Source organism: Ambystoma mexicanum, chromosome 6q (assembly GCF_040938575.1).
Source record: "Ambystoma mexicanum isolate Mex_15411 chromosome 6q, UKY_AmexF1_1, whole genome shotgun sequence".
Taxonomy (NCBI): domain Eukaryota; kingdom Metazoa; phylum Chordata; class Amphibia; order Caudata; family Ambystomatidae; genus Ambystoma; species Ambystoma mexicanum.
Window position 1 is genome coordinate 1480550884 of NC_090937.1, and position 72089 is coordinate 1480622972.

A 72089-nucleotide genomic window follows, 5' to 3' on the forward strand; every position below is an offset into this window, starting at 1 on the left:
CCACACTTTGACCGCTTAAATTGTCACATCTCCCCTGCAAGTGGGTTACGCAGTGTTAGCCCTGGTATTATTTCTTTGATCATTCCAAATTGCTATTTTCCCCGTTATGACTACAAATACGAGCATGCTAGTAAAAAATACAAAAGGACAAGGCAAACTACTTACACATTATACATTAATGTATGCATGCCTGGTTTAATTCACAACCCACTGGCTATGTGCTTACTGCTGTACACTTGCTTGCAAAACCCAACAGCAATATGGATTTAGTGAATGTAACACCAAGCACAGGCAAGACAATGTGCTGCACAGAGGTGCAAATGGTAAGCCTTGTGCTAAGCAGTAGGACTCCTCCATCTCACTGTTTTGAAGATAATCTGAGACAGTATAACATCTTTCTGTTTTATATTAAACTAACCGGTCGTTGTCCGACCTGTGGGCCAGCCAGCATCACCAGAGTCCAGAGCTGGTCTCTTGCTGTTTCAGGGCTGCCGAAAACCACCCCCTCCCCTCTTCCCCCCTGTGCCTCTCAAATCAAGGGCTGCCTCAACAGAGACACAAGAAAATCACAGATTAGCAGGCCCTCCCACCAACATTCACCAGTGTAACAGGTGGCTACATCTCTAGATACATGCAGTCAGCTACACAGCACATGCTCACCTGTAGGAGAGACAGCTCACCGTGCTAGGCACTTGCTGCTGAGATCTGTGCTCACACTGAATTATTTTTATTTATATGTGTCGTATACATGTATAGTTGCTAATATCAGTTATTTTTGTTTACCATGGCTTGTGTGTTCTGCTTTTGCACGCTTACTGATTCATTGTAAAGTGCTTGAAAGAGGGCATTTATCCATCAAATAGCGACCCATTTTAGCAATGGTTCAGAACTTTTTTGTGGCAGAGCTTCTGAGGGCAGAGACGTTTACAGTGGTGTGCATGGATGGGAATATTTCAAATGGTCTTGAACTGAGCAGAAGTTCCATACTGTCAACGCAGATGGTGGCCTTTTAGTCAGCCCATTGTTGCGTGTTGAAATGCAAAAAGGATCAGACTGAGATATGGCAGAGTGGAAATGTATATAATGAAGAGGCAAAGGAGCTCAGAATGTTGGCCGACTGGAGGTGCAACATTTTTTTATTATTTTAAAAATATGATTTGTATTGCAGTCAGTATGCGTGGTGTGCACTTCATTTCTCAACATGATCAGAGTAGAGGGAGGGTTATCTGCACATTTGGGTATTCCTTTTAAACCAGATGGCCCAGGTAATGTATACTGTTGGTGACCTGAGCCCTGTACTATTGGACTATTTAATTGGTTCCCCTTAGAAAACCTCTTGTACATCCTATAGCTTTTTGGGCAACTTTTCCTGCAGATTTTGCTGGAATATGCCCCATTTTTAATAGTATAACAATAATTCTCATGGGGAGCACGCCCAGAACAGAAACCACTTGTTGGAGAAGGTCTCACTTGCTTCACTCGCACGTACATCTTTGGTAACAACATTTACGCCCCACCACTTTCAAAAAGCACCATCCGCCACTGGTCAAGAAACGGTGTTGAAGTTGAAGAATCTAGCACAGAATTTTGACACAACGCTAGTTGGGGATTTTCGAGCTTCCCTTCTTCTGTTACTGGGCTGCCCCCTCCTTTCTGGAGGCAATCAACAAAAGTGGTTGGTGAGGTTTGGGGTTCCTCTTGTGCTGGTTCTGGGTTGTCCCCCCTTCTAGGAAGCGGTCACCAGAATGAGTTTGGGCATGATCTGGTGTGGGAGCTTCGGAATCTGCAAAACAAATGGGACAGTTGGATATTGGGGGATTTTTGGACTCCCTTGGTTCTGCTTCTGGGCTGCCCCCCCTTTTGGAGGCAGTCACCAAAATTGGTTAGGGCCAGGTGATTTTCTGGCTGGTCATTCTGGGGTTCAATGATGGGCGGTTTTAACTCAGTCCCCACATCTATCCAGTCTTGATTAGGATCTCCTGGGACCCACTTTTCTTTGGGAGGAGTTCCCCCATTCCTGAAGGAGAAGATCCTTTTCCCAGAATCCTCTGAGGACCCCTCTCCTTCAAATTGGAAGATTCTAATCTCCTCCACAAAAGGGGTCTTTTTAGTCCCTTTATTACTCCTACCCGCCCTCTGTTCCTTAGGTTGTAGACTTTGAGGGGCAGAAGATTTTGATTCCAGTTCCTGGGTTTCCAGGGGCTTTTCACAAGTGGGGAAGGAAGCTTCCTCTAAGGCTTTACACCCCCTCTTCCCCTTTGCCTCCTCCCCGGGAACCAGTGGGTTGTCAGGGTTCTCTCCCCGTCATTACTCTGGAGTAACAGACCCTTGATTTGAGGGGTTCTGGGCCGCCATGTTCATCTGAGGGTTCTGCTGAGCCCTCAGCATGCGACCCAGATCCTGTGACAAGTTCTGGACCTGGCGCTCCAGTTGGGAAACCCGCTCTGGCTGGTACAGGGTTCTCTGTCCATCCTAGGTTGATCACGGGAAGGGTAACTATCCCTTCTCCCATAATACCCTTGGTTGGGATAGTTCTGGTACCCCTCCCCCTTGGCCTCCCCTCTCCCGAATTGGGCTGTCTGGGCTCAGGAAAGTGGGGAAAGAAAAAAGGGTTGTTTTGGGGGTTGATGTTTGGTGGGTACCAGGGAAAGAAACTCAACCCGGCATTTGGGGGATTACTGCCCTCCTGGTGAAAGTTAGGAGGGAAGTTTCCTGGTTTGGCAGCTGCCTGGTTGGATCCCCCCGTGGGCTGGGGGAGTCCACACATAGCCCAGGATGGGTCTGCTGCCCTTGTAACGGGGGCTGCTATACTCAGGGGAGTTAGGGGTCAAATGTGTGGGGTTACCTCCTTGCCTACCTGTTTGGAATTGGCCTGAGGGCCTTTTGGGTCTTTGGTTAGGAGGATTTTGCACAGGAATATTTTTAGCCCCCCCATCTCCAGATCTAAAATGGGGGCAACCTTCACCTTCGCCACCTTAGCAGCAGCAGGGGTGTTGGTTGGTTTAGGGTTTTTATTGGTACTTTTATTTTCTACCAGTTTCTGCACTTCATAAATGCGAGTTGACTGTTCAATGACCCAGTCTAGTGATCTCTTCTCATGAAAGTCCCTCACCAGCTGGGTCATGATGTATTTAGGGAGTGCATGACAGAAGGTATTGATGAACTCCCTACTGTCTGTGTGCACCCTCCTGGTGGTCTGTGCAAAGGCACATTTTAACTCTTGTACAAATTCTTGTGGTGCCTGGTCTTCCCCACATTGCAGATTGTAAGCCACCTTGCGGGCCTCTTGAGGATTTCTATGTATGGAGAAATGCTTTAAGATAGCCACCCTATAGGTGGACTATCTTGAGTGGTTCTGATCCTCCAGCTCCACAAAGAAGCTGGAGCTTTCAGGGGAAATTGTCCACTTGACATATTGAATGCAACTTTGGCTATCCTTCAGGTGGAAAGTATCCATAATTTGCTCATACAACTCGAGGTGCTCCCAAACTGAATATTTGGCATTTTTATGATAGGGTTTTATGACGCTCCTAATGGCCTTGATTTGCTTCAGGGGATTTTTCAGTAGGGCCCTCTTCATTTTGTTGGCCTTTTTCGTTTTGGTCACCCTTGTCCACTCATCATCCGACTCAGAGGCACTAATACAGGAGGTGGCTATCTGATCCTCTAGGGTCTCCCTAATTCTGCGGGCTTGGGAATAGCTTGCAGAATGTGGGGGCCTAGTCTCTGAGACCTGTGGCACTCAGAAGAGTCTTCTGACTCTCCCATGCTCCCAGGATTGGCTGAGTACCACCCCCCCCCCCGACTGCCATAGCTGGGAAGAGGTTTTTAAGATACTCTTGGTGGGTCTAGTTTCATGGAGTTCCCCAACAAATTTGACAGACTGATCCCTTGGTAGCTGATATTTTTGAGGATCCAATTCTCTGATTCTCCCCTCACTTGAGTCTTCCTGAACTGTCAGTCACATATTTCCCATTGTGCTGAAATGTACCATCCCCGTGGCCCTTGGTTCATATGAGCTAGTGGGCATAAGGGCAGCAGAGGCCATGGAACTGAAGGGATTAAAGTCCCTGATGACAGGGATCCTGAGTTATGCTCAGGGGTTTCTCTGTCCCTTCTTACCTCATCTCTTTTAGCCCCTGTTGACAGGTCAAAATCTGACCCTTTTACTCCTCTAGTAAGGGTGACTGGTCTCAATGATTTGCTTGTGAACGGCTATCTGTTTGTGGAGCCTGTCATTCTTTTCACAGAGAGCTTCATTGTCTCTCTGCGCTTCCTGCCTGGATTTGAAATGCTGGGCCACTTTTTGCTGCAGGAGACTCACCTCCTGAGTTTTATCATTATTGGTCTGAGTGTTCTTTTCCAGAACATCCTCCACCCGCCTAGTGTGCTCTAGTAGCTTTTCATATTCAGTTTTAATTTCACTAAACTCCTGAAGGGCCAGCTTTCTTTCCTCCAATTTAGTTTTTAATTTAATTAACTTCCTGACCCAAGGCGTCCCTCTCCTGACTTAGAGTGCCCCTCTGTTCAGCCAGGTCGTCCCTCTGTTTTTGAAATGCACTGGATTTCTGGCGCTCTTTGTCAAATTCCTCTTGAGAGTAGATGTCTTTAATAATTCATTTATTGTTTTCCTCTTTTAATTTGTCTATCTGGTCCTGTATGATGACCACTTGTTCTGCACAAACTCTATTAAAAGTTAATTATTTCGCCAGCTTTTGTTGACGCTGTTGTAAAGAGTCAAGCCTTTCCTGACATTCTTTTTGCAGTGTCTGTACTTGAGTATTTTGTTCTGCATGCTCTTGCTGTAAGAGAGCCAGATCTTCTTGGAGTTTGGTGATATACTGCCTAGCTGCTGTTTATGATTCTTGGCTTTTCTGGAGCCTTTGCTCTGCAGAGTCCAGATTAGTCTGGATTTTCTGAAGTGCTTCCCCTTGCCCCATTTGTCAAATCTATATTGTCGGCATGCTTTTCTTGTATGATTCCTATGTGGAGGTACAGGTAGCCCGCTATTTTGGCAATTTTACACTCCTCCTTCTTTAGTACGGCTCGCTAAGCACTTGACGTAATGGACCCCTGTCCTGCCAGGTATCAAGGTCGATTGCAGTGACTTGTTGTTTTATTTCCTGCAGCCATACCTGTTCATCCTGTTCTGGCCTCTCACCCCTGACAAGCAGTTTGTGCAGGGAGTGTTCCCTAGCATTATTAATTTCCACTGGGGTCACCATTCCGAAAATATTAATTTCCTTCTGACTTATCTCAGGGTTAATTTACTTTTGCAAACAGGCCCAATTATTTCAAGTATTTCTTTTGAGGGGTGCTTGTACAGTGTTTCACAGTATGCCAACCCAACAAGGTGTATGTACCCTGCCGGCTAGTATGCTGTGTTAGAATGTCACGAGTGGTAGGTCAAATTCAGGATCAAGCCCCCAAGCCCCCAAGCTGTAAAGGGATTTAAATCAGACACACACCCAAGTCTCTTCCAGCATTTAGTGCACAAATGAAACCCTTATTTATTTTTGTCTATACGTTCAACATTCTGAATGATATACCACTCATATCACACCCTTCTGAAAATACCCCACCCCGGTCACACTGAACCAGGAATCAGGCTAATTTGGAACGGTAAATATGTATTTATTTATTTAGAATTTAAAATCACAATATATTTTAAATAGGTAACAACAATCACTAATGGGTGAAAAGAACAATGAATAATATCTTTAATGCACTGGGAATCAGGTAATGATCACAAAAAGAATGCAGCACAGAAAAGAATAATTTTCGGTTGGTTTGGAACAGATAGCACTGTGGTTAGAAGTTCCCCCTGCAACACCCCTCAACCCACCAATAGGAAAATTAAATAGATGTGAGGATAGAGCAGGTACTCAGGAATACTACAGACCAAACAGAATATCACCCCTACCTTCCCCCTTAAACAAAAGAGAAAAACGGATTTGACTTTTCAACTGTCAGTATGGCTTTGAAACTTGCTGAGCAAAAACACTAAATGCGTCCAAAAATGCTTAAATTATTATACATTTCTAAGGGAGCCTCTTGGAACAGATGCAAGCAAGCAAAAGCAATGATTTAATCAAAAGAAAACATTTGGAATCTCAAAGGCAAAGTGGGAAATAATTTAAAGACAATTCACACGTGGAAAACTTTTGCAATATGTAAATTCACTGCAAACTTTTACTATGCAATTTTTGATGAAAACGAGTCAACTACACTGGAGATAGCTAAGTAGGCTAGGTAACAGTGGGAATTAAAATTTCGTTTCTATCTTTAAAACTGAGGGAGTTGTGGAGGTTTTAGTGAGAGGTGTTTCTTGGAAATAAAGACACGAGTTTGGACAACAACTTCAGTTCAAAATCAGAAAATATGGCTTATGCTTTTACGCAAGGCTAGAGCATGCAAACTAGACAACCAGGTCGGGACGAAGTAAGCTCTGAGACTGATTCATGACTTCAGTAACAGATCCCCAGCGCCTTCCCCGGCGGAACCAGTCCAAACACTCAAAGTGGGATTTCTGGATGAGAGTTACACAAATACAAATGACTAAAAAAATGACGCTTTAGCAAATCGACAGGATACGATAGCACTAAGATTTTGACACTGTTACTGGTTATGAAATTAAGGATAGTTCAGAGATTAGGGAAGGACAAGATAATGCAAGGTATACAATAGTTCTCTAGCATCCTATTAATACTCACAATCCACTGGGGTTTAAGATTTTAGGCCCGTCAAGATTCTGGTCAATGGATCGGGTCTATCAAGGAAGGACAACACATCAGGTGCGGGACAGGATCAGCTAGGCCGGTCACCGGAAAAGCACAGGATCTGCCCTTGTTGTTTCTGGATATTTCAGATCAGCGGGATGGCGAGTTCATCAGGCAAGGATTATGGTAGCAAGCCAGATAGTTTCAAGATGCTTCCCCACACCACAGTGCTCCACTGGGTTGTAAGGATTAGTCGAGGATTAATTATTAAGGATTGAGGCCTACCTGAAAATGGTTCAGCTACTGCTTGGCCTGGTGATTGGCATCTGGATCTGGAAGGATGTTAAAGGCTGGATGTTGAATGCTGGATCCGAGTGCTTCGCTGGAATCAGCATAGAGAGTATCTATGTGTTTTCAGCTGTTTCTATCCTTTCCAATGACATCACAAAAATGGGTGTATGGGCCGGCTTAACTAAACTCGCCCCTGTGAACTGGGATTGGATCAGAGCCTCATCTCTGCCTTGCATCCGAGTGATTGGATCAAAGACTGATGATGTCAAGTTTATGGTTTAATTTTTATAATACTTAGAAACCTCCCCTAGCCACTAGTATCAAAATCGAATTTTGCCCTAAATACATATTTATACATTTGTAACCTCAATGAAAATCACATGCAAGGATTTCATATTTTATGGAGTATCTGTTCATCAAAATCCCACAGCTGTGAGACCCCGTTTCGCCTTTTTGCAGTATTTTGTCCATTTGCCCTGAAAACATTTTCCAAACTTTCTCCAAATTTCCACAAATATGCATGTTTACCATAGGAATGTGTGTGCAAAGTTTAACAATTCTAGCATAAATACAGTTCCCATAAAACCACATATATTGCCATTCCTGTTCAGAATATGCTACACAGTTCCACCATGTTTTGAAATGTAGGGCCAAAATTAGAGTAACAAATTTGCCCTTTTCATATTTTTCACCACTTCTGATAGCGAGTTATAAGTCTATAAAAAATGTTAATTGCATATTCCTTAGCAGCAAATGGTCAGCCTTTTGTCTGTCTCTGGCGGCAAGGAGCTGCCCCACCTTTGGGATTTCCTTCTGCAAGCCTAGTTTACGACCTTTTCACATGTCCATATCCTGGCCTAGAGTATCTGCCGTTGTTCAGTCCCTGGCTGCAGACAAAAGTCTGCCCTACCCCGCAATATCATATGTCATTGAGCATCTACTGAGAGGAATGTCCTCCCCTTCGGTGTTAACCTATTTTTCAACCTCTTGCAGGCCTAGCTAATTAATTAATTTCTTGATTTGAGATCCAGCATAAAATAAACTTGTTGCATCAGATGAACTAGATAAATTACAGTCTTAGATTTAAACCTGTGGGATCAAAACAACTGAGATCAGTGTTTCTTTCAGCAACAGTCCTTTTATATTTGGTAATCCAGCAGATCTTTAGTTTTAGACAACTTTAAAGTGTATCAGGAGAGCCCATTTGACAGGGGCTGTCATTCACAGGTAGCCCAGTGTGGCTGCACACAGATTTTTGACAGGATTTGTCATTCAGAGGCAATCCAGTTTTGCTGAGAAAATGATTTGCTCTTAACAATTCAGGACCTTGTAAATTCACAGTGCTTCATTAGATTAAATGAATTTTAGCACCAAGCAAGATTTTGATTGTTGGAAAGTGTTATGTACAGGCATTTTGAAGTTTCAGCAGCAAAGTACATGTCATTTACACGAACATTTTGGAGTTTCACTTGCAAAGCGCTGCTTCTTCCTCTGCACTCTATGTTTACTTGTCATGGAGCCCACTGGCACTTTTTCTGCAGTGTGTGCTCTGTTCCACCACACATGCACCATGGGTGGCACGTTGTGCAGCCATCTATTTGTGTGTTGAAAAATGTTTTTGGAGGATTTGGAACGCACATGGGTTTTGCCGCCATTTTACTGTTTCTCGCACCATAGATAGCAGAGTGAGGCTGCATAGTATAGCAAAGTGGGTGAATACATCCCACACAACCATCTACAATAAGCCCTATGTCTAATTGTTTAACCATCAATATTGGGATACTTCATGATGAGTAAATCACCTGTACCTTGTGTAGTGCCAATATCACCATGCTTCACCTACAGCAAACACGTTGTTCACATACTCATTGGGTAGGCTGTAAGCACAACTAAGTCAAAATATCCAGAGGACTATGTTAAAGTATACTTATGACACAATCACGCAAGCTCTTTGATTTAACAAGAACAATAAAGCTTGCAGGCCATAACACTGAAAGGACTGAAGAACCACAGGCCCTCGAACGGCCTGGATCTAGAATCAATTGGACCCTATACCCAGTGATCATAACCACTTTGAATGACCATTTCAGATCCAATGTGGAACTCATTGCTGCCCGGAAACCGATTATTGTGGATTAGATTGAATTCACAAATTAGAATTTATTGGCATTGAAAAAGATCTAAGCAGAGTGGAAACACGTGTTGGCTGTTATAATTGACATGCAATAAGTGTTCATTTATGATATGTAACTATCACACGTTTGTAGAATCATGGCACAATCTTTGAAGCTTGATCTAATAACCACTTTGATTTTGACATTGTTAACCAGTTAAAAAACCTTGAGCGAGTGTGTCATAAGTATACTGTTGCATTGTACTTCATCTTATTAGGCTGGTTGGGTACTGCTTCTCCCGACCCAGACAGACGCAACAGGAATATGATCTTGAATATTGATTTGGGAAATTAATCAATATGGTACCTAGCACAGTAGATCCATTGTTCTAATGCCCTAGTTGTGCCTTTTGTTATTGTACCCTGAGGACTACTTGGCTATAAAGCTAAGAATTGCAAAGTCAAACCATGCTAAACAAGCAACAGACACATCACTTGTTTCATGTAACTCATGGCATAAGTCCTACACACACCATGTGTATTCCTCATTAGTCTGCACTTCTCTGTAAATGGTTTCATTGAGCTAGCTACACATTGTGTGACTTTAATGCACACACATCTGATTGGGAATACTGCAAGTCACAACTCTAACAATAAGTACCTAAAACAGTCAGGAAGAGGTAGAAGGCACCAGTGCAGCAGGAACTTCTTCAACTGCCACCTCCAACTCAGCGCACACCTCCTGCCGAACTTTCAAGGATGCAAGGCACGGTGTCAGCACTCACCAGACAATGGTGGGCAAGATACAATTAGCACGTCCTTCCTGTTGCTACTGCTTCTATCTCCTTAGACACTGTAGGCAAAGAGGCCACCTTTCAGAAATGCCATGCCACAGAACTTAAGCCTATGTAGACTGGCACAGGCTGCTAACCAGACAACCCTTTCATTAAACTCAATACCATAAGCACAGTGTACAATGTTACCCTGCTGTATTACTTTCCTGAATGGCAGCCCTGCTGTCCAGTGTCACAGAGCAAGTTCAGAAGTCACATGTGCCTTGTTTGACAGCTGCTGTGACACCCACGTCACTACTATTTATTTATTTATTTATTTATTTATTTACATTTGTCGAGCACACAGCTGCCCTTAGGCATCATGGCGCATGTTACAGAAGGTGAGCTCAGCTTATATACAGTAGCAGCATATATACATTTTGAAATTTTGATAATCGACAAGAATTAAGGAGAGGGTAGAGGGTATGAGGTGGGTGTGGCGATATGAAGGGGCAGAGTTAGTTGAAGAGTGATGTTTTCGGATTTCTTCGAAAGGCAGAGAGCAAGGTTTCAGCTAGGAGAGCGGTAGGGAGTGAGTTCCAGAGCTTCGGTGCTATGTAGGGGAAGCCAAACCCTCCTGCTTTAGCCCTGTCGATGTGTGGGATAGTGAGTTGATTGGTGTAGCATGTTCTAATGGGTCTTGCTGAAGTGGTTCTAGTAAAGTTTCTGATAGAACGGTGCAGTGGGGTCCATGCATTTGTGGGCTGTGGTTAGGATTTTAAAAGTAATGCGTTCTTTGACTGGAAGCTAGTTTACTGTCTGTCTGGCTTGAAAGATGTGTTCTCTTTTTGGGATGCTAAATGCTGCTCTAGGCGCATTGTTTTGAGTGATTTGGAGTCTATTTATATTTTTTATGGAGGTGCCTGCTAAGAGAGCGTTGCAATAATCTAACTTAGCACCTATGGTGGCTCCGGCTATTGAGAGACAGTTAGACTTAGTTAGGAACAGTTTAATGGCATTGATGAGTTTGGTTCTTAAGGCGGACGCGGAAGCTATGGCATTGACTTGCATATTCATAAATTACATGGCACCAATGTGAATCCCTAATGTCTTGAGGGACGAAAGGATGGGGATGATGGAGTTATCAATGTTAAAATTGGAGCAGAAACAGTCTAATTTGGTTAGTGTACTTTTTTGACCAAGGATGAGAATCTGTCGTATCTCCATTGAGACATAGACCAATTTCCGCCATCCAAGCCTGGATGGTGGCATAGATTTGTCTTAGGGCAGCCGCATCTTGGTCGTATGAGCTGGTTAGTGGTAGGAGTACTTGGGTATCGTCCACATAGTTGGTACATGCAATCCCAAGTGCATCAAGCTTGTCAAAAAGGAGCTTTGTAAAGAGATTGTAAAGCGTTGGGGCTCCACAATGCATGGTAGTAGGTGCCTTGTTTGCTATGTTTGAGAAGACTTTCATAGCTCTTCCATCTAAGAAGGAGGAGATCCAGGAAGTCACTTGTTTGGAAAATTGTGCTGCTTGAGTGAAGTGAGCAGTGAGAGTTTTATGGTCAAGGCCGCTGATAGGTCTAAGAGGAGGAGGAGGGCAGGCTTACCTTTGTCTAGGATTTGGCTAATTTGTTTTTTTAGGTCTAATAGTGGAGTTTTGGTGCCGTGCCCTTTGCAGAATCCTGACTGTCTTTTTCCTGGGACAGAACTATTCTCAAGGTGTAGTTGGATCTGGTTATGAGCCGCTTTGTCGAGTATTTTAAGAAGAAACGGGACAGTGGTTATGAGCCGATAGTTGTTAGGCTGGGAAGGATCTAGCATGGGTTTTTTCAGTAGAGGGCGCACCCAAGCCTCTTTGAGGTTGGCGGGGACGATGCCTGTTGGAAATTAGGAGTTGATGAAGGACGTGAAGAGAGGTGCAAGGGCCTCAGCACAGTATTTTGTGATCTTAGGAGGGCAAATGTCTCCCTTGCAAAGCGATGGTTTAAGGTGTTTGAGAATGTCTATAATTTCGGATTCAGTGACGTCCTTAAAGGAGAATTTGGGGAGGTGTTGTAGTTTGTGATCAGGCGTAGTCTGTGTTGGCCTATCTTGGCTTTTTAGTGCTTTATAGTGAGCCTGGATTTTATTTTGAAGGAGGTCTATTTTATTAAGCATAGGAGCTTGGATAGTTTCGCACCAAGCTTCATCCTTAATGATTTCGTCAGTGCTGGTAGGAGGAGCCTTGAGTTCCTTAAACATGGTGAATAGTTCTTTAGTTTGAGTGTTTGCATTAGATATTCGAAGATTAAATGAGTTGGATTTTGCAGAGAAGATGGCTTCTTTGTATGTCAATGCATCACTTTAAAGCTATCTTTGGTAGCGTTACATGGGTTAGTTTGCCACATTTTGAGAGCATGTCGTTTGAGCGCAGTGTTCGCAGTTCATCTGTGAACCATGAGTTCGAATGAACAACTTTTTTTCTTTCTTACATTCTAGAGATGCTACGGAATGTACTGCCTTAGAGAGGGTGTCTCTAAAGATATCCGCTAAGATGACAGGGTCTTGTGAGAAGGGAGGTGCTAGGCATGGGATGTTAAGGTGTGGATGGATATTATCTGCTGTAAGTTTTTTGGAACTTCTTGCTAAGGTGGTAGAGGCGGACGTCATGGTTTTAGTGCTGGAAGCTTTGGATATGGTAAATTGAATGCAATTGTGGTCAGTGCATGGATAAGCACGATTGGACGTGATGGAGGAGCTAAAGTTGTGATCGACAATCCAATCAATGGTGCAACCTTTGGAGTGGGTAGGGCTAAGAATTTTTGGAAAGTGTTTTGTCATTGGGGTCATTGAAGCCTAGATTCAGGGCACCTAGGAGTAGCATTTTAGTTGATTTTTGGAGGTTGTCACTAAGTATGTGGATGATGTGTCCCTGGAAGTCTGCCGGGAATCCTGGTGGTCGGTAAAGGAGATAGATATTGATGTTATTGTTAGATGAGAGAGATAGTTTCACTGATAAAATATCTACGCCACCCTCTCAAAGGTGAGGTGTGGACCTTATGGATAGGGTATCTTTGAGATTACTGCAACCACCCTCCTGTTTTTGTGATCCTATCCTGTCTAAGAATGGCGTAACCTGGTGGCAAGGCTATCGTGATAGAGGAGCCCGATGCCTCATGTAGCCATTACATTACATTGCATCGGTTGTATTGAAATCTACACCTCTGTCCAAAAACCATCATAATTATGATAAACTACCAACCTGGTGGAAGGATAATCTGGAAATATAAGCTATATGTATATTATGTTATGATGGCTGGTAGTTCACATTATTGCTATGGCACATCTGTAGCAAACTAGTGCCATCACTGTGAGCTCATACCAAGCTATAGAAGCCTATATGGAATTTAGGCATATGCTTGTCTATATTCCAGTGAATGGGACAAAAGGCAAGATGTTCATTCTTTGGGAGGAAAGGTAAAACATACCTTTCCAAGCCTGGGATCTCCAAACTGGAGATGTCCTGAGAGCTTGGCTCTTGTATTGTGCTGCTTGAATTGCTCTATAGGGTGTTGTGATGTGCTGGTCGTTCCCCTGCCTCCACGGGCAGTGCCACGCAGTGTCCGGCATTATTATCTCCCATTTTGAAGGGAGAATATGTTGTGTAAAATGATCTCTGAGCAGGGCATCTTCACTGCGCCCTGTGCATTCCATTGCAGCCGTTGTTGGCGTAAAGGAGCTGCCGCGCCATCACTGATTGAATCCTGGTCACACAGTCGAAGCTCTTAGAGGCAAGCTCTTCTAGAGACGGGTCTACGTGCTCACATTTGCTGTGTGAGCCGAAGGATAAGGCATAAACTTGGCTGGAGAGAGAGAGTATTGAAACAGGAAATTGTTTGGTATACGCTCTGTTTCTGTTTTGCATGTCCATGGATTCGTCCACATGTGCCAGTTTATTCTGACGTGCGTGCTTTGTGGACTGCGCACAGAGGGTGTCCTTTCCTTACATACGGCAGTGTGTATGTGTCCTGTGCCTCCCGTTAATGGTGTCCCTTGAGCCTGTTTTTTTCTTTAGAGGCTCGCAGGGATTGCCAATGTTGAACTGCTCTTGCCTCCAGCCTTGGGAGCGCCGAACTGCTCCGACTTTCACCCAACTGCTGATGTTGGGCAATTACCTTGATTGACTGCTACTTCACTTTCTGCCATGTGGGCTTTGTTAAGATTCATGACTTGTGTTTTTTTAGGTAACAGTGTGACTTTCTCTCACGCCTGGCTGGGCAGGCGTGGATTGAGGGCACTACTTTTGCGTTATCTTTCTCCGGCAGCGGCAGCACTAATGGAGAAACCGTAAGCCAGACGCTGACTCATTTTAGCTTCTCATTGTATTTAGTCAGACGCACAACTTTATATACATTGTTATTGTGCAGAATGTACATTTATTGTTTTACTGCTGATATTTTATGTATGTGATTACTAGGGCTGATGCTGGCATATATGTCTGATAAATTGCAATAAGAAAAACAGATGCTCTTGTTGGGAGTTTACATGTCTGTGCTGAATGTTTCACTAATGTATAATTAGCTATGGTTTATTAATTTAGTGAGTTTTGCTGTGAGTGTGTAGACCGGAATAGGAATATGCCATTTGATGACTGAAGTATTTGACTTCTGACTATATATTTTCAAGGGTTTTAGCAATTTAGAGAGTAAGATGGCTGACATGTGTTTACATCTATGGCAGCAGTGCCTGATGAACCCTTCTGGCAGGGATCATGCATTGTTTTTGACTATGCCACCCCCCATGCGTGATAGTATATTTGCAGAACGTGCCTTTTATATACGTGTTGTATGAATGTGATGTGGTTAGGTGCCTGATATTATGCATTAGGTTTCTGGTTCTTCTATCGTCAGCAGCAAGTTATGGTCTGTGAGGCATGTGTGTCTTTGGGGTGTCTAATGAGGATTTTTGGTAGGTGAGCCTTATAATGCATTTACGTGCCATTGCGTGGAGAGTACGATTATATCAAAGCACTAGAATTCTGTGCACGTAAAAATGATACTAGCTGTGTTTGCATGCGGATGTTCCATCATTTCAATGCAGTTACACAGACGTCATTAACCTGTGCCTGTGTGTCTTTAATGATGTTCTGCTTCGCTAACAGTGACATCTGTTTCTTTGTGCTCTATGTTTTGTTTGTGGCTCCTTTTGGGGAGATGTGTTTGTATCATCTGCGGTGGTTGGCGTCAAGTGTTTAGGTGTTTTGTCTGGGATTAGGATCTCTTTTAGAATTGGTTTTGCTGGTGACAGGATCCAAGTGTGAGAGTGTGGTGGTGTGTGGTGGTGTGTGAGGTTCTGGCTTTAGTGTTGATGCGGATCCAGATTCCAGGTAGTCATGTTTATTATTAAATGATTACGAACGCACTCGGGCATGGCAGGCGAAGACCCCATGTGGCAGGTGGGCTGAAAGGTGAATACGGTGAGCTGCTTGTGGATGTAGTATTGCATGGTTTGTGCTCAAAGGTGGCAGCTTTGAGATTCAGGGGTGGCAGTCCCCGATATATGGTGATATGCTTCCTTGGTTGCTTATGAGTGACATGTTCACGTTTGAATGAAGACGCTTTGGTGGTTGTGAATGTGGCAATGAGAGATTGATTGTGTGTTAGAATGCATGGGTTCCGGTCTGGTGTGGCTGAGTGTGTGCTTCCCCTTCTGCTAGCTTTATAAGGAAGGGGGATGTGCAGTGTGCTGCTTGAATTGCCGTATTCAATGCAAGCCCATGAAATGTTTAGTAGTAGTGGAAACCTGAATTCCCTGAGGATTTCAGGAATATCGGTTGATCATTCAGGATGGGAGTTATAGCTTGAAGGATGCTTTTACCAGGCCTCCCTTCCTCCTTCATACTTTATACCCTGTAACATAATAAAGCTTCACCTAGTTTCATATTAATTGCCTCCTGCATGCTTCCCTCATCTTATCCCTCCACATCTAGACACTACAGCTTCAAATAGGCAAATCCATACCAACGGCCTGTTCCACACTAGAGAGCCTCAGAGAGCCTTCGAAGATGCAGGCTGGGGAAGGGGTCATGTTACAGTTGTCAGGGAGAACTGGTGGGTATGAGGAAGGATGAGCATTCCTCTCCTTGCAGTTCCACTCACTTACTGTAGAACAAGACACTCTGGTTATGACATCATGATGGAAAGGTCACTGATCACAGGGACAGGGATTGGACCCCCTGAAGCAGACTTGCTTTTATCTAATCTGTGGTGGCCTTTATACTATAAAAGTGTTGGTTTCCCACCCCTTCATTCATACATTCTTGGAGTTCAAGAACAATTTGTTTGGACCGCTTTTGGGAAAGTTGATCTAGCCAACACCCACATCTATTGAGGTGAAGGAGTGCTCATAAATCAGAGGCAATCTCACTTCCCACTCTCAGGGCACATTGAGGTGACTCCTGATGAGGACCAATGCCTACTACTCTGCTAGCAAATCGTCTGAGACTGGGAGAGCAGAGACTGAAAAGGACTCATCTAGTTGCGGAGCACCTTGCACTTGGTCTCACAACATCCTGAGAGCCAGAACAGCCAGAAGCCCTGATTCCGATATTTGAACCAATTTGTGCCACCTTTGAACCAGGTTCGACACCTGTGAACCAACAAGACCTGCCGAAGATACATTTGGCACTCACTCAACCTATTAACCACCACTGTTTGCATATGTTACGTATATATTTCTAATGTGTATGCCAAATCACCTTCACCTGTGAGACACCCAGCACATTTTGCTGGACTTGTGGATTTGTTGTCTTTGTGTCTGAGTGAGTGGAAACCTTTTTGTCGTTTTGGTGTCTCCCCGTGCTTTAATTTTGGAGTCATGCTTTCATCCATCTTTATAGGCATCTGTAATTGATTTTTGCAGCACACAACACTTGCTGTGCAGTGTTACTGGGGAGCCCCTTGGACTTCCCCTTTTTATTTTATTGTATTCTTCCAATAAGAACACATGTTTCCAAGGGAAGGGGGATACTTGGTATCCTTTCTACATTTTATATTGTGAGATCAGCATGCACCACCTTATGTGGAGTGCTGAGGGGTTACACCGTATCCCCTTTCTCACTGCTCCTGCAAGATTTCTGTTACGGTGACAAGCATACCTGAATGGCTGGTGGCAGTGAACATGTCCTACCAACATTTGAGTAATTTCTACTCACAGGCTGTGCTCACAGCCATGGCAATACACAGAAGGGTCACCTTGATTCATATTCTTTCTTAGATGGGTGGATAGAAGACCAGAAAATAAGTACTTTTTATGCAGAGGAATCACCTTATGCTGGAAAGCATTTTTGATGCCTGTTCCCCAGAACGTAGACAGCACCTGGCTGACTTAGAGGAATTTGACCCCAAGAAGCTAGTGCTAGATGCTGACTTGTGAGTGGCCAAAAGGGTTACTCAGAAGGATTCTGGTGCTCCTCACACTGGGCAGGGGGAGAAGCATAAAATGCGAAAGGAAAACTTAACTGAACTGAACCACCATCCAATGAGGCCCACAATGATGTTAAGAGTAAGACCCCTGGATAAGACCCCATGGAACCAGAATAGGTCCATGGACTCCATCCAAATGCTCCCTATCTTGTCTGGTGCCAGTGAGTGTAACAGCATAGCTGTTGTCTTAGACTTAGCTGAGCCCCCTTGTAAAAAGATGTTGGGGCTCATTACAAGTCTGGTGGTAGCCGTGCCGGTAAAACCGGCAAGCTGCCGCCGGACTCGTGATGAATTACCGCCACCTGACTTGCAGGAACAACTGGCGCATTACAGCTAGTAAGGTCCGGTAAGCCAGGCGGCAGCAATTGTTACTCCCCATTTCCATAGGACTCAAGGGGAATGGTGAGGACAGAAGCACCAGCACTGTGCGCAACAGTGCCAGTGCTTCCGTCAAAGTCTGCTGGTGGGTGCCATTCTGCGCGCAAGGGTCAGACCTGGTGGGCCAAACGGCACCCGCCAGCACACTCGTAGCTTATCGGTCTGGAAACCTTGTTTCCATACCGATAAACTTATAATGATGCCCGATGACTCTTACCAAAGAAGCCAGACAGGCCACCTTAGGGGATCTCTCCCGAGAGACTAATGGCAATCTCTGCCACTCTGGAGGGCACCAGGGTACCAAACCCAAGGCTTCTACTAGTATCCAAACCCAAGGCCCAAAAAGCTTCAGGTCACTCCTTTGACCCCACCTCCAGCATCTGCTGAGGTGACTGAACCTCCTGAAAACCCACTACAGTGCAGGTGATTCAGAAGCTGAAATCCCCAGAAGACCGACCCTCAAGAGAAGAGGTGGTTCAGCAGGTTGACCAGAACTGAGATGTTAGTGTCAGCCCCCCAATATGGTGTAATGTCATTGTCACTAAGGCAGAGATTAATGTGTCTCCAGAAAGTTTATGATACTCTACAGAGGAACCTACAAAAAGGCCTAATGTTAAGAGGGTGTTAGGGAGAATTCTCCAGAATGGCTAATTTCACCTACCTCCTGAGTCCCTCAGCAGCTTTGCTGGGTTTCTAGGATTTATTTGTTTTATCTGGTAAGATTGTGAGCCTTTGTTCCCACTCGTACATGTGTTTTACTGTGTGTGTTTAATATTTCTTGTGTTCATAGACTGTGGAGCCTCATCTACTCCAAGGCATCATCTTTTTTTACTGTGTGTTACACAGCGCCTTCAGTGCAGTGACACAGGGTTGTCTTTTTCAGACTTCCCAACTCAGACTCCATTTTCTGGGACTGACTACTGTCTCCCAGAACATGTAAAGTTGCCATTGACTTTATTCGTCTTTTTAAACTCACAGACCCAGTACAAGCTATCTTACATTGAGTTCTGGAAAGGGTTAATATTTATCTCTTTTTGTCTGTTTCTTTATGGAACATTGTTTGGTTCCCTTTTCATTAAGACTTTACCTGTTGGCAGTGGTAACTACCCTATTTTTCAACCGCGGTTATTTTATATAGCCTTGGTATTGTTTTAGGCTATCTTGGTAGCCTCAAACCTAAACCCGCTGGACCATATACGTTTTTACACGGTTCCAGCTTGGTTTATTCGCCATTTCTTTTTGTAAAAGATTTCTCGTGTTTTACCTTGCGCCCCAAACCAGGTTTGGTTCCTTTGTTCGTCGTCCTTTTGAAGGCTTCTGCACAGGATGTGAGGGAGGGGTTTGAGTCGCTCTGCACAGGGTCTCCTTGGAGACCCAAGTCACACTCTGGTATGTTTGGCTGTGGTGACTGGATAAATGAGGAAAAACTACATAAAAAGCAGGTATCTGGGACTGAGAAAGCAGAGTCACAACCGGAGAACTTAAGATAAGCTGACAGAAAAGGACCTCTACAACGACTGAACCTGGTGAAGCCCTGCTACGGGTCCGAATCTCCAAACCTCAATGACAGGGAAGATCTGCAAGGAATCTTCTCCCCTTGAGCTAGTGGGAACAACCAGTTCGCCAAACTTCAAGCCAGGCCTCATTCCTCTGGTCGAATTTGCTGTACAGAGCTACAGTGAACCGCATAGCCAGGAGGAACGGACCCTGCTTGGGTTTTAAGGAGCGCACCTTTTATTCGTCACTCTGCTCCGCTGCTGGTTTCTTCCCTGGGCAGTGCAGGACCCTCCAGTCTTCCTCCTTCTTGTCAGTCTGACAGTCGCTTCAGGAACCGTGAGCCTGCAGGACCTGCCAGGAACATCATGCCTCAGCTACAGCATTCTTCTGCTCTAAAGGTACTGTGCTAACCCGGTTGTTCGTTTCGTCGGACCGCGGTGAAAGTGTGTGAAATCTTTTGCCAATCTGAGGGCTTGTCTTTCTCCATTCTTTAAAGTAACTTTTCGCTCGACCAACTTCGATCTGAACTCTTGGCAAAAACTTAACCGCTAACTACTCTGAACTGTGTGATCCTCTGCAAAGACTTTGGTCCATTGACTTTGGCCCTGGCCTCTTGATGTGATTTCCTCACTGTAGTTCCTTTTTCTAGATTGCCCTGCTTACTTACTTGTTGGTGCTGCTCAAATTTTGTCTAACTTTGTCTTTCCTTCCCTTTTTATTACTGGAGTGCCATTTTGCTCATACTTCATTTTGAGCCTAACTTTTCCAGAATCTATTGGGTGTGATGTAGTCTATTAGAATCATGATTTTTTTAAATGCTTGATAATAGTGAAATGTTTAATAACTGATGTGTAAATACATGTATATTCTTTTACTCAGAAACCTTGAGTCAGTGTTTTTTTAATCATATTAATTGCTGTCCTTTGTGTAACTATTGACACTGCTCACTTTACTCTTGAGATAAGTCTGGCTGCTCAGCCATCGCTACCACTTTACTGTGTAGTACAGGCTTGTACCAAAGGTGAATTTGTACTGTCACTTGTCCTAATTGTGTTTGGTGTTCCCAAAGGGTACTACATATAATTCTGCCTAACATAGGGCAAGAGCTAAACAAAGCAATATCCAGATCTAAGTGGAGGTGGGAAGCCAAACCATGATCTTTCACTCAAACTCCACTTATGAAACCTGAGACCCAGCCTGCTCCAGACAGAGAGATGTATAGGCATCATGGAGTGCCTGCTACCTTATGGGGGCCTTTTATTAAGGATTCTGTCTTAAGCCTATTTTAGGTTTAAGAGCTGAAAGACACACAGCCTGTTGGTTCAGACCCCTTCGACTTTTAAAAAGATGATACCTAGCAATAATTGTAGGTCCTATAGTTGACAAAGGAAAATGATTTCTCAAAATAGTATAGGTTAGGTTTACAAAAAGATTGTTGATGGACTCTACAGTAGGTTAAACCAACTGCAACATGAGATCCATCCAGGAGTGGATTAGATCCCACTGTCCCTTAGTCTGGGGGGGGGGAGGGCGAGTGTTAGGTAGATTTTAAATTTTGATGCCAAATCATCAACTGTTAGGCCACCAGCACTTGATGGTGGACTTGTGGATTTTTTATCCTGGCTTTGGAGTCATTTTTGTGTCTCCCAATACTTTATTTTTGGAGTCATGCTTCCTACAACTGTATAGGCATCTGTAATTGACTTTTTCAGCAAACAGTACTTTCTGTGCAGTGTTGCTGTGGAGCCCCTTCGGCTGTTATTGTATTCTTCTCAAAAGAACACAATTTCCCAAGAGTAGGGGGATACTTTTTATCCTTCCTATATTTTATATTGTGACATCAGCACACGCCACCTTATGTAGAGTGCTGAGGGGTTACACAGTATCCCGTTTCTCACTGCTTCAGTAACATTTGTGTTAGTGTGACAAGCATACCTGAATGGCTGGTGACAGTGGATGTGTCCTACCAACTTTTGTGTATTTTTGACTTGGAGGCTGTGCTCTCAGCCGCGGTAATATACAGAAGGGTCACCATTGACCCAACATGGTGACTCGTTTCTTGTTTTGCCATTTCTTGGTTATTTGTCCTTTCTTGGCCCTTCTTCTGCAGTGCAGGGTGGGAGAGGTCCTTCACATAATTTTGTCTTCGAGGGAAATCCTTTGAGATGCCTGCCAGGGCGCCACTGTGTCTGTGAGGAAAGGAAGCAGGGGAGCATCCTGAAACTTTGCTGGTCTTTGTCTTCTAGCATGCCTGCCTGGAACCAGTTCCAACTGGGAGGCTGGCTGTCCTGTCCTGACATGTATTTCAAATGATGTGTCAAAATGTCCATGGTGTGTCATTTGATATCCACAATACCTCTGCCAATCCCCCCAGTTACTATTGCTCAACGCCCACACTCAGATTTGAACAAAAAAACATATAGCCCCGACAAACACATCTGGGCAGACAGCAATATGCTTCACAACTTACATCCCATATTGGCACCATATGTCTGTCAGACATAAAGAATGCTGTAGTCAATAAGCAGCTGCACAAGGGAAATGCAAGATGAAAAACCCCTCAAGCAGGGTGCACAACATGACAAGTCCCAAGAAACTTCACTGGTCCAACATTCTCAAGACCGACCAGTATCCTGAAGATTGACCAAAGGCAAAGACTATGGCCCTGGCAAACCATACGCAGGCGGCCAATCAGGTCATTAAATGCAAACCTCAAACCCAACATCATACCACAGCAGCAGCATACACATCATTGGGTGCACGTAGGCAAGGATGCCTCTCACAGACATCCCATATGTAATTCCAACATCTTCTACCAAAATGACTGACATCCAGCTAATAACAATGCGCCTCAATATATACTGAACCCTGTTTACCAACAAAAGCTTAGTACTTAATTGTTAAAGACAAATCCTCTGGAACTCTGACTTTTCTACAGCTTGTGTCTTACCCTGTTCTGCCTACAACAGACCAATGATGCCCATTGCCCACCTCTGACTCTGAGACAATCTCATTCCTAGATAGGGAAGGTCTTCTAAAGCCACAGGCCTCTCTAAAGAAAGTATTACAAGTGTGGAAAAGTGCCTACCTGCTTATGTTGGTATTGTTCATTGGTTTTAGTCCTGAAACGGAAAACTCTTCAAAGTTTACTACAAAGTGGTTTTTACTTACCTTGAATTGCATACTGCCATTCTATAAGTCTGTTACACCGTGGTTTACTTACCAGAAGTATTGCATTGTTTTTCTATTGTGCTTACTGATTATGAATTGTTCTAACCTTTATGCAGAATTCTCTTTGCCTATGTGTAGATATGAAATAAATAATTATTTGTTTTAAAACTGTTTATTTATATTTTTTCCAAAAACACATTTCAAACATAGAAACAGAGTCAAACAGTAATATCGCAATATTTAAAGCAATAACCATGAGCCAGGTAACTAAAACAGAAAAAAGAAAAACACATTATAACAATACGACTTATAAGTCATATATCAACCACATGTAAGATGAATAACAAAATAATGAAAACACATGCACATACACCAAGACAGTAAGACATACCTTAATCACACATGCACACCACCACCACTCTCACACACATCCCTCGACTAAGTTCTCATTCATACCCCTCCTAATAACCATTGCAAAAACCTTCCCATAGCCATATAACTCCTTAAATGGTTCCCACATTTCCTAATAAAAATCCTCCCAGTTCTTTTTTTGCATAATATATTCTCATAACTTGACAAGCTCTGTGAATCAGTCTCCACCATTGGCTTTTTCCACATTCTCCACACTCTCAGAATTTGCTTAGCTGCTACCAGCAACATGATATCTATCAAATACCCAAAACCACGAGTCACACTACATCTCCCATCAATCGAAAGCAGGACCACCAATAGAGATGACCTTGGGAACACTACACCCAGAACTGTTTCCAGCCTGTCCAACACTTCCCTCTAAAAGTTAATTACCCTCGAACAATCCTATAACATGTGTAACAACGTACCTCTTCTCTGACCACAACCCCAACATGACTCAACATTCACCATACCTAACCCATTCATCCGCACAGGAGTCCTGTACAGATGACCCATTATGCTCTGAAGAATAAATCGCAAAATCAAATCCAACTTTGACTTAGCATCCACCCTCAAAATACCATCCCAGTCCTTGACAGAGATATCCCTTCCTAACTCCTCAGCCCACTCCTGTCTCAGTTTCTTCCATGATGCAACATATGAAGCTTCCATAGGCATCACCCCAAGGAAGGTGGAAAGCATATGTGGCGTGAGGTCAAACAAATCACAAACCGCTGGTTTAGTTCTCATTGGAGCATTCAACATCCCCAGTCTTTGTGACAAAAGAGTCTCTAAGTCTGTATACCTTCTGAACTCTCTCCTACTTAGGCCAAAATTACCACTAATTAACTTTTTACTTTGTCCCCTCCTTCACTGGTGGATGGTTGCAGGAAAAGAGTGATTGTCAATGTATTCTCTTTTTGTTGGCATGCAGCTTCTCATTCCTTCCTGACCCTATTGTCTCATGGCGCTAGATCCTCCAATATTTGGCAGAATTACTGTTTGGTAATTCCTCCAAATACTAGTGGTGATAATGATAATTCCACAAAATATTGGCGGAATTAGCACTTGCTAGCGGAATTTGGAAGTAATTGCTCCAGGTGGAATTACCATTAAAACCGGTTGGATTGTTATGCGGCCCAGGGCTCGTACCATGGTGGTAATTCAGCCAGACACATTGGCGGCTTTGTTAATTCTGTCTGGCAGAATTAAACACAATATTTACTTCCAAACTCGGAATGAGGCCCATTGTTCTCCAAAACATCAGGAACTGTTTGCATCTTATTAGCAGCAGCTTTATTGTTGACACTCTCCTTGAGGGAGAACCACTTGCAGGGGATGATTAAAAGTGCCCCCAAGTTGCCGCAATGTTACATGAAGTAAAAGTTCTTCTGGCGAAGTAGATGAAAAGGGTTCGTTGACGGAAACACTTTCCATCAGAAAAGGCATCTGCACAGTGTAAAAAAAAGATTTTTTTTCAGATGGAAAGTAGAAATCATTGCATTGCAAGACTGGAACCTGAAATTGCCAGCTGACTTTGCAAAAGAATTTCCATTTTTATTGGCAGCCGTTCAATGGCAGCGTAAGATTTCCATTTGACCAATTACTAACACAACTTCTTAATTTAATGCAAATGTGAATGATCAACAATGCACTGTAACCTGGCTCTAGCAGAGGCAGGGTAGACACATTTATTGTATACAACAGAATGGGCAATGGAGATACTTGCTAAGCTGTAGGGAAAGCACCTAAGGGCAATGGATAAATGGATGCAAGAGGCGGGTGGGGAGATACAATGCCTGAGGACAAAGGGTGATAGATGCCTGAGGAGGGATAAAGTAGGAATTACCTGGGGCATGCTGTGAAGCACACAATGCTTTTGATGGGGATGATAAACAAAAGAAGGTGCCCGAACGTGCAGGAGGAGACAACTAGAGTGAAGGGGAGGAGGAATTGTGTGGGTTTGGGGATCGATGCAGCAAGAGATACTGAAGGCTGTGAATGGGAGTGAGTGCCTTAGAAGGGGAAAGGAAAGATTGCCAGAAATAAGTCTAGATGTATTGTGGGCTATGGAAGCAAACTTTGGGCACACTGATTCTTTAATATTTCTAATTTCCATCATAGGATCTCCATGTTCCATGTTGAGATCTAAGTTTGACGGCACTACCTGTCCACGCTATGTTAGGTGGGAATGAATTGAAAATGGTTGCTTTGGAGCATGATGTATCGCTGTGTTGTTCACAGCCAGGATTTGGAGTTTGTCAACATTTTAGATTTGAAGATGTTTTGGGTAGATTGATGTTTATTAGTAATGATAAACCTTTAAAAAAAAAATTGCAGACATCTGAGTGTACTTTCCCTGATTATAGGACTTGTAGTGCCGAAACAATTAGGATTTACTTCAAGTGCATATACTTCTACAGTCAATTAGGAAACAATTATTAAAGTATTTAGGGGGTAATTCATAGAATTCAGCGCACAAGTGGCGCACGCGGCTGGCGCACAGTGTGCGCGTGCAAATCCCTGCGCCAGCCGCGTGCGCCAAAACCCATTTCCGCGCACAGCGTATTCATGGATTCCAGCCACCAAAACCAGCCGTGGCGCACAGTGGCGCAGCGACCTTCCAGCAGCGCCAGTTACGCCCCCAAGAACGCCTTCCACGCAGGGAAAAGCCATCAAAATCCCCAATCCAGCGCAAAGGGCTGCGCTAACCCTGTACCAGCACGGCAAGCGGGCTACGTGTATTTCAGGGGTTCACGTGAAGTTCCTCACGCGATCGGGCCTGGGCGAGCGTGCTACGTGTATTTCAGGGGTTCGCGTGAAGTTTTACACGCGAATAGCCTGGGCGCGTGTATTTCAGGGGTGCGCGTGAAGTTTTACACGCGAATAGCCTGGGCGCGTGTATTTCAGGGGTGCGCGTGAAGTTTTACACGCGAATAGCCCGATCGCGTGTAAAACTTCCCGCGCACCCCTGAAATACACGCGCCCAGGCTATTCGCGTGTAAAACTTCCCGCGCACCCTTGAAATACACGCGCCCAGGCTATTCGCGTGTAAAACTTCCCGCGCACCCCTGAAATACACGCGCCCAGGCTATTCGCGTGTAAAACTTCACGCGAACACCCGAAATACACGTGCCCCGCTCGCACAATTGCTGTATGTTGCCACTTTTGTAATGCGCAGGGACGCTACCGCCTGCCTTCGTGTGGCGGACGTGTATCGGCTTGTGCGTGTCTTTCGCTGTGCGTGGCTTTGCCCTATTCGGTTCCATGAATACGTGTGGTTCGGGTGCGTGTGGGCGTTCCCTCTGCTTCCCTGCAGTACATCCCCAGTTACGCCCTTGTTTTCGCAAGTTGTTCCCCATTCCGCGCGTTACGCCCCGTGTTCCGCACACTTTCTAGTGTATTCGCAGAGGTTGTGCGCTTTCACTGTGCGCGTCGCGCACGTCTTTCGGGATGTTGCAGTGACGTGTGCGCCATGCAAAGGGTTTGGCGCACATCCCGAGGAAGACACGCGCAGGGACTTCCATGTATCGCACGCGTGCGCGTGCGCCTGTTTTTTTCCGCTTGTGCCTGCTTGCGCGAAGATTTTCGGCGCACGTTTGTTCCATGAATCGGCCACTTAGCTTCGTCTTTTCTTTTGTGAAATATTATATGGAGTGCACGACAACATGAAGTGTTGTTTAACCAGAACTGGTTGGCATGTCTCTTCGGTTATTTGCCATGTAATTGTGGGATAAGGTATTCCTTTAAAAAACTCACTCAGGGGCCGATTCATGGAACAAACGTGCGCCGAAAATCTTCGCGCAAGCAGGCGCAAGCAAGCGCAAGCGGAAAAAAACAGGCGCACGCGTGCGATACATGGAAGTCCCTGCGCGTGTTTACCACGGGATGTGCGCCAGACCCGTGCATGGCGCACACGTCACTGCAACATGCCAAAAGACGTGCGCGATGCGCACAGTGAAAGCGCACAACCTCGGCGCATACACCAGAAAGTGGGCGGAACACGGGGCGTAACGCGCGGAATGGGGAACAACTCGCGAAAACAAGGGCGTAACTGGGGATGTACTGCAGGGAAGCAGACGGAACGCCCACACGCACCCGAACCACACGTATTCATGGAATCGAATAGGGCAAAACCACGCACAGCGAAAGACACGCACAAGCCGATACACGTCCGCCACACGAAGGCAGGCGGTAGCGTCCCTGCGCATTACAAAAGTGTCAACATACAGCAATTGTGCGAGCGGGGCACGTGTATTTCGGGGTTGCGCGGGAAGTTACACACGCGATTGAGCGGGATACGTGTATTCCGGGGGTTCGCAGGAAGTCACACACGCGATCGGGCCTGGGGGAGCGTGCTACGTGTATTTCAGGGGTTCGCGTGAAGTTTCTCACGCGATCGGGCCTTGGGGAGCGTGCTACGTGTATTTCAGAGGTTCGCGTGAAGTTTCTCACGCGATCGTGACTGGGGGAGCGTGCTACGTGTATTTCAGGGGTTCGCGTGAACTTTCTCACGCGATCGGGCCTGGGGGAGCGGGGTACCACTCACCGTCTGCCTTGCGTGTAGAAGAACGCGTAGCCAACACCCGCTGTGAAGTAATAGCGTGTGAACCCCAACGGATGGAAAACACACGCACCGCACGAAAAGCACGTACAGAACATAAAAGCATGCGGGATCACCAAGCCCTGCCAGGGCAACGCCCGTGCGCAAAACGTCACAGATGCGCTTACGCTGCAAGGGCCTTGGGTCCAATGAAATCGCGTACGCGTGCTGACGCGCTTACGCGCTAAGGGCCTTTCCTCGATTTTCACGCTGACGTGCAGGATTTTCACGTGCCAAATCACTCCGTATCAAGCTGGCCACGCGAAAACACACGGAAGACCACGCTCCTGCCCAGAAGGCCGAATCACTGCCCCCCCAGTGCCCCGAGCAGCCTCCCACGTGCCATCTGCTGCTGCCTGCCTGCCTGCCTGCTGCCACCGTGCCCTGCCATTTGGTGCCTGCACATCAGCCATCTGCAGGGGTCCAGTTGCTGTGTCCACCCCTGCTGGAACAGAAGACTCCCGACTCGGATAACATCGCTCCACAGCCCAGCCCCAGGACCCAGTTGCCCACCCACTCCTGCCCCTGGGGTTGCCATGTCGGGCACATCAACATCTGGCACCAGTGGCAACCCCCAGCCAGAGGGGCAGAGGGGCACCAGCTTCACTGCCACCGAAGTTGGTGTCCTGGTGGAGCAAGTCCTGGGGCAGTATGATGCCCTCTTCGGATCGTTCCGCGCCAACAAGGAAGGACGGGACAGGATCTGGGCCGACTGTGTGGTTGCCAACAACGCGGAGGGGGTGGCAACCCGCACCATCCAGAAGGTCAAGAAGCGCTGGGAAGACTTGAGGTCCAGGACCCTCAGGAAGGCCCGGCGCCTGGTGGAGGGGGGCCGGGGCCGCATGAGTTCCATCCAGTTGAGGGTCCTGGAACGCGCACACCCAGCGCTCCACGCCCAGGTCCTTGAGAGGGAGACCCGTCTGGAGTTGAGCGGTAAGTGGCCAAGCATTGCTGTGTGAGACAGGGCATGTAGCAGTGTGCTGGTTGTCTGATACTTGCCTGCATGTGTGACATAGGCCATGTACGCATGTATGTGTGCAGGGACATCATGGGAATGCATGTGCGACCTGTAATGTGTGAACCGCACGGTTTTTGCATGTGTTTGAATGCGACATGGGGAGCCCTGTGCAGATTGCACACATGAGAGCATGGCAGTCTCTGTTCCTGGACATGGGTGGGGGCGAGGGATGGGTGCTGATGCCAGATACATATGTGGTATCCATGTCTGTGTGCCTGACCTGCGTGTCTGTGACTTGTGAGTGCCATGGATGCATGACACATGTCTGTGACAATGTACAGATTCACTGATGCAGCCTAGTCATCCTTGTATGCACTGTGAATGGGGTGTACGGGGCCAGATGGATGTGACTGAGGTGAAGTGTGTGCATGTGATAGGCATGACCCATGATGCATGTGAGTCCCATTACATTGTATGATTCGAGAGTCCATTGGACATGCATTGAAATGTCCATGGCACGCATCATGACTGTCACTGTGTGTGTTTTGCCTGGACTGACATATGTGTTGTGGTGTGACATGATGGAAGTGTACTTTGACAGTGGCACTCATCTGCTATTGCTTCCTGTCTAGGGGACCATTGTACAGTACCCTGATGCTTGTGTTCTATGTCTCCCTCTACGCAGCGGCTAGTGAAGGAGAGGGTGGAGACGGCGCTGAGGAGCAAGGCGGCGGGGATGCACCCACGGCTGCAGCGGAAGGGGTGGGTGAGCCCCCACAGGGGCCTGCTACGGCAGTAGATGGCGAGGAGCCATCCAGGTTGGTGGTTTCCACAGAGGAGGAGGAGGCCGCCACTGAGGCGCACATGGGGCCTGGTGGGGGCATCCCTGCTGGTGCAAGTGGTGCAGTCCAGGGGCAGGGGCAGGAGGCAGCACAGGTCACCGTGGAGGGGCCTGTGCATGTCGCTGTCCCTGAACCTGTGGGTGCACCACCTTGCACCAGCAGGGATGCCCCGTCCCAGGCCCGTCCGCAGGTAGAGGGGATGTCCATGTCATCTGACTCCCCTCCACCTGCGGACGAGGGGACCCCTGGCCGTGTGGAGAAGGTCCTGATTGGGGTCGCGATGCGCACGGCTGTGATTCGTGATGCCGTGCGTGCTTTCCAGGAGGAGCACGCACGTCATCACGAAGAGCACCGTGCCGACGTGGCCCAATTGGGATCGGCCATGTTCGGGGGTTTCCTGCATGTGTCGGCCAATCTGGCGGCCCTCTCCTCCTCTGTGGAGACCATACGCCAGTCGTTCTCCTTGCCGTCTTCCGGCCCAGATGCCACCAGGGCCCCCTGTGGACCTGCCCTGACCAATGCAGCCAGCTCGGTGGGGATCCCATCCCTGCCACAGTCGGGAGTCGAAGGTCCAGCAGGGGTGGACACACCAGCAACTGTCCCCCTGCAGATGGAGGATGTGCCGGCATCATCTGGCAGGGCACGTGCATGACGGCATCGGTGGATTCCATCAGCCTGGATGCCGTTGTGCTGGCAGAGGCAGTGGCGTCGGAGGCAGCAGCAGGCTCGACGTGGGAGGCATCATGGCTCGGGGCCATCAAGATCAGAGGGGCAGGCATCGGCCGGAGGGCAGGAGAACCCTGGGATGGCAGTGTCTTCCGTGTGGGAGCAGTTGGTCCAGCGGATAGGTGCGGAGTGGCAGCGGGCGGAAGAGGAGCGGCTCACCATGGTCAGGGCGGAGTTCTCCATGCGTCGGGCGTTGAGGCGGGCTGAGTGCCTCGAGGAAGCTCGCAGGGAGTTTGAGGTGGACACGGGGTTGTCCCTGCGAGACCTCGGGGCCAGGACAGAGTCCCGCCTCCGGGACATCGACATGGAGTTCGATGATGCCCTGACCGGCAACATCACAGAGTGAGCCGCAGGACTTGCCCGCTGCCATTGTATATAGTTCTTTAGTTAGTTAGTGTTAGGTTTCCTTTATTTTTGAAGTTTTTTTTGGACCGCTCGGACAATGGCCACTTTTCTGTATATATTTTTTTTATTAGTTAGTAGTAGTAGGTTTCATTTATGGTGTTGGGCTCATGGACCCTGGGATATTCTTGTACATAGTTTGATGTTTGGAAAACATTTGTTGGATTTATATTTGTGTTCACCATGAGGCAATGGTTTTTCCTTATTTTTTCCCCCCATTATTTTTCTTTGGACTACATTAGTTTTTGGATTCCTTTGTTTTTTGATTTTTTCTATTAGTTCTCGGACATGGACCATTTGTTTTGTCATCCCCATTGTTGTGTGTTTTATTTCTTTACTTCATTTTCATCTTTAATACATATATTTATTACTTACATTTGTGGTATTTTCTCATTGGTTTCATGCATGTCATGATATGGGTTTTGACATTCACTTGCACCCATTGTGTATGTGTGTGTGACGGACATGTGTTCATTTACATACTTGCCATTGGGGTTGTATCATGTAATTGCATCTACTATGTGGGTGGATGCAATCCTTGGCTGGGTGTTTGTGCTGGGTATGCTGCCCATTACTGCCATGATTGCGTTTCGTCAGGACCTGGGGGCAGGGGGACATGAGTGGGGGCCTGCAGGGGGGTGGGGGTGCAAGGGGACATGAGTGGGGGCCTGCTGGGGGGTGGGGGTGCAAGGGGACATGAGTGGGACATGGTTGGGGGCCTGCTGGCAGGTGCCCCACAGTGCTGGGGGGTGGGGGTGCAGGGGGACATGAGTGGGGGCCTGCAGGGGGGTGGGGGTGCAAGGGGACATGAGTGGGACATGGTTGGGGGCCTGCTGGCAGGTGCCCCACAGTGCTGGGGGGTGGGGGTGCAGGGGGACATGAGTGGGGGCCTGCAGGGGGGTGGGGGTGCAAGGGGACATGAGTGGGACATGGTTGGGGGCCTGCTGGCAGGTGCCCCACAGTGCTGGGGGGTGGGGGTGCAGGGGGACATGAGTGGGGGCCTGCAGGGGGGTGGGGGTGCAAGGGGACATGAGTGGGGGCCTGCTGGGGGGTGGGGGTGCAAGGGGACATGAGTGGGACATGGTTGGGGGCCTGCTGGCAGGTGCCCCACAGTGCTGGGGGGGTGGGGGTGCAAGGGGACATGAGTGGGACATGGTTGGGGGCCTGCTGGCAGGTGCCCCATGGTGCTGGGGGGTGGGGGTGCAAGGGGACATGTGGCTTGGCTGGGGGGCATGCCCATGGTGGATGGGCTGCCTGCGGGACATGACCAGGGGTGCAGGGTAGTCCCCTGTGGTGTGGGCTGCCTGCAGAGGTCGTGGAGGGGGTAGAGGGGAGACCTGGGAGGACCCACACTGGCAATTCACCTCTTCAACTTCCCGCACACCCACGTAATACACTGCCCCACTCGCACAGGCCCAATCGCGTGTAGGATTTCTCGCGCACCCCTGTAATACACGTACCCAGGCCAATCGCGTGTAGGATTTCTCGCGCACCCCTGAAATCCACGTACCCAGGCCAATCGCGTGTAGAATTTCTCGCGCACCCCTGAAATACACGTACCCTGCTGAAATCGCGTGTAAAACTTCCCGCGCACCCCTGAAATACACACGCCCAGGCTATTCGCGTGTGGAACTTCCCGCGCACCCCTGAAATACACGCGCCCAGCCTATTCGCGTGTGGAACTTCCCGCGCACCCCTGAAATACACGCGCCCAGGCTATTCGCGTGTGGAACTTCCCGCGCACCCCTGAAATACACGCGCCCAGCCTATTCGCGTGTGGAACTTCCCGCGCACCCCTGAAATACACGCGCCCAGCCTATTCGCGTGTGGAACTTCCCGCGCACCCCTGAAATACACGCGCCCAGCCTATTCGCGTGTGGAACTTCCCGCGCACCCCTGAAATACACGTGCCCAGGCTATTCGCGTGTGGAACTTCTCGCGCACCCCTGAAATACACGCGCCCTGCCTATTCGCGTGTGGAACTTCCCGCGCACCCCTGAAATACACGCGCCCAGGCTATTCGCGTGTGGAACTTCCCGCGAACCCCTGAAATACACGTAGCCCGCTCCCCCAGGCCCGATCGCTTGAATAAGTTCACGCGAACCCCTGAATTACACGTAGCCCGCTCCCCCAGGCCCGATCGCGTGGAAAAGTTCACGCGAACCCCTGAAATACACGTAGCACGCTCCCCCAGGCCCGATCGCGTGAGGAACTTCACGTGAACCCCTGAAATACACGTAGCCCGCTTGCCGTGCTGGTACAGGGTTAGCGCAGCCCTTTGCGCTGGATTGGGGATTTTGATGGCTTTTCCCTGCGCGGAAGGCGTTCTTGGGGGCATAACTGGCGCTGCTGCAAGGTCGCTGCACCACTATGCGCCACGGCTGGTTTTGGTGGCTGGAATCCATGAATACGCTGTGCGCGGAAATGGGTTTTGGCGCACGCGGCTGGCGCAGGGATTTGCACGCGCACACTGTGCGCCAGCCGCGTGCGCCACTTGTGCGCTGAATTCTATGAATTACCCCCTCAATGTTGCGGATTGTTTGTGATTTCTTGGTATGAAAATAATTATTAATCTTCTTTTCGCTATAAAAGGATGTTTTGATTAAACTTTTTTTCTACATATAACTTGAAATTGCCTGGGTTAAATTAGTAGGCTCTTGTATCCACAATAGGTGCGAGTGTGCAGGTAGGGTTCTGAACTGTGCTGGTTCAGACATTACTATTGGTACTTCTGACGTAGGGGTAGGGAGCCAACCACTTCTTTTCTACCGGCACATCCGTAAATTATTGTATAACGATGAGTTGCCAACTTGTGGAACTAGCAAGTGCAGTCCCCATCTGCGATTGTACATATATGTTTGTGCCACATCACTGAAGCTGTGCCTAATACAGTGTGCCACCACAACACTGGGGAAATGGAAATTGTATCACATAGCAGTAGAATATTCACCAATATGTTGCCAGAGATTCACCGTTTAATGCATCGCTTTATTTTCGTGATAGTTAATAAAAAGCAATTAGAATTGCAGTAAACTGCACATAGAATGTGCTTCAAGCGTAGAGCGTTACTTCCAAACTCTATCTGAATTTTGCTAAAATAATAACGATGTTGTTAACAAATTCGTGACTTTCTGAAATAGTCCAGGTTGCTGCTAGTCATGGAATGTTAAAAGGGAACACCAGTAATACATCCTGGTACTATCAAATATGGCAGAGTTTTCACAATGGGCCAGCATGCAATTTAAATGTTGCCATCCCTGTCTTAAAGTGCTCTAGTTAAGCACATATTGAGATTGCCATAGCAGTCTCAATAGTGGCATGCTAGTGTAACTCAATTAATCATATTGTTGTGCTGGTTTCTACACTGCCACAGGAAGTCATGATGCCAGTCCAGCATGAATATCACAATGTTGCTTGAGTAAACATAGTCATTCAGCCCCAGAAACATTTGATATCAACATCTAAAATGCCATGCTAATATTGTTATGTTATTTTATGTTAAAGGTTCTTATACCGTGCTGTGTTGCCTTGGCACTTTGACGGATCTGCAATGCATGGAGGGCGGGGGTTTAGTTAGTAGGATTCATCGGGAAAATGAGCAAGAGAGCTGTGATGTGCTATTGGCAGCTTTGGTTCGGATAAACTGTTCACTGAGCGTTGGTGTGATTTTGGGTTGGTGGCTGCTATCTGAGGTCATGTGATTATGTGTGGTTTGTTTTGTTTTTGTGGTGTTGTGAAGTTTGTGCGGTTTGTGGTGCTATTGAGGTATGGTTGTGTTTAGTTCAGAGTTTGAGAGGTGTATGCAGAAGGGTGAGTTTTTGGTATGGCTTGTTTTTGGCAGTATATTTCCTACACCAAATATTCTCACTAAATGCAATCCATATCCCTTCCCGTGTCAATCATTCTAAAGTGTAGCAATTACCACCACCACATGTTCCTCCAGGGGTAGTGGCTTCCCTGTGCCCCGTGGTCAGTCCATGGGCTGGCAGGTTTCTGCATCCAGCCCTATCTCTTAATGTGTGATGAGTTTTACACCCTCAGTAGTACAATTAAGTGGGACACATCTCCCTCTCCTGTTTCCACCTTTAGCCCTCTATCAGGATGGGTACACTTCAAGTCTCAAAACCACCCTTCTCAGTCAGATGCCTCTCTTCTCCCCTGCCCTCCACTCTGTTCTGGCATACTTTCCACTCCTTCTCTGTTGTGTGTTCGTTTCATGGTACATGGATGTCGCTCAGTCGTTTTTATCCCGTTTGGAGCTGAACAGTCTGGGTTTTAGACATTTTCTGAATTTTTGATGGTCCTTCGTTTTTCTTATTTCTTTGGGAAGAGAGTTGCAAAGTGTTACAGTTATGAAAGAGAATGCTGATCCACTAAGTATTTTCCTTGTGTATGGTTTAGGTCCTAAGTGGATGTCGTCAGTGGATCTGAGTGTGCTAGTTGGCTTATAGATGGTGATTTTCTTTTTGTATGAATTCTGCTCCTTGGCCGTGTATTGCTCTGTGTGTTATGCACATTGATTTGAAGGTGATTCGTTTTTGACTGGGATCCAATGTGGTATCCTTAGCGCTGGTGTGATGTGGTCCCTTCGTGAGAGTTTGAGGAGAAGTCTGGCAGCTACATTCTGTATTTGTTGAAGTTTCCTCAGTAAACTGTCCCGCATTCGAAGGTATACTGTTGGCGTAGTCTATCCTAGATATGATAATGGAGATGATGGCCAAAGTTTTGTGCGTGAAGTAGAGGAAGTAGAGGAATGGTAGAACGTGTGTAGATGGAAGAAGTATTTTTTAATTATCGCATTTACTTGTTGTAGGGTTAACTCGTTGTTCATTAGGTTTCCAAGGTTTATGACTACTTTTGATGTTGTGGGTGGTGTTCCCAGTTCTGTGGGCTGAGGAATGTGCTACTTGTTTCCTTGGTTGTTTGGTGTAATCATGATTTCGGTCTTGTCTGGGTTTATTCCGGGGTTAACAGTGTTCCATTGGTAGAGTTATTCGAGACAGTCTATTAGCATTGTTTTCTCCTCTTGTTTATCGCTGATTTTGTAGATGATTTGGGTGTCATCTGCTTCATTGTAGCATGTGAAGCCTTGTCTTATGATGTGGTTGATTAGTGGGGTAATATAGATGTTGAAGAATAACAGGGATAAAGAGGGGCCTTGTGGTGCTCCACAGGTGATGTCCCGTAATGTGGTTTTGAATGGTTTTATACATACTGTTTCTGTTCTTTCGGATATAAAAGATTTAATCCAGAGCAGCGGCATGTCAGTGATCCCTATATCTTTCAGTTTCTTGAAGAGGATGTTATGGTCGGGTAGTAGCAGTACAGATGTCATGTTGGAGTCTCCTTTGGTCTTTAGGTCATCCCTTATAGAGAGTAGTGCCATCGCCGTTCCTGTCATTGGTCTGAAACCTACTTGTGCCTGGACCAATAGTTGTTTATTTTCTACATGTTCCAGTACGTGTTCACAGACATAGGTCCCTAATAGTTTTGCCGGGTAAGGAATGTTTGGGATCAGTCTGTAGTTTGAGAGGTCTTCCACATCGACCGTTGTATCCATGAGGAACGCTTTGATGTAGCCAGATTTATGTTAATTATTGTATTTATTGAACATTTGTATAGTGCCTATACACCAAACTGTTTTTCCACATGACAAAAGGGGCCGGGGGACAGGGCAGAGGCGAAAAATAACAGTAATGGTCCTACTAGGCCTTGTGACATTCAGATTGTGCAAGTGCAGTAACGAGAGGGGCAGGAGGAGGGGCGAGATCAGGGTAGGATAAGAGGGAAGAGGAGAAGTGCAGGGAGGGAGGGTAAAGAAGAGTGAGAAGTGCAGGCGGGGGGAGTCAGAGCATGGGGAAACCAGGGGTGGGGGTCAACTAGTGCGAGGATGGGGGAGGACCAGACTCAGTAGCCTAGTCAGGGAGGGTACCCGAGGGCAAGTGATGATAAGGGTAAGACTGGTCAAATAATTGAAAAGGTTTAGATAGCATTCCAATGGTGTAATTTGTCTAAGAATTGATTTGTAGATGTATGGTGGACAGGGGTCCATTGGAGAGCCTGCCGTGTTGCGTTTTTTCACCAAGTTGAGGAATTGTTCTCTTGACATTTGGAAGAAACTTTTCAGTTTGTTCTGTGGTCTCGGGTTTGTAGGAAATGGTACATGGTCTGGTTGATCGCTCTACTTTGTATGATTTGGTGGATGTCAGTGATTTTCCTTTTAAAATTTTGCACATTTCTACTTCAGCCCAATTGCATCCCATGGAAGGTCAGCACCCCACGATTTAATTGCCACTACATTTGCAATTCCCTTCGTATTCCAACAAGCATCAGCCTTTTTCTGTGAGAAAACGTTACTTTTCGTTTAAACTGCCGATTTGATAAACATTCGCCATTAAGCAACACAAGGTTTGCCACTTTCCAACATGGCCGCCTCATGCAATACAACCTTCCCCACCCTGATCCAGTGATTGCTGAAGCCTCCGGATTGGCTGCTACATACACAACAATTTCTACAACCTTGCCTCAACACGGTTCCGTACTACCCACAGAGGCTCCCCTCACTGATCCCTAATCCAAATTACATTGACCTCCAATCCAAACTTGTACTGCCCCATGCTACAAAGGACAAACTACACACTACACTACCTTTAACTGACCTCACTACACTGCATACAGATGACTCCAACCCCAAGCCATGTCAACAATCTGTATGTTCCCCCAAACTTAGCTTGACCACCTCTTGCCCTACGCCGCTGAGAATCTACAGAATTGGCACGAGATCATCGCGCCAACACACGCAAGCTCTCACAGACAACACTACAGCCTCCACTCCCAATGTCAACTCCATTTCAAGACCCACAAAAATATTAACATCCAAAAATCTCAGATGCCTGCACCCAGCAACTATGATAACATTATTAAAGCAGGACTCATTAATGCTAGATCTCTCCAAGCACACGCCTCGGATATAGCCGACATCCTAACTCTCCACGACCTTGGCTTCATTGCCATTGTGGAACCATGGCTAAATCTAACATCAGGCCCCTCATTAGCATTGGCCACACCTGACAACTTAAGTTTGAATAGAGATGCCAATACCTCCAAGGGAGGAGGAATTGCTTTCATCCACAAAACAGCGCTAGATCCAAGAATGGTCAACAAGCAACACCTCCCATCCGCCGAACTACTATCTATCAAGTTATCTACCTCCAACACACCCACTATCAATATGCATTTGATTAACCAACCCCCTGATACATCCTCTAACTTTGAAAATGATATATCACACTTATTGTCCACTAACACTAAAAGCAAATCCCATGTTATTATTCTGGGAGACTTTAACTTAGGCCTCCATGATCACAAAGATTCAAAAGCATCTGCCCTTAAGGATACCATCACTGAGTTAGGGTTCACTCATCGTATAAATAACCCTACCCACAACAAAGGAAGAACGCTAGACTGGTTAGCAGATCTTAACTGCAGTATCAATGTTCTTTCTAATACTCCATGCACCGACCATCACCTAATCACGTTCACCATCGACAAGGTAGCACCCCCCACTTCACAAACTCAAGTCCCAGCCATGATGACGAAAAGCAAACAGAATCTCACAGTAGAGAACCTATTACCTTTATTACAACCAATTACCCATCCAGGTACACTGCACGCAGATTCATCTGAATTAGTGGACTTACACAACAAAACCATCCTCAAGGTTATTAACACCTTAGCACCTCCTAAAATGCAGAAATCCAAACCCTCCGCTCACATCAACAAATGGTACACGCCCCACCTTAAGACTCTTAGGAAAGTGGACGGAACAGTGGAAACTGCATGGAAAAACTCCCCCCTACAATCTAACAAGGATAATTTCACTGCAGCCACACTCAATTACAAGTTAGCAATAGTCCAGGCAATAAAAGACAGTTTCAATGATCACACAGCTAAAGCTAATTCCAGTACAAAGGAATTATTTAACATATTAAAAGAACTTGAATCTCCTGCCCCTGTACCTGGCACCTGTACGAAAGACACCTTATGGTGTACTAACATACAGAATGCTCTCCAAGATAAAATCACCCAGCTATTAAACAAAATAAAACAAAAAAATAACTAATTGACATCACTGTAACACAGGACTCGCCCTCCACCCACTTACCTAATATACCACAATTCAACGTCAAGCCTCTTTCTATTAAAGAAGTGAAGATGATTTTACTTAACCTTAAACCATCTAATTGCCAAGGTGACATCTGCCCTCCCATGCTTATTGAGGAGGCGGCCAATGCACTCGCCCCATTCATTACTTTATTTATTAATGCATCATTTGACTCCAGTACCGTACCCACCAATCTGAAGGATGCCTGGGTACTCCCACTTTAAAAAAAAAAAACCTTCATTAGACCCTAACAATCCCTCTAACTACAGACCCATTACAACTGTCCCGTTTTTGCTAAAAACACTGGACCGTGCAGCCTACCTCCAGATACAGCATTCCCTAGAATCAAACAATCTGCTAGGACTAAGACAGTCAGGATTGAGACCTAGACATGGGACTGAGACAGTGCTCATTGACTTAAAGACACACATTCAGATCCCAAAAGACAAGGGTAAATTTGCCTTACTCTTATTACTTAACTTATCAGCAGTGTTTGACCTAGTGAATCATGAAAATGCATGTAAACATCTGCCATCTGCTTCACACTTTTCGGACCATGCTAACACTTGGATTAAATCCTTCCTTAGCAACAGATCTATGAGGGTCCTTGCACCTTCTGCATCTGCCTCACCATCGCCAGTCACTTGTGGAGTCCCACAAGGATCCTGTGTATCCCCAACTCTCTACAATGTATTCACCAAACCTCTATTTGATAGGGTGTCACGTACAGTAATTACGCGGATGACACCCAGATACTCATCCCTATCACTGGTGACTACACTGCAGACAGTAAACCCATCAATGATATCTTCAGCACCATACAAATCTGGATGGCTAAGCATGGTTTAGGTCTAAACGACGACAAAACCAAATTACTCCTCCTTGGCTCTCCATCTAAACTGAACAAACTAGGGACCTTCTTCAACTCCTTTAACATCAACAGCAACATTATCAAAGTAGCCAACAATGTCAAAACTTTAGGAATTTACATAGAATCAGCACTCACACTTACGAGACAGACTGATGCCTTATCATCCTCCAAAGTCTATATATGCAAGCTCATCACAGCCTGCCGTCCGTACCTGACTACAACCAACTGCATCTCAGTAATAAGAGCCTTAGTCCTACCTAAGCTTGACTATTGCAATGCGCTCTACCTGAGTACATACCAACAAAATACGAACACAATGCAAGTTATGCAAAATAACGCAATCAGATCAGCATGTAACATCCCTAGGAAACAGCACATCACCACAACCAGACAGAACATAAATTGGTTTAACATTAAGCAGAGAATAGACTTAAAGTCACTCTCACTTACCCACAGGGGCCTCCACAACCAGGCCACCACATATCTATCTGACACCTTCTCACGTCATACATTGACACGACCTACTAGAACAGCGCAATCGCACTATGTTGTCATCCCACGATTCAACCAATAATGTGCAGGCGGAGTCAGCTTCCCAGTCCTTGCTGCAAAGAAATTGAATGCTCTACCTATCTCCATAAGAGAAGAACCGTCCTTTTCACTATTCCGTAGCAAGATTAAAGCTTGATTCTATGAGCAGGACCACAATCCGTCCGCTTTATAAAACAATCTAATCAATTCTATATTCAAGTGCCATTGCCTGTGTATATATGTATATGCTCAAATTGTATAATATCTGCCTGTATTGTGCTACCATATATTTTAACAGTCTGTATAGCTTATATATTTTATGTCTGTGTAATTTGTAATATTGCTTGTATAGTCATGCCTGTGTAACATGTAAGATCAGCGCCCAGTTGCCCCAGGGCTCTGCCTCGCTTTATAAACAAATAAATACAATTACAAATACAATTATCTGCAAGATCATTGCATCTATTTTGCGATGGCACTGGTGTGCTATTGCACCCGGGGGGATTTCTCCTCTCGTTTATGATGTTGAATAGTTCTGTCTGAGTGTTGGTGGCTTATGAGAATTTTTATTTTGTCTGATCAGATTTGTTTTTGATATGTTTTGTTTGGTTGTAGTTTTTTCTCCATTCTTGTTGTAGTTTCCGTTTTTAAAATTTTTTTATTTCACTGCTCTGAGGTGGGGCATGAAACATCATGCCACTGCTTTCTTTCGTGGTGGGATGAGATGCTATCAATTGTTTCTGCAATCCATTTGAGGATTAGGTCTGTTTTCTCGTCCATGTCAGTTGCATCCAAGGTTGCAATCGATGGCTTCGAGGATTCTAGTTGATCTTCTACCTTACTGCTTTCAACAGTTTTCCAGTTTCTTTTCCAGATCAGGGGGTTCCTATGGGGCTTTTTGGATGCTTTCAATGGCATTTGGATCACAAAGGGTATAAAGAGATGGTCACTCCATAGTATTAGAATTGGTGGTGCTGTTGTGATCAGGTTTGTATTGGCAAAGATTGCATTCAGAGTGTGTCCTGCTGTGTGCTTTGCTCCTTTCACCATCTGTGGTAGTCTCATTGTCTCAAGCTGCTTAGTTAGTGATTTCTGCGAGTTTGCATTCTATTGTTCAAGTGATCAAGTGATCATGTGTGATGGCCAGGTTTGTGATTGCTTCTATGAAGGTTGCGTCATAGGTCGATAGTCTATCAATGAATATAAATGTGAGGTTTGTTTGTGGGTCCGAGTTCAGGTAAAGGACAAAGGATTCACGGCTGTTTTTATTTTTAGGTGTTCTTTGTAAGCCACTGCAAGTCCTCCCCCTCTTTTTCCTTTTCTGTCTAAGGTGATTCTCCTTATTATCCTCAGGATGTGGGTTGTGTTTTGTCAGGTCTGTCTCATCATTAAGTAGGGTGGCTAAGTTTCGTATTGGGTTCATGTCTTCTTCTGGTTCCTCTTCTGTCTCAGGTTGGTCTTGCCGGTGGCCCCCTTGGGTTTTGGCGATGTATGGAGTGAAGGTCTTGTTTCTCATCTTTCTCCACCTGCTTGTTTTCAGCCTTCTTCTTGCTGGTGCGTCTACTGTTTCTTTTAGTTGGTTGCGGCTCTGGTGAGCAGTCTGTTGCGAGGTAGGGTTTTAGGTAGAGAGATTTTTGTCTTGTTTTAGGGTTGCTTCTTTTTAATGTCAGGTTAATGGATGTATGCTCCGTTGCCGTGTTGGTGTTTGGTGGCATGGTGGCCTGGTGTGGTTCCATTTCATGTATCCTTTGTCCTTGGTTGCTCTTGAGTCGTCCTATTCTCTGGCGTGGCATATTCCGTTCTCCTGGGTTTTCTAATGGTTTTCTTTTTGGATACTTGGAGGCTTAGGGTATCTCATGGTTACAAATGACTTTGTATAATTCTGAACATGTATAATATATAATTGTGTGGTCTTTGGTTTTGTGCCCAAGGTAGTACTGGCTGATTTTGGTTTTGTGTGGGTTTTTTTCTTCGTTTCTTTGTTGTTTTCCTTTTTTCAGTCCTTTTCTTGAGTTTCAGAGTTTATTTTATTGTATTGAGTCAGAGGGGTTCTAGCCCTCCTGGGACGTTGCTCTGAGTTTTTGTTGGCTTTGTTGTTTACTTTCTTGTTTGTTTGGTTTGAGGATCCCTTCTTTCTTGCAGTTTTCTTAGCTTAATTATTGTTGTGCGCGTTGTGACTGTGACTAAGTCGGGGGCAGGTGGCTTGGTGTGTGGGCATCCTTGTCTATTTAGGGACACAAGACAGTAATACTACTGGTAGGGTGAGGGGAGGAGGAGTCCTAGTGGGGCTGGGCTGATTGGTGGGTCTTGAATGCATGCTTAAGGTCACCTTAACTGCTTGGACTAGACACAAATTCTGCACTCCACAGATTACTAGGCCGCTGGCAGATTTTGGCTAACTTTCCACCTTTTGGCTAGTTTGCAAACTTTGCTGAGCTTTAGCCAGTGGATATCAGCAGGCTCTGGGTACCCTGGTCAGTTTCCCAGGTGCATATTTTGGCTGCCTTATACACTTAGATCAAATGCAAAACTAGAAGGCCAGCAGTAGTGGGGAACACCTAGAATTGAACACAGCAGTAATAGGAAAAGCATCAGATTTAAAACATAGCAGCCCTTGGGAAACTCTTATACTTGGAACAGAGCAGCAGCAGGGAATCCCTTAGTCTTGGAACAGAGCACCAGAGGGAAAACCCTTAGTCTTGGAACGCAGCAGCAGTGGGGAATCCCTTACACATGGAACACGGCAGCATTGGGAGAAGACAACTAGAATTGGAACCCATCAGTAGGTAAAACACCTAGAATTTGAATACAGCACTTGAGAGGAGACACCTAGATTTGAGACACAGCAGCAATGGGAGAAAACGCCAAGGTTTGAAAACATAGTAGCAGTGGGGAACCCTCAGACTTGGAAGACAGCAGTGGGGCAAACCCTTAGACTTTGGAGACAGCAGCAGTGGGGAAAATACCTGTAATTAGAACCCAGCAGTAGGGACGAACTCCTAGAATAGGAACACATCGCTAGAGGGGGAATACCTAGATTTGATACACATCAGCATCAGTTGGGAAACGCCTAGAAAGGGAAATTAGCAGTGATGGGGGAACCCCCAGACTTGGAAGACATCAGTGATGCACTCCCTTATACTATGGAGACAGCAGCAGTGGCATAAAACACATATAATTGAAACTCAGCAGTAGGGAAAAAACTCATAGAATAAGAACACAGCATTATAGAGGAAACACCTAGAATTGGATGAACAGCAGTAATGGGGAAACACCTAGAAGTGAAACACAGCAGCAGTGGGGAAACACCTAGAGTACACAGCAATGATGGGAGAAAATACATATATTTGAAAACAGCAGCAGTGGGAAAACACCTAGAATTGGAAAACAACAATGATGGGAGCAAAAACTAGATTTGAAACACAGCAGCAGTGGGAAACACCTAGAATAGGAACACAGCATTGATGGGGAAACACCTACAATTGGATCAGAGCAGCAGTGGGAGAAGACACCTAGAATTAGAACCCTGCAGTAGGTATAATACCTAGAATTTGAACACAGCACTAAAGGGAAGACACCTAGATTTGAGATACAGCAGCAATAGGAGAAACATCAATGTTTGAAAACACAGCAACAGTGGGGAACCCTCAGACTTGGAAGACATCAGTAGGGGAAACCCTTAGACCTAGAGACAGCAGAAGTTAGAGAAAACAACTATAATTAGAACCCAGTAATAGGGAAAAGCTCTTAGAATAGGAACACAACACTGGGGGGGGGGACACCTAGAATAGGAACACAGCAGTGATGGGAGAACACACCTGGATTTGAAACACAGCAGCAGTGGGGAATCACCTAGAATGGGAACACAGTAGTGATGGGAGAAAAAACCTAGATTTGAAACACAGCAGCAGTGGGGAAACTGTAACACTCACCTGACTCCCACGGGGGCGCTGGCCTGGTTCGCGCTGCTGTGACCTCTTCTAAGGTGATGCGCAGGGTTCGGAAGACGGACTGGACCGGGCCCCCAAATCTGGCTTTTCTGGCTCGCAGAAGTATCCTTCTGTAGGCAAAAATAGGGGATTAACTGTCTGCGGGGTAATGCAATCAGTCTCCCACTTTCCCCTCTCACCCTCCTCGAAACCCTTCTGTGATTCCTCGCAGCGTCACACCTTAGGGTCTGGAAGGACGAGCTCTCCATCCTGCTTCTGATGCAGGGGCGCGTTGGTATCCAGTTACTTCACTGGATTTTCGGATTGGTGAGAACCAAACCTTCTTGGCTTCCAGGTAAGTTTTTTGATAAGAGGTTCCCCTTGTGTCCATGCATTAATGTACTAATGCTAGTGTCTTTTTCCCCATAGGGGCCGGGGTACAGAATGCCGGGGAACAGGCACCGACCTGAGATGAGAAGTGAAATCCTTGTAGAAATCAGGTAAGTCTTTAATGAGCGTTTTTTGGTAATGTCTTTTCATTCGCTCATTAACGCTGATGTCTCTTTTTCCCCTTAGGGGCCGGGGCCGGAAATGCCAGGATGCGGCGCGGACCCGAAATGAAGAGGGAATGAATCAACAGGTAAGTCTTAACATGGAGATTTAGCTTTCCTTATTCCCTTCTCTCTCTCACCTTTTGTTCTGGTCTTTATCTCCCTAGGCGCTGGGGCGTGACTGCGAATCCGGATGATCGCTGCTGAACATGGAGGCGCCCTGTAAAGGTGAGTGGAATGCGGCGCTGCAGCGATCGACGCGATGAGCTTTTAAATAAAAGTCTTCCTTTTCAGGATTGTCGGCGAGATGTCTCCGGGATGCGGATTTAGCAGGTAAGGACTTTTCCTTCTTCTGTTCTCTTCTTCTCTTCCTTTGCAGGTGATCCAGGATGCTGGCAGGCGTGGCAGAAGTCAGGATGCAGGAGCAGACACGGTGAGCGTCCAGCTGCTAGATGCAGAACAACGCGAAGCACGTGTGGCTGTTCGGGTGGGGTTTAAATAGCCTTGGAAGATGTTCCAGGTATGTATCCTTCCTCCAATCAGGTATGTATCCTTCCCCGACCACGCCCGGATGGTAAATTAGTCCCACAGGTAAAGTAGTTCCTTTCAGGCCTCAAGGAGGCCGGGATCCTGCAGCATGGTCTGCATCAGGTAAGTGCACCCAAGCACTTCCATAATGAGCCTGGCGCCTATGGCGCCAGGACTGATGTCTTTTATGAGCCTGGCGCCATAGGCGCCAGGACACTGTCCAAAGGGCCCCTATAAGGGGTTGCTGGGTCCTTCCTTGGGGACTGGATGTCCACTTTCGGGGACGCAGGGCTTGAACCGGCTCCCCGGGAGCGGGCATCATGACAGAAACACCTCAAATGGAACTCAGCATTTATGGGGAAAAACACCTAGACGTGAAACACAACAGCAGTGGGGAAACACCTAGGATTGTAACACAGCAGCAGTGGCGAAACCCTCAGCCCCTAAGACATCATTGAGGGACACTCTTAGACTAGGGAGACAAAAGAAATGGAAGAGAACACCTATAACTGGAACCCAGCGGTAGGGAAAAACTCATAGAATAGGAGCACAGCACTATAGGGGAAACATCCAGAATTGGATGAACAGCAGTAATGGGAAAAACACCTAGAAGTGTAACACAGCAGCAGTGGGGAAACACCTAGAGTTGGAATACAGCAGAGTTGTCGGGCCTTGAAACACTTGTGTATAGGTGCGTTACAAATGCCATATCATATCATATCATAGCATTGGTGAGAGAAAACACATAAATTTGAAGTTAGCAGCAGTGGGAAAACACCTGGAATAGGAACACAGCAATGACGAGAGAAAACACCTACATTTGAAACACAGCAGCAATGGGAAAACACCTAGAATAGGAACACAGAATTGATGGGGAAAACACCTAGAAGTGAAACACAGCAGTAGTGGGGAAACACCTCGAATTGGAACACAGCAGCAGTGGGAGTAGACACCTAGAATTGGAACCCAGCAGAAGGTAAAACACCTAAAATTGAAACACAGCAGTAGAGGGGGATACACCTAGATTTGAGACACAGCAGCAGTGGGAGTAGATGTCAATGTTTGAAAACACAGCAGCAGTGGGGAACCCTCAGACATGGAAGATATCAGTGGTGGAAACCCTTAGACTAGGAAGACAGCAGAAGGGGGAGAAAACACCTATAACTGGAACCTAGCAGTAGGGAAAAACTCCCAGAACAGGAACACTACACTAAATGGGGAGCACCTAGAATTGGATGAACAGCAGTAATGGGGAAAAACACGTAGAAGTGAAACACAGCAGCTGTGAGGATACACCTAGAATAAGAACACAGCAATAATGGAGGAGAGCAAAATGTATCCAACAATAATTTTGAAATGGAAGAATGACACAGGAGAGCTATGTTATAGTGGGTCTCAAGAGTGGGGCGACTTTACTGTAGTACAGTAATGACTACTCGGCGCCCTGGCCACACTTACCTTCTCAGTTGCTGCTGTTTGACTGTGGCAGGAGTCCCAGGAGAACACGGGCAAACATAGGGTGGAGCTGCTTACTCGTGAGCTGCCCTTTGCCTTGTGGACCTTTGATGAGAGCTGCCCTTAGTGGAGGTCCTAATATGGGTCTAAGGACAACTCACGGGGGATGTGGGTGGGTTAAGAAGAGAAACCAGGAAGCAGGCAAGCAAGGGTTTTGGGAGGTGTTTGTGTATGCTGTGGTTCCCAGGAAGGTTGAATTACAATTTCAAACACCCCGAAATGCAGGATCATGATAAGTGAAGTAGAAAACACTTACCCCGACAAATATCAGCAGTCAAGTACTGCGTGGTCCAGCGTGGCAGTCTAAACCCTGGCTCCAACACAGTGGGTTCTAAAGACCAATCACGGTGCTGTGGACAGGGAGAGTAGAGAGACGAGGAAGCGCACGGGCAAGGGTGCTGGTAGGTGGTTGTGTGCGCCACGGTGCTCACGTAGGTGAAATTACAATTTCAAAGACCCCCAAATGCAGGATCACGATGGGTCAAGCAGAAAACACTTACCCCGACAAATATTAGCAGTCAAATGGCTGCGTGCTCCAGCGCAGTGAGCTAGATCCTTGCTCCAACACACTGGGTCCTATAGACCAACCCTTGGCACTTGGGGCAGGGAGAGGGGAGAGACCAGGAAGTGCGTGGGCAAGGATGCAGGGAGGTGGTTGTGGATGCCGAGGTGTGCAGGGAGCTACAATTGCAGTTTCAAAGACCTCCAAATACAAGATCAAGATGTGTGAAGCGGAAAACACTTACTCGGACAAATATCAGCAGTCAAGTGGCTGCATGGTAGAGAGCAGCGGGCTAGACCCTTGCTCCAACACACTAGGTCCTAAGAACCAATCACAAGCGCTGTGGGCAGGGAGAGGGGAGAGGCTAGGAAGCGGGTGAGCAAGGGTGCAGGGAAGTGGTTGTGTGTGCTGAGGTGCGCAGGGAGGTACAATTACTATTTCAAAGACCCCCAAATGCAAGATCAAGATGTGTGAAGCGGAAAACACTTACTCCGACAAATATAAGCAGTCAAGTAAATGTCTGTTATAAACTACTTGGGTTGTAGTCCTCGGGGATTGAATAAAACGGGCACAGTTAACTTATTTACAGAGACATTGGGATTCCTTTCAGTCAGACGTGTTATTCCTTGTCAGTGCTGTAAATTCCAGGGTTCCCGTTGCTACTTCATTGCCTCTCATAAAGACTGATCTCTCATCCGTTTGGTTATCCGTGCTCCATGAATCCTTTCACAGTTCCCGCCGGCTTCACAGTGAGTATTCTGCTGGGTGAGAAAGTGTTGGTGGAGGAGGAGGGTGACCAGGGAAATTGAGCTGGGGAGTCAATTTGAATGAAACATACCGTTTTTTGTTCCTGCAAAGAGTGACCATGCAATTCAACAATATTTCCAGGCTTGGCCTTTCAAGGAAAATTGCATTCTGGGGATTCAAGTGTTGGTTCAATCCAGTTGAACCAATGTGAGTAACACACCTGATGAAAGTTACTTGTAAGAGGAGCATGCAAGACTGGAAACATGGTGTCCCTGTGAAATGGAGCATCTCACACTATCTCTCTATGGTTCAGTCTTGCTTGGCTTTCCCCCCTCTCTATAACATACCATCCCACTTCCTGTCTCTTCCACAGTCCTGCCCTTTCATTTGGCTTGTCTCACTCTCTTGAATATTTCCTGTAATATTTCTGCTACAAACAGACCTGTATATACCCTGTCATATCGTGCCTTTACAGGAACCAATCATTTTTTGAAACACTGGGAAAACACTGTTCACATTTTCGTGCAAGGAGATATGAAGTATCAATAAACGAGCAACAGAGGTTGAGGGTCAGACATACACATTTATTAGGGATTTCTTTACCCAAGTGGGTCAACATAAGAGAAAACTAAACCCCATAAGATTCTTCCTTAATCCACAACAATCCTGAGTCCTGTCCTTTTTGAATCTTTCAAACAACTACAGACCTTGGAGTTTGCAGCTTCCCCACACCTTTCCTAAAGCTTCATTTGGCTGCAACATGTATTCTGCATCTCATTGTTACCTCCTGGGAAGAGCCAATCTCCCGAATCTCAGGGCCCTAGGAGCACACGTACGTTAGACATTGGTGATGGCAGAAATCAGGGTTCGGGGATAATAAAACTAGCCTCAAAATGTCAGCAAATGATTGGCCAGCTAGGCTTTTCTGCAGGTAGATGAGCTACATTTTTCCTTTCCCTGGATCAGGGATCTACCTCGAATAGTCAACCCTGCATCCTCTTCTACCTTGTGACTTATTAACAATGATCTCATGGTGAAGGGGTACGTTCGTGATCATTACCCTTCTCATCGCTTTTCCACACAATCAAGCATCCGCCCCTTCTCAACTCTGGTCTCATAGACTGATCGTGCCTGTGTCCTTTCTTTCATCCCCCAGCCCCATCTTACTTGTGCTATCTGCTGTATTCCTCTTCCAACTCCTCGCCACCTGTTTTTTCTACAGCTCCATCCCTCCTCAATACTTCCCTACATTCACATAATGTACTATCAACCTACTTCAATCCCTTTAATGTAATGTACATTCCCACCTCCTCCCCTCCTCTCTAAAAGCTCTGCCTTCTTACTCCACCTCCTCCTCCAGCAACTATCTATAGAGCTCTGCCGCATGCCCAAATAAACAACACCCCTCACCTGCACCTCCCGGGTTAATTAGGGACTTGTCCACGCACCTGTAGTCCACCTCAGAGTAAATGAGGGTTATAATTCTAGGATAAAATGATTGGCGGAATCACCCTTGTTTGCAAGTTCTCCAACTTTACCACTAGCAGCCCCTTTATTAATGCCAGTCGCGATCTTAGATCTGCCTTCATTTGCGGTCGGGAGGGGTGCTGCGTGTCTTTGGGTTCTGTTGTTTACCTCTTCAGTGATAAGTGGTGAACTGGCATGCAGGTTCTCAAATGAGAGGCCAGCTCTGTCTAAAGCCTTTGCAGGGTAAGGGTGCTCAATGCTCCTCAGATGAATTGCTACCTCTGACGGTCTATCAGCAATCCTCTGGCGGTCTATTAGTAATCCTCTGGCGGTCTATTAGCAATCCTCTGGCGGTCTATTGGCAATATAGTTTGTAACGTGGTGGCCCCGATTTTGCCCCTTCTCTATTAAACATCCCTCTGCCCTTGTGCTTCATGGGAGCTGGGAGTTGTGTGACAATATCCCAGGTTTTTCTTTGGGGGTAATGGGGACACAGTCCTTTAAGCGGATGGGTAAGCATACTTCGATATGTGTCTTTTTAAAGGGTCCTTCTAAAGGGTTTTGGAGCGCATGGTCGCCATAGGACAAGTTCCTCTCAAATCCCCTAATCATGGTAGGGTGGGCCAGAGATATCATCCCTACACCACCCACAAGTCAAACACTGTGTAGCAGATGGCGGTACCCCAGCCTTCTTGTCCACCTCTCCTTCAAACCTTAGGGTCAAGCCGGGGACATTTTCACAATGGAAAAACAGATTTTTTCCCAGACCACTGGAAAAATCCCACTGGGATTTACACAAACACTGAAAACAGGACTCCCTCTACCCCTCCTACTCATAATGCTGTACTTTATTGGAAACCAATGTACATTTCAGGACAAGACAATTTATCATAACTCAAGAACGCCATTCCACCAGACCATCTTCCCAAACCCGTAATGCCAACCATTCTTGCCGGTCTGCAGGCACATTCACACTGGGCACACTTAAAACGGTGAAGCCCGGCCGCGTAAAGGGCGACTGCAGAGACTCCTGCTGTTTGGCTGTGCTGCGCTGCAGAAGCGCTACTTCCTGCTACTTGTTTCAATATTTAATATTGAACTGCCAATCTCCAACCTACCTACCCTCAACGGCGTGTTTCCCTTCGCGTCCCTTGCACTCGGTGAGGTCGACTGTGTGCGAGTGAGTGAACCGCCGCAACGCGACGAAGCGGGTGGAAAGCCCCGCCCGTCTTTCGGCTCCGCCCATTCCAGGAAGTGAGGCCACAAAACCAGATCCCAGCAACCCTTGCGGCGTGAAGCCCGGCCGCGTAAAGGGCGACTGCAGAGACTCCGGCTGTTTGGCTGTGCTGCGCTGCAGAAGCGCTACTTCCTGTTACTTGTTTCAATATTTAATATTGAACTGCCAATCTCCAACCTACCTACCCTCAACGGCGTGTTTCCCCTCGCGTCCCTTGCACTCGGTGAGGTCGACTGTGTGCGAGTGAGTGAACCGCCGCAACGCGACGAAGCGGGTGGAAAGCCCCGCCCATCTTTCGGCTCCGCCCTTTCCAGGAAGTGAGGCCACAAAACCAGATCCCAGCAACCCTTGCGGCGTGAAGCCCAGCCGCGTAAAGGGCGACTGCAGAGACTCCTGCTGTTTGGCTGTGCAGCACTGCAGAAGCGCTACTTCCTGCTACTTGTTTCAATATTTAATATTGAACTGCCAATCTCCAACCTACCTACCCTCAACGGCATGTTTCCCCTCGCGTCCCTTGCACTCGGTGAGGTCGACAGTGTGCGAGTGAGTGAACCGCCGCAACGCGACGAAGCGGGTGGAAATCCCCGCCCATCTTTCGGCTCCGCCCATTCCAGGAAGTGAGGCCACAAAACCAGATCCCAGCAACCCTTGCGGCGTGAAGCCCGGCCGCGTAAAGGGCGACTGCAGAGACTCCTGCTGTTTGGCTGTTTGCTGCTTTTCTGCCGTCTGCCGACCACAAGGCTTCTAGTGCAACCGCTCGAGAGAAAAAAAAAAAAAATAATACAACTGGGTACATGACGCGAACAATCGAAGGCCCCCAGACTCGGAGGAAGACGCTCAACTACCGCAGAATGGCAAATCCATGGACTGCCTTAAAAGCCCCCGCGGATGGTGGCGGCAAGGTAAGTAAAAGTGCACCCTGGCCTTCCTCTGCTCATCTGCAGGAAATATCGACTACTGAACCGAATACTATACACTTGTCAAAGGACTTACCGGATGTATGTGACGATGGCGTACGTCCATCGCCCCCCCTTGCGAATCTAGACATAAATAATTGCACGGACAGTCACTCCTACGATCACTTTCCAAACAATAGTACTCTCACCTCACAAGATCATCAACAATTGGCAATTGAAGTAAACGTAATTCAAAAGGAAACAAGTACAATTTTTCCTGAAACTGCGACAACCCTGGCAACAATACTACCTCCGGCGCTTAAACACTCCATCCAGCGAGCGCCGCCTGATTTATTCAATCCACCTAATACACAAACAAAGGAGTCCACGAAGACGAACAGTGATCTTGGCGGTCCGTTCCGCAATCCCAACCACCCTTTTACGGGTTGCGAGGTCACCGACGCTGAGCTAATTAATGCCGCCAATGTTCCGATCGCGGACCAAGAAACTCCCTTCAATAAAGCCCAAGAGCAGGAGGAAGGGGCTATGTCAAAAGGCACCTCTGACGAAAATGAAAATCAATCTACAGAAATACTGAGCAAAAACGCCCGTGTTGTTCCTATACAATCGTCTCTGCCGGCAAGACATGCAACCACAATCGAGACCCTGTCTTCAAATGCAAAGCCACAAGACACAATCGGAACCAAACTAAGCATAAAAAACAACAAGAACATAGTACTGGATGCACCCAGAGAACAAGCCGAAAAAACACATGAGGATGTCCAAAAACCGTATAATGGGGCCAACTCGCCCGCGACTCGAAGTAACCTTGCAGGAAATCTAACCTACGGAAACATGGAGACACGAAAAACCATTCAGAGAAAGGAAAGTGAAAACCAAAGCGCATATGCATGCCAAGCCCCCGAAGATTCAAGTGAAAACAACGCCGCCTTCAAAGAATCATCGAATTCAAATTAAAACTAAACCAGTCAGCCTTCGACGATTCAATGTCAGCACCCACAAACGTCAGTACTCCATGCACCAAAAACTCAAACAGTTCAAACCAAATAATTATTGAAAAAGCCCTAAACTCTTCACTTCAAGAAGATCAGTATGATATGGAACACTCACACCAAACATCTAATGGAACCACCTCTCCGGTGCAACAAGTGATCTTATCTGCTGATACTTTAACTCAATTACACACTAACGTTGTAGCTGCCTCCTCAATTGTCTTACTACCCTTCACCAAACTGTACGAATCTTTGAATGGGACAATAAGCGACCAAGGAGTGATGCTTACAAATCTAACAAACAAAATGGAAAAACTCGAATCTTTCATAAGCTTCATACAAAAACAACTTGAATTACAGGCAGACCTATCTACTCATTGGCAGGAACGGTTATGCGATTTGGCTGCAAGACATCATTGCCAAAACGACAACCTAACCGAAGGTTTGCTGGAGGCAATCAAATGGATGCGTCACCAGTCTGAAAAGGTAGACAAGAAAATCAAAAGGCACGACTCCCTTCCAAAAACGTCCCTTTCACAAAGCGAAAACAAGATCCTAAAGGATCAAGGTCCTAGTTTGGCAACCACGTCCCCAATAGCTGAAAGCTTACGATCACTGGCACTGCCCCCCCATGACAATCAACCGCAGCCAGCGCCTAGCAAAAAACCCGAGTCTCAAGCAAGGTCGTATCCACACTGTGCTGACAAAACTGATGTCAAGATACCAGAAGCAAACCATCACCAAACCATTGAAGTCACTACAAATGCAAAAACCTGCTTGCAAATTGGTGCCGAAAAGTCTTCATTGACAGCAGAGGCCCACATGCTACCAGCCTCAACAATTAATCGCGAGAACACGTCATTTACAATGCCTTCCAATATCATAAAGAGCTCATTTAACATATTTACTGGGTCATCCAAAACCATTTCCACGACAGAAAAATCTATCAGAACGGCAGGGCAAGGAAACAATCCATTATTCCAAAAAAATAAAAAAAGACAAACAAAGGCAAAACATCCCAATGTGAAAAAATTCATGAGGAATCTCACAACGCCCACAAAACCACGATTGTTTGAACGCACAACGGGAACATCCAAGCAGAAGTCAAAGGATGTGTCTGACCAAGATCTAGATAAAGGTCAGGACTATGTGCCTAATAAACAATCCACAAAACGTCCACGTCTCGACTCAGAAGAGCTGAATAGAGACAGTTCTGTGAACGCCTCGACAATTGATCTATGTGATCTTTCCACATACTCAGCAGAAGGTGATGACCCAGATGAGCCAATAAATATATCCCATCCCAAAGAAAGTTTGAGATCTCGCATGTGGAAACACAAAACATTGGCTGGGAAAAAACCAAGCAGGTCTGGCCCACAAAAAGAAGTGACTAGATCGGCCGAGAGACCAATGTTACCGCACGTATCCAAGCTAAATCCAAAATTAACGTCTAATCAAAGAAACTGCTAAACCCGTTACACATCCAGAGTACATTTAGGCAAAAATCAAACCCATAACAACCGATGTTGGAAATTACGACTTCAAAATATCCAATCTGACGACAATGAGGTCAACTTAAATAGAGCAAATGTCATGAAATTGTTCGCATGCATTCCAGTGCTACGGACAATAACGTCAGATGACATAAAAATTGGCTCTTCAGCGGTGAAAAACATGCTATTACGAGCCACAGAAGACCTACTAATTTTTGGTTTCGATCTAACGCTGGAACCCGAACACGAATTGCAACAAAATACCTTGGAGATCAATGCTCGTGAAAAAACGGTAGGATTAGACATCCAACGTGCAAATCTGCGGAAATCTTTAGCGTATCCTGCTGCAAAACACAATGGAAACAAGCCACGTGGTTCTCCTGGTCGAATTAGGTCTGGAAACCAATTCCAACAAGGAAATCAGCATTAACAATGATTGAAGAAGAACAACACGGACCAAATTGTGCTATCCTGGAACACTCGAGGATTCATTCACCTATTTAACAACTTGGAGGTGCCTATGAACAACATCCTCGCCGTATGTCTACAGGAAACTGGGCTACGCAAGCTGCCAATTCGAGACGGCTTTATCACATTCCTAAATCCTGCCGGGAAAAATGCAACTGGCCGTCCATTTTCTGGGCTAGTCACTTTATTGAAGATCCAAAACTGGCTGACGCCGCTCGAATCCCGAAACCCAAATCCTTTTGTTCAAGGCACCTTGGTACAAATAACTGCTACAACAACGCAGGTGAAACAATTCCTACTGCTAATAAATGGATACTGGAATCCCGCCAAGATCTCATCAAATTGTTTCATCGGCTCAGTGACAACCTTAATTGATGAGGCATCACTGAAATACAACAACCTAACCATCATAGTATGTGGTGATCTAAATTGTAGTTGGTACAAATTCGACAAAACTACAAAAACAAATATGCTGAAGGAACCCGATAAGGTTGAACAGAGAGGAAAGCTTTGGTTTGATGCCCTAGCAATAAGAAACTGTACCATGGTCAATGGGAAAACCAAAGGAGACCAACCATGTAACCCAACATGGCATGGCCCATATAGCCAAAACACACTAGACTATATTTGGGTCTCAAGCCATCTTTTTGACCAAGTGAATTCCCTAAACGTCATACCAATGCCTCAAAGCGACCATGATCTACTCCGCCTAGTTCTGGAGACGGACTGGGGAGACGTTCCTGAAAAATTTGTCTTACAAGTCATATCGAATGCAGCGGGAAATCGCTTGAGGCTCAACCGTTCGCAAATTGGGAAACGTACAACCGACATAACCAAAGAGAACACCGTGAATTACGTTCCCTTGTTGACGGACTGCCGGCCGGAAGTCATAAACTCTAGAGTAATTGGGTACTCAAATAAACACCTGTACAGCGATGTCATCGCAAAAGCAAAAAGGATTATGAGGAAAGACTTGCGGCTGATCAAGAAATTGAAGTTCCCATCAGACAATATTGCGATTAAAGTAAAAATAAGATGTCGAGAATATCGACACTGGCTAAAAGCACACTCAGCAATGATAGAACAAAACTGTGCGGAGCTGATGCTTCAATTGCTGATCACAAAAAACACGCGTGATATTTGGGCCATCCTAAACAAAGGAAACACAAAAGCAACACCGACAATCTCAAACCCGACTGATGGCAACAAATGGGTTGAGCACTTCAAGAAAATATATAAACACCCGAATGAAGACATACAAGTTCAAGAAAATGTCTCAGAACTACCGCGGGATATAACGCCTCAAAGCGACGAAATAGAAACAACAATACAGAAGTTAAAAAACTCAAGAGCAGCAGGCCCCGATCAGATCTCAAATATCATGTTGAAGAAAAACAAAGTACATTGGGCCAAGTTCATGGAATCTCTGTTCAGAATAGTGTCGGAAAACAAGAAAATTCCTGAGTCATGGTTAAAGGCGATTGTGGTACCGATCTATAAGAAGGGCGATAGGAACGATCCAATGAACTATCGTCCAATCGCCCTTCTTGACACAATCGGGAAAGTCTATGGCTCCTTCCTTCGAAACAAACTCACTTTATGGGCCCTGAAGACAGAAATATACGATGTTCGACAAACAGGCGTCACAGAAGAGGCCGGATTCGACGTAAACCTACTCTTGTTGAACATCTTAAAACTTGAGGCTCTGCGCACAAAGAGAAAAATCTTCTTTGCTTTTATAGACCTTAGGCAAGCTTTCGATACGATAAACCGCGAGAAACTTTGGTCTAAGCTAAAAAAGTGGGAATGTCCACCAACAATCCTGGAACCACTGAAAGCTCTCCACTCCAACACCTCGATACAGAACAGGTTAAACCAACAAGGCGAGTTGAGCCAACCAGTAATAACTCATAAAGGTGTCAAGCAAGGTTGCCCGTTGGCAGCTGAACTATTCAAGATCTTCATAGCTGACCTACCGGAATGGTTAAACTCAGTACCTTGTTTTTCGCCGAGGATCAAGGACACCCAAATCAAACACATCATCTATGCAGATGATATAGTACTAATTGATTACACACAGATCGGCCTACAGCGCCTTTTGACACGACTGAACGAGTACATGAAGTCAAATGAGCTACTGATAAATACAGACAAAACAAAAATCATGAGCATCAGTCACACTAACAAAAACGCAGGAAATAAATTCATATGGCGAATCGCCATTGATAAACTCAATATTGTAACATCCATATGATACTTGGGCGTGATGTTCAACAATTCCATCTGCGAAACAGCATGGGTCAATGACATGACCAGTAGAACTCTCAAACTTGGATTGCAAGGAGCAAAAATCAACCATGACTACGGGAAATTCACTATTGCACCAATATTGACTTTCTATCTACAGAAGGTCATTTCAACCATCGTATTTGGAGCGGAAGCCGGTTGGAACTTGGACTTTCGCTTATGGCAAAGACTAGAAGGTACCTTCTGGAAACGTGCCTTGAGGCTTCCCCACTACATATCGACATTGGCACTGAGATACGAACTTGCACTCAACTCTCTGTACATGACAGTAATTTGGAAATCCCTCTCCACCATTAGGAAAATGTATTGTAGCAAAAAAATACCAGCATATGAAATTTTCAAGATCAGAAACGACGACACCCAAGCTATATTAATCCAAATTTGGAAACAGAAACTTGAAGCCATCATGGGTGCCCCAAATATAAGTCGACTCGACCTAATCAATCAACCGCAATACGCGAAAAAAAAACTAGAAAAATGGGACTGGATGCAAAACATTGAAAAACGCAGGAAACTAAAAACAGGTCTTCCTTTAGGTCTAGGAGAAATTAAATTACACAAGCCACCAAAATACCTACTAGACTGTCCTTCAAGATATCACAGGAACATGTTTCTAAAATTCAGGCTAAATGCCCTAAACAATTGAGAAATGCTCTGGATAAGAAAAAAGAAAGATACCGCAGACAATAAATGTCGATTTTGTGACGCGGGTGAAATAGAGTCCCTCAAGCATTTGGTACTTGAATGCATAGGCACAATTACCCAGCGGATCCTGCATTTGAATAGCTTCAAACCTCGGAACCATGACATGAATGATTGGTGGTCATATGTAAGCGCCGGCCATAACATCAAACTATCATGCACGGTAATTGACTATCTAGCCATGATTCTCTGCGATACAACCTGTGATAAGAAAAATTAAAAATCTAACCAATAGTGACCCAAACTTATCACCATCACAAAGAATAGACTGTGATTAAAGACTTGAGAGGACCGACGTGATGTGGAAGAGGTTCAATTGTAACAAAAGTTTGATATTGATTTATTGAACTGTAGTTTTCTCTTACAATAAAAAAAAAAGAAAAACGCGTGTCACTCTTTGGAGACTTGTGACGTGGCATCAGGGCATACTGCTCATGAAACACAGCATCACAATATAGACACTTCCTTCCCAGCTCAATGTATGAATGCTGTTTCCTCAAATGGACACCCAGATCACTTGTCCTATGTAATAGTGACCTAATAAAATGGACCATCATGCTGGTTTTATCACTGGCCCCAGAACGTTGTGCTGCATTTTTTGTGTATTTGTTCTTATAGTGCCTATACACTTTAAGATCCAATGATGAAGCGCTTTAAAACACGTATTTAATCAGAGCATGCCCCTATTGCACCAACACATGAACACATCCGGCATATTACATCAGCACGTTCCACGGCGGCCATTACATTAGCTGCTGCAGCTCTTCATTCATCTAGTAAAATGATATTGCTATGAAGATTACATTTAGTATTTAATGTTTACTATTCAATTATCTCAGTCAAAAAAAACAGGTAATAATTGGATAAGTGATAGCTGGGCACGGGCTATGCACCTTTCCCTAAAAATATTATTGAGAAGGAATTAGAGACATATTGATTGAGATATTTGTTTCATAAACTACTCAAACTGTCAAAGTCAATCACACGGCGTCTCGGAGTGTCTATATTAGATTATATATCACACAATGTGCAGGAGCATTGACATTCAGTCTAGGACACACGATCTCCAGGAGTTTAGCCTACATTTCATGAATGCCCTACGTTCAGTCCTGTATGATGGATGCATGTTTGCACCTTGAGATAGGCCTGCTGGGTCTTGTTACATTACATTGAGGGTCTTTTTTGCCATAAACACCACTGCATTCTGATCCCAAGCGCAAAGCGTTCCTTTCTACTTTAGAGCTTGAAGGCTAATCACTGCCGCAATGAGATGGTAAGGGCTCATCTGAATATCTAATTAATTAAGCGACTAGGATGGCGATCTCAAGAATACCAATCTAGCATTGCTTCAGTAAAACGCATTATCATGCTAGCGTATACATTGCCCCCCAGAACACTGCGATGCCAGTCCAACAAGGCCTGCTCAGTACCCAACGGTAAACAGAAGTGTCAGGCTGACATTAAAAATTGTGATGCCTATCACCAACACTGTCATGGTAATAGTATCCAAGTAAGGAGCATTATCCTGCTGCTGTCTACAAATATCCCAGAAAATTATTCTGATGATAGTGTTACCAATACCATGCCCTTATTGTACCAGTACAGGCAAGGGCCTGCATGCACCTACTCTGATCCCGCAATGCTATGTCCCTATAGAGTTGCCCCAGTAAAGGAAATTGTGATGCTAGCATCGACATTAACACAGGCAAATGGTATTGCACTATCAACATACTATTGCAAATGTGCACCACCAGCAAACCACGCAGTGATGCTGGTTTCTACGTTGCCCCATAATAACGAGATATCAGTCTCAATAGTCCCATAGCAGTGTTGCTCCCTGAATTGTGATGGTTGCTTCTACATAACCCCTAGAAAAGTGTCATTCCAGTTTCAACTATACCTTGTCACATTTCATGCTGTCTTTTCCAACAGAAAAGAGCCATTTCAGCTTGAGCAATGCACTACCTGTATGTTAAACCTAGAAAGAAGATTCCATAAGATATATTTTTGTTCAGCTCTTTTTTTAAATGTAATAATATTTGGTGTCACTCTGTATTTAAATATGCAGCTATCCAGACTGCTTCTTACCTCCGCTCTTTGTGTCCTTTCTTTGCAGGTGTTGGTTGTTAGAGATTTTGTGTTGATGTATTTTTAGCAATGATTGATATGTGTATATACCTTAATGTACATTCTTGTTATTTAGCATTGGCTGTGCAGTTTTTTGGGGCTTCCTCTGTTGACCCGCCTCCAAAGAGAGAGCCTCCTTACCTCTGCCAATGCTACCTAAGGCATTGTCTATTTAACTTTAAATGAGGTACCACCATGAGCCAAGTTGTGGTATGTGTATGGGCGTGGCACAAATAAGCTTTCTGTATAAACCATGTTTAACAGGTGTTCTCAGTTTGCTCAGAGAATTTAGACTCAATATCCCAGCATTGGTCTAAATTGCTGTCCCTTCTCTCCCCTCTTTTGCTCCTCCTGCTGCTTCTCTGGCCACCCTGCTGCCTCTTTTCTGCCACCCCTCGGGCACTCACCTCCTCTTTCTTGGCTACCTTGCCCTCCCCTCCTTCCTCATCTGCCCATCCACGGGCGCCTCCATCATTTCCTCAGGGCATACCTCTGACCTGTTCTCCTTCACGGAATTCTTGCAAAGGTGGCATCCTTTTTCACATTGCCAATCACAACTCTCGCTCAGCTGGCAAACACTCCTCTTACATCTGCCATCTCCTTGAAGAACTCGATCTGGATGTTCTCTGTCTGACTGAGACGTGGTTCACTGCCATCTCTGTCACAAGCTTTGACAATCTCCTTCCTGATGGCTACAAGATCCTCTCCATGCCCAGAACCAACCGTCCGTGGGGGTGTAGCCCTGATCCTTCTGGAGAGGATCCCTGCTTCTATCATTCCAATGCAGGACTACTCTTCCTTAGAATGCCTGGTCAGCAGGCTCTCTCTCTCTCCTGGCCTTTCTCTCACTGTGGCCACTATCTACCGACTGCCCGGCCAGCTAGCCACCTTCCTCTCTGAGCGGGAAGATCGTTCATCATCCCTCCTCGCCTCTACTTCTAAACTTCTCCTTCTGCACCTTTGGCTGACTCATAACCTGACACAGCCCTCACTAACCTCCATCTTTCTATCTCGTTCACTCTTGATGTACTTGCCCCTGTCATGAGGATTGGCTTGAAGCCTAAATCCAAGTGCAACTCTTGGTGTGACTCAGACCTCGTCACAAGAAAAGCAAGTGCATTGTGGCTGAGAGGAAATGGAAGTCTGCAGGCACACCCTCTGACAAACTGTCCTGCCTCCTGCTCCAAAGGCAGTACAGACTCTCTGTTCTCGCCAAGAAGAAAGTACACATCCAAGCCTGCATTTTTGCGACATCTAACAACTCGGCCAAACTCTTCAATATCTCCAAGGAGCTAGCCAACCCTGCTGCAGTCTCTACCTCGCCTGTTCCTTCCCAGCCACTCTGCATTGCCTTGGCCTCTCATTTCATCACTACAATTCAAAACATCTTTTTCCCTCTCTTCCTCCTCCGCCACACCTGGCCTGCCTGTGGCATCCTCTCCTGCTACTTCCTCTTCCTTTCCTGTGTTCACCACATGAACCTAAAGTCATTTATAAAGCGCCTGTACACAAGTGTTTCTAGGCATGACAAGACAAGGGAGGAAAACAAAGGGAAGACAAGACAGCGATCTTATTAGGCCTTGTGTCATTCAGATTGTGCAAGTGGGACAGCATGAGGTGCAGGGGGGGAGAGCAAGGGATAGGGTTGGGGAAAGTGTGATCAGGGCAGCAAGTGCTGAGTAGTGCACCCAAGGCAGCGCAGCAATGGGGGAGTGCTGGGAGGGATGGGGCTGTGCGGGTCAGTTACAGCCCCTAAGTCCGATGGGCCCATAAGAAGTGCAACGGCGGACTGGTCATGGAGGAGCCTGGTACCTTGTGGGTCTCTGAGGGTAGCAAGCAAACAGTCGGCGCAGCAGGTAGGAGGTTACCAGGGAAGCCAGAGAGAGAAGACAGAGGAGAAAAGGAAGGCCTTGAACTGCATTAAATCATGTGCAGGTAATCCAAAGTATGACGGATATAATCTTAACCAGTACATCATGTGGAGCACATATCTCACCTGGTCTAATGAACTACACCGGCTTCCTCTTGCAGCAAGAATGACATTTTAGGCACTCATTCCGGTGTTCAAGTCTTTCCATGAGATGGGCCCCGAGTATCTGCAACACACATTCCAGCTTCACAGCCCACCATGTACCCTTGATCCACCTGCATATTATCTCTAGCAAGTGTTTGTTTCAATGGATCTAGAGCGATGGAACGTTCTTTCCAAGTGCAAGCTGTCAAGCTCTGGAATACTTTTCCCTAGATCTCTGATCTAATGAACACCTCCTCTGTTTCAGAAGCATACTTAAAACTCATCTTTTTATATGAAACGGTATATTAGTGACAATATGCGGTCGAATAACAACACTTATGACCTTAAGCAATTTATAAACACCCATTGCTTTACAGATGAGCGGTTATATGTTTCAGAAAATAAATATACAAGCACTTGACTTTTGTCAGGTCACCACTATGTTTGATGGGCAGCAGGGGGAGGAATTGTTTTTCTGTTGAGAGTGTGGCAAGTGTATCTAGACTCAGCTAGTTGACGTCATGGCAAGTTGTTATTTCAATGCATTTGTGCCAAGTCTTCTGAGTCTGATATGGAAAGATGTAACTGGGTTGCTGTCACAACACGTCTGGTCTGGCTCACCTACTGTCAGGGTTGAGTGCCAAGGCTGCTGTTGTTGCTTGCTCCAAAGTATTCATTTTTACTTGGATTATCACACCAAACCCACCTCCTTAGACGATGAAAGAGAGATTAGAGCTGAGGAGCGTGCCATGATCACGAGAATAGGGAAGAGCTTACTGCCAACCCGTGAGACGTGAGAATATACAGGGCACCAGCAGTGGGGTAAGACATAATGTGTGGGTTCTCCTCTGAGCACTGCTGAGGGGTCACATCCCAAGCTCATTGAAGGAGTGCAGACCAAGTCTGACTCCAGCCAAGCCTGGACGCCACCATGCATGCACAATCATCCAGGGAAATCACTTAGGATCCTGGTTTACTGCCTCTCTACGGCATCACTGAGTTACGCTGCATAAAGCTGAATGGCACGGTAGGCAAATCTGCTATTAAATGATCTTTTCACTTGTCTTTGCATCAAACCGATGTTTCTGCACCTTACAATGCCAAATCACACTATTTTGCTTGATTAAGTCTCAATTGCTTTCTCCTCGGCAGCCCTTTTCTTCAATAAAACACTATTAGCTGCTTCTCCTGGCAATACCGAACTTAGTTCTTCCAACACCTCTGAAGTTTTTGCACCTCTGTAGATTTTGCTACATTTTCTATTACCAAAATTAGTGATATCATTTCTTCATTTGATCAGAGCACTTACTTTTCTCATGAAAATATAGATGCCAATCCTGTTATTGATTAGTCTGTGTTGTCGTTTTCTTTGTTATCAGAAACTGAGGTTGCCCTAACTATTGCTCAATATAATCTGTCAGTGATTCCTTCCTGCGGCCCTGATGTATTTATTTATACAACAAAATTGTGTTTCCAGGTGCCACAAGGCAACAGTGGGGAAGTATTAAGGGGAGTAAATAACAGTGGCAAAAACAGTAAACATACCATTGTGATACTACTAAGCCTTGTGACATTCAGACATGCAAGGGTAGTGAAGATAAGTGCAGGAATGGAAGGGCAGGGGTGGGGGGGAGAAGGTATGGGCAAGTGCTGGAGGGAGCCCGAGAGGAAGTGCCAAGGTGGGAGGCCACTGGCTAAGTGCTATGGTGGAGGAAACCCCAGGGTGGTATGCACAGCTACCAGGCCCAGGCAGTGGGCCTGCAAGCGCAGTGCTGAAGGGGGAAGGATGCTGGTGTCGATTAGGTAGTGGGCCTAGTACCCTGTGAGGTTCATAAAGACCAGGCCGCCAGTCTCAGTGGCAGTGAGATAATTAGCAGGGAAGGGAAAGAGGGGAAGAGGTAATGAAAAGCAGGTTTCCGGAACATAAGAAGGTCCGGCTGAAGCCTTAGAGGAAAAGGGAGGCTGTTCCAAAGAGAGGCACCAGCCGAAGAGAGAGTCCGGCCTCCCACTCTCTGTTTGGAGAAGCGCTTAACAAGCAGAGAGTTTATGTTTATGTTTACGTTTATGTTTATTCATTTATATTGCGCGCCAGACCCGAAGGTATGAGCAGCAAGGTTATTCTCAGCTTGGTTACAGTGCTGTACAGTAATTTACAGTGTGTTGATACAGTTGCGATGGTTACAGTGCTATACAATTTATTATTTACAGATCTACATATTTACATAATTACAAGAGGTGAGGTCAGTTATTGGTCATTATTCTTTAACCACTGAATGTAGCTACGCCTAAAGTGGGGGTAGGTTTGAGGTGTCCTAAGGGAGTGTGGTAAAGAGTTCCAGTGTTGGGCTGCTTTCACCTGGAAGCTATTGCCGCCCATTTTGGTTCGATTGAACCTGGGAACTGTAAGTAGGTTAGCATTGGTGGATCTAGTGGGCCTGTTAGGCGTGTATCTTTTTATTCTGTCGGCTAAGTAGCGGGGGGCTGCATTATTGAGGCATTTGTGTGTTAAGGAGGCTAATTTGAGCAGGATTTTGTAGGTGGTGGTAAACCAGTTGTGAGTTCTCCTGATGTTAGAGATGTGTTCTCTCTTGGGGATGCTGAGCGCTGCTCTGAGAGCATTGTTTTGTAGTCTGGATTTTATTGGTTACCTGTTTGATGGCTCCTACGTAAAGGGCGTTACAATAGTCCAGTTTTGATAGTACAAGTGCTCTGGCTAGGGTAATGCAGTTCTGCGTGGATAGCATAGGTTTGGCTGCTCTTATAAGCTTACATGTGTAGGCTGTGGAAGTGGCCATGGAACTAACCTGTTTGTGGAAGGAGAGGGCAGAGTCTAGGCAGATTCCTAGAGTTTTCACTTCTTTGGCTACCTTGATGGGATTGCCGTCTATAATGAAGCTGGTGTAGTTGTGGTCCAGTTTATTTAGATTAAGGATAGATCCGAGGATGATGAGTTCGGTCTTGGCATCATTCAGGCATAGACTGTGGGAGGCCATATATGCCTGGATGATGAGGCATATCCTGTTCACCAAGGCCAAATCCTTGTTGTAATCTCGGGTCAACGGGATGAGGATCTGGGTATTATCGGCGTAATTAGTGTAGGTGATACCTAGACCGTCAAGATCATCAAACAGGGCTTTCGTGAACACGTTATACAGTGTGGGGGAGACGCATGAACCCTGAGGGACCCCACATGTGATGGGGATCTGGTCAGCGGAGGCTGAGGTGGAAAAGACACGCATAGATCTGTTGCTCAAGAACAACTCAATCCAACCGATAGCTTCTTGGGAGAAGTGGCCAGCCGTGTCCAAGTGGTTGCATAAGATTTTATGATCTACTAGATCAAATGCTGCTGAGAGGTCTAGGAGGAGTAGTAGAGAAGTTTTCCCATTATCTCTTAGAGTGTCGATTTGGGCCTTAAGATCAATGAGAGCAGTTTCTGTCCCATGTTGGGGTCTAAAGCCTGATTGCCGGATTCCCAGGAGGTGGTTTTGTTCAAGATATTTTTGTATTTGTTGATAGGCAGTCTTATCTAATATTTTGAGCAGGAAGGGGACGGTGGTGATGGGTCTTTAGTTAGTGGGTATAGAAGGGTCTAGGGAGGTATTTTTGAGTAGAGGAAGAACCTACAATTCTTTAAGATTGTTGGGGATGGTGCCTGATGAGAAGGAGGCGTTAATGAGTTTGGTAATGAATGGTAAGAGGTCTCTTGCTGCGTCTTTAATGGTTTGTGAGGGGCAAGGGTCGCCCTGGCAATTTGACAGTTTAAGGCTGAGGATGATTTTTTCCACTTCTACCGTAGAGACTTTGGAGAAGCTGAAGCGGGTGAGTGGGTTGGGTATGGGGTTCTGAGGTGTGGGGCGAGGGGGAGTGTTGGTGGAGTTAGTAGAGTTAGTTAGGGATTCTTCCTTGTTGTTGATTTTGATTTGAAGGCCTGCGACTTTATTGGACAGGGCATTTGGGACACTAGTGCATCATTGTTTATCTTTCACACATGTATCTGGGACTAAAACAGGAGTTTCCAGCTCTTTGATAATAGAAAACAGTTCCAAATAACGTTTAAACTAGGAGCAGTAATTATAAAACCTGATTGCAGTTTCCTGATGTGCGCTAGGTAATAAGCCGGTCACAGGTGGACAGCACATAAGGAGCATAGCACCTATGAACAATGCTACTGGATACAGGCAGGCAAGTTAGATGCAGAGATACAGGTAGTGACCTAAGGATGAGATATATGCATAATAATTAGACAAAAATTGCTTGTTCTTTGAGGCAGGGGTGTAAAAATTGTTCTCATCAGGCAATAAGCTCTAACAGTAAATGTATGACCGTTCACAATCCATTTAAAGTGGTAAAATATAAATTCTTACATGGGTCTGAGTTCGTTGTCAGCCAGGTGCAGTTAGAAACTTGGTGAAGTGAGCAAAAAGTATCTTGGGAACAGGGTATTGCAGCGGGTGCAGGTGATACAGGGGATAGGGGGGCAAAGGTGTAATGTTTGTGGCCCTGGGCTCCAGACAGGCTCACGACAGGGAAGGTGCCCTATACTGTGTGCCTTGTTGTGTGGGCTGGCTTGAGCCTGCCGGCTCGCAATTGGGCAAGAAGAATGAATGTGCTGCTGTCCAATCAGGACGCTTCTCAGCCTGTTGTTGTTCAGGTAGAGAGAGTTTTTGGTAAATGGCAAGCGGCCATTTTGAAGTGGTTTACAGCTTCGTGACAAATGCTGATGTATTTGCAATAAAAGAAGATTTATGGGCAATTCCAGTGCATTTCAAGCACAGAGGGGCATCTGGGCAGCAGGAACGAATTGATGCAGGGATCCTGCAATTTTAGGCAAGAAAACGCTATTGCACACTGGAGCGTTCGAAATGCAAGGATAAAAGCCAGTTGGTCTACCAGCAATCAGGGTGCACTCTTGGCTGTCTCCGGTGAGCACTGCTCCTGCAGTGGGGTGGGGGGAGCTCCAGCTCCTCCACAGGGTCCAGGCACGACAGCCCAGTTTGTCAAAGGATGAACTCAAGGTCTGCCACTTCCATTTAGCAACTCTGCACTTACGTTTCAGAGAGGATAGATAGGAATCATACCAGCTGTTGCACTTGGATGCTGGTTTAGGAAGGAGTTAGAGGAGCAGAGGGCTCTAGCAGGGAAGTATTTAGGTAGAGAAAGTTGGAGATAGCATGGTGCCAAGACCCAGAAAGCTTTGTGGATGATGCAAAGGGTCTTGAATTTGATCCTCACGGCCACCAGGAGACAGCAGAGCGATTTTAGGGCTGGAAAGATACAGTCCCTGGACTTGAGGACAAGGAAAAGTCTTGCAGCCCTATTCTAGATTAGCTGAAGTGGACATAGGGAGAAAATGGGGAGGTGGAGGAAGAGGCTATTGCAGTAGTCCTGCCTAGAGAGGACCAGAGCTCTGGAGACATTGAGCATCAGGGGGAAAGTCAGGAAGCTAAGGAGGTGAAGCTGGAAGTGGGCCTTCTTGGCAAGATACAAGATGTGAGGGGTGAAGGAGAGAGAGGAGCCGTTGATGACCCCAAGGTGTTTGGCCTCATACAATGGTGAGGGTAGAGGGCACAAAGAGGGTGGCCAGAGGGCAGGAGGGAAACAGGGCACTGGTGTCCCAATAAAAAGGATCTCCATTGTACAGGGATTGAGACAGAGATTGTTTGCTGCACACCATCCCTGGATGGTAATCAGTCAATCTGGAAAAAGAGAGGAGGAGGAGGAAGTAGTAGAGCGAAGTTTAAAGGAAAGCAATGTGTCATCCGCATAACACTGGAAATGAGGAGAGAAGGAGGAAGGAGATCAGGTAAGCCTGAGGGGCGAGATAGATACTGAAGTGTCACAGTGATCGGATAGAGCCCTGGGGGACGCTGCAGGTAGAGAGTGAGGTGGTGGAAGAGAAAGGCCCAGTTGCAGATGGGAAGGGCGGTTAATGAGGAAAGAGGTCACCAAGTCGGGTGCCCAGTCTGTGATGTCGACAGTATCACAGAGCTGTTTTAGGAGGATAGAATGGTTGACTGTGTCAACGATGGAGGAGAAATCAAGGAGAATGAGATCAGCAGGAGAGTTAGAGCCAAGATTTGCGAGCTGAAATGCTCGGGGGAGAATACACAGAAAGTTATTTTTCAGAAAATAACTTCTGGTCTTCTCTCCCCTGAACATTTCAGACTTTTCCCTTGCCCCACCCTCCTACTTACCTGTGGGTGGCACATCTCCTTGTGCACCACCATCCCCAACAGCTCTCTGTGATGCTGGTTAATCGCCAGTTCCCTTCACTTGCATGTATGGGTACTGGCGCTGCAGGGTCCGCTTTTCTTTTTTAATTTATTTTAATACTTTTTTGAGTTAGGGGTTGCGGAGGACACCCCTGCAACCTCCCTCCATATTACAGTGAAAGCGGGTGCAGGAGACAACCCAGCAGCTCCTGCTGCCCCTCTGCACTGTAATGTTTCAGATGGCATATTTGTTTGAATTTTTAGACTATAAAAGCTTTTTGTATAGCTATAATTCGGCAAATATTCGATAAAGTCTTTTATATTCAGACTTTTCGAATGATTCAATTTCCATGACTCTGAATGCCCATAAGCCAGATTCACGGTCATGGAGGCAACCGACAAGTTCAGTTTGAAGGATCAGTTGGAGGAGGACCAACCTCTTCAAGAGTTTACCCAGAAAGAGAGTGGTGGAGATAGGGAGATATTTAGGGAGATATTTAGTCAGGCAGGAGGGGGTCAGCAGATGACTTCTTTAGAAGAGGATGCTCAAGGGAGTGCTTGAGGGATAGAGGGAAAGATCCAATGATGAAAGAGTGGTTACAGAAGTCAGCAAGAGCAGGGTCAAGAAAAGAGATGTTGCCCTTATTGGTTCTGTAAGAGCAAGGGAGCACCTGGTTGGATGAGACCTTCAGAGGACGGACAACTTTAGATACCACAAGAGGTGCTATGGGCAGGAGGGAGGATAGTGGAGGGGTGGAGTGAGAGGTTCTGAGGGAGGGAAGCGGGGGCCAGAGTGGAGATAGGAGGGTGGAGAGTGAGGACAGGCTGTCCTGAGTTATAGTTGTGAAGTTGGAGGCAAAGGTGGTACAGAGAGCCTGGGAGGGAAGGATAGAGTTGGAGACTGCAGTTGGATTGGCAAGTTCCTTGCAGATTTTGAAAAGTTCAGCCATGTTGTTAGTGGAATTGGATGTGGGCCCTCTTCAACAACAATATTTCCTTTGGAGTAGGTGACAGCCCAGTTTGTCAAAGGATGAACTCAAGGTCTGCCACTTCCATTTAGCAACTCTGCACTTACGTTTCAGAGAGGCTAGATAGGTTTCATGCCAGCTGTTGCACTTGGATCCTGGCTTAGAGAGGATCCTAAAACGGGCAAGGATGCCAAGGGTGTTAGAGATGGAGAGGTGAAGGTTAGCGAAGGCAGAGTCAGAGGGAGAGTGAGGAGCAGGGGTGAGAGGCGGATAAAAGTGGAGGTGAAAGCACCGACTGACACTTGCTTCATTGGTCAAATGGCGGCGAAGGAGGCAGGCAGTGCGGCAGGTGGCTCGGACAGAGGGCCGAGGGGCCCCAAGTAGGATGAGAGAAGAGAGTTGTCAGACCAGGAGAGGGAGGTGGCGACTGGGTTAGAGACAGGGATGTCTCCAGAGATGAAGCATCCAGAGTGTGACTGGCTAAGTGGGTCAGACCGGATGGAGAATAGTAAGAGACCGGGAATCACAAAAGTCACAGAACCACAAAGTGACTAATTCAGGAGAGTCGAGGTCATAGAGGAGGAGTTTGGAATAAGAGGTGGAGAGGGAAGAGGTGAGGTTGGCTCATTCAGAGAGGAAAAGAGGGATAGGGGCAGGGGGCCTGTAGTTGGTAGCAAGGGTGAGAGAGAGAGTAGGAGAGATCACGCGTCTACAGACAAGGCATTCAAAAGAGGTGTAGGATTCAGTAGGTGTGATAGAAGCAGGGTCCTACTCTGGGAAAATCAGGGTTACTCCACCTCTGGGCCGGTTGTGCCTGAGTTTGCAGAGCAGTTTGTAGCCCTCAGGAAGGAGAGTGTCAAGGGCAGTGACAGAGCTGGCAATGAACCACGTTTCGGTAAGGGTGAGGACATTGAGGTCAAAGTGTTCAAGAAGGAGACAAATGTTAGAGGAGTGTTTGACAGCAGAATGAGCATTCAAAGTAGCTAACTGATGCTGATTACAACCTTTGAAAGTTTACCCAGGGGGGTACAGGGGCGCGGTGCTCCCATCAGTGGTGGCTGAGAGTTTTTGGGAGAGAAGGAAGGAGGAGTAGCAATAGAAGGGAGTAAGTTAATTAGAGAGGGCAGGCACTGGTCAAGAAGAAGCAGAGGGGCTCAGCAACCTTGGGGCATGATAGTGCCATTGTGCTAGACATTAATGATGCAACTAGAGGATGAGAAGTATGCCAAGAGTACTTCTCATTTAGTGCCACCATTAATGGGTGATGTGGAGAAAGGGGAAAGAGAAGATACTGGGTGGGGAGTCCATAGGTCAAGGGAGGGGACAGAAAATAGTATATTGATAATAATCTTTGTGAAAGTAGCATTGATGTAGGTGTCAGCAATAGTCAGGCCTGGATTAGGGGCCAGGATATATTTTTACATTTTTTTCTTCCAGATCTCATGAGAGAGAGGATAGGAGACAGAGTAGCAGTTAGAATAGAAAGGGGAGATCGAGAGTTCCATGTAAGTAGAAGCGAGGGAGGAGAGATTCAGACAGAAATGCTGCACAGTGCACACATAACTCACCAGGTGGCCTAGAAGCCATGCAGGCACTGATGAAGGAGGTGTTATAAACAAAAAACACACATGGTAGCAGAATTTATAGGTAACCCGTACTGGGTGAGCAATAATATGCAGCAGAAAGCAGTCAATGGGCAGGTTTAAAAACATACATCTAGATTCAATTAACCAGCAAAGCACGAAAATGCAGCAGAAAACAATCAATGCAAAGGTTTCAAAACATATATTTAGATTCAATTTTCCAGCAAAGCACTTAAATGCAGCAGATAACAATCAATGTGCAGGTTTAAAAATATACATCTATATTAAGCTTTCCAGCGAGCACTAAAAAGAGGGTTAGAGGTCTTTGGCCCTTGAAGTCAGTTTGGGTTTGATGAAGATGGAACTGAAGGGCCTCTGTGCAGGATCATGCAGCCGCTGAAGAGATAGAAGCGTCATAGGGGGGACCGAGATAGTGGGGAGATGGAGCTGGTCAAACAATAGACAGGGGAGATGGAGAGCACCATAAGGAGAGGGGGGTAAGATGCACAGGGGGCAGAGAGCAACAGAGAATTGTAGAGCGCTCAATAAGAATCACCAGGTGGCATAACAGCCACAAGGTGCAGATGAAGCCAGTACTTAAAACAAGAATCAGGCGACAACAGAGTCAATAAGTGTCCAGGTATGTCAAGTCTAACATGAGGAATGTATGAGCAGGGAAGCACATTTTAACATATACCCCAATATGGAATTTCAGGAAAGCAGTGCAACATGTATCCAAGGAAGGTAGCTTTTTGTTTCAGACAGCATCACATGCAGGAAATTTAGGTTTTAGAAAAAGCAACTAGATTTGAGCTTCAAAAAACAGACCTAAAAAGCTACCAATTTCAGTTTTATAGCAGCCCTAAAATGCAGGCAATTCAGAGAGGCAACAGATTTAGCAAGTCACCGAGATTTGAACATACAGCAGTAGAGAACAAGCAACTAGGCAACATATTGTACAGAGAGCCTAGAGTTGATGCTCAAACATACATAAAATCACGAACATTGTGAGAGACCAAACAAAGGAGGCACAATGAGAACACCACAGGAGGTGGGTAGGGAAAGGCATATGGAGTGACCAAGTCGGCAATGCAGCAGGGTAAAAGGCACCAATGATTTTTAGGTGGTGGAGGTCAGTGATGTAGGCATAAAATGGATCTGAGGGGCAAAATGCTATCCTGGTGAGTGGACGGATCACAGTACCGGCATTGAGCGTATGTGTGTAGTCATTGGACCCAGGGGCTGCTGCAGTGAAGAGAGGCTGCACGAGCTAGGAGAGGTGTTCAAACTGTCGTTCCTTTGCGGCTGTCATTATGTGTTCTTTTCTTTAGTGTTTCTCTACAATCTTGAACTTTGCCTGTAGACTTTAACAAGACAACGGTTACTCACTTATTGAAGAAACCCAAGTTAGAGGTTTCCAGTGTGTTGTATATGTCTTGCCTGGGTGAGCAGGAATGTTGTGATGTCATGTGGAGTGTTGATGTCTGAGTGTTGGAATGTGTAAGTGAAGGTTCCAGCACTGGTCAGTTGGGTGATGGGCAGCCAGTGTCAATGTCCTTCAATGTCCTTTATGTAACTTAAATGACTGCCTGTAAAGATACTTGTGAAGCTGTTAATAAACCTGGCAAGTCAACCATAAGAATGTATGCGAGTCACTTCGTAACACAGTCCTTGAAATACTGGCTATTTTCCTTCTTCCCTATATCTGTAACAATTTAGAGAGATTGGTTCACAAGCAATTATCCATTATCGCAGAATATACCCCCTCCCTTTTTAATCTGGTTTCTTTCTGGGACATTCCATTGAGACTGCTTTTTTGCCTTTCTCTTAGTAAATCTTGAATGCGACATCTGAAATGCTTGCCTTTGTTGGTTCTATTAGACTTTAAGCTCTGCTTTTCACACTATC